Raw genomic sequence first — 72,089 nt, 5'->3', positions numbered from 1 at the left:
CAGGAAATGTTGAAATAGTTAACTCTGGAACGAAAACCAAAGGAGCCCATGAGGTTGTTCAGGAGGGCCATCCCATGCAGGCAGAACCGGGAGGCAGCCAGGCAGGTCACAATCATGTCACCTGAGGGCAGTGTGTGGCATCGCATCCACTCCCTGCCCAGCACAGCAACCATAAAGCCATTCTGGAACATTGCAGCCAACGACTCCAGGAAAAAGATGACCATGAAGATCAATGTGGATGAGGAGGGCATCTTCTCCAAGGAACTTCTGCTCAGACTCAGTTCCTACTCTGAAGTTCTGAGACACATCCACAGGGAAAAACAGCCTCTATGGTCAAGCCACCCTGTTGAGGCCAGAGATGCAGAAAGCTCTCTCCCTGTGTTCATGCAAAAGCCTAGCTACTAGCATATACCCCTAGACCCCCAGGATATGAAAACAGGATTCATATGATCTCCCTTGCCATGTAAATCACTTCCAGCTCAATGACACACTGTCTTTATTTGCATAAATGTATTTGCCTGTTCTTTATCAGAGACAGATGCAGTGAAATTTTAACAAAACAGAGGTTCCAGGAGTGACTGAAAATATCTATACTTACACTTTTTTTCTACTTGTACTATTTCTTTCCTACTTTAACTTTTAAAACGACCTTATCCTTAATACCAGCACAGTTCTAAAAGAACAGCCTAATTCTGAGGGAATCAGGCTGACGGCTAAACAGCACAGTTCCACTGGAACAGCCTAATGTTGAAGGAGTTAGGCTGAAGACTGAAAGCACAGTTCCACTAGAACAGCCTAATTCCAAGGAGTTAGGCCAAAGGGTAAACAGCACAGTTCCAATAGAACAGCCTGATTCCAAAGGGACTGGGCCAAAAGTTGAAGGGCACAGTTCCAATGAAACAGTCTGATTCAAGAAGAATCAGGTCTAAGGCTGAGCAACCAGTTCCAATGAAACAGTCTGATTGAGAAGAGTCAAGCTGAAGAGCCAACTAAGTATCTGCAGATAAAAGAAGGCCTTAACCAGAGAGAGATGCAGCCTTTAAATAGATCCTGAATAGACGCTGGAGATCCTCAAAGGCAAAGAGGGTGAAAGATCCAAGAGAAAGATGTACCCTCAAACCCCAGGGTTGGAGAGAAAAGCAGAAAGTTCAACAGACTCTTTCGTGGGTACTACATTTGTTTGCTCACTAGGCTTGGAGTCACTGGGAGTCTTCTCTGAATCCCTGGATGAGCCATAAAATTGTTGACTTTAACAAATAGACAGCTAATTATTTATCCAACAAAAATACATTTGTTCAGAATCAGCAAAGAATTGCAAATGAGGTCTACAAACCTGATGACCACAGGCAAGTCTGGAGTAACAAGGGGAGGAGAAACTTTTACAGAGAGGAAGCAGAAGTTGGGAGAACTATTGCAGTCCATTGGAGGAGACTGCAAGTTTGAAGTGTAGTGGCTTTTCATTGGCTGGGTTGTGACTGTCTCTAATTGGCTGAGCTGTTGCTAGGCAGGAAGAGAAAGTTTTTTTCTTTCCTGTTGGGCTTTCCTATGGACACAGGGCATGAGAGCTCCCCATTCTGGCCTCCAGACTGATTTAAGGTTTCTGTTGATTATCTTTCACAAGTTTGAGGGTAAGTTTTCTCCTAGATCTCGAGCTCCACTCTCCTTGAGTTTCAAGCTCTTCAGGCTTTATTCAGAACCTGTCCTTTCTGTTAAAGGCTTCATCCTTTTTTGCAATTACTCATTTTGTCTTTGGCATGATTCCTTTTGGAACAGGACTGTTCCTACTGCACTGTGCTGTTCAGTCTTTGGCCTGACTTCTTTCGAATCAGGCTGTTCCTATTGGAATGGTGCTAGACTGTAGTCTGGTTCCTTTAGAACCAGACTGTTCCTACTGGAACTGTGCTGGTCTTTGGTTTGATTCCTGTTGAAACCAGGCTTTCCTATTGGAGTTGTGCTGGTATTTGGCCTGCAGCCTATTTCAAAATTTTCCTTTTGCTCTAGAGAATGACCTCTGAGAAATGGGATCCCAATCATCTAAATGGTTAACGGTTCTGACCCCCATTTGGAGACTCTGGCTGGTTTTATGTTTAAAAATCATGGGTCATCCTCATGCACTTTCCTGACTAAATGAACCAACTTAATGAAAAGTAATTTAGAACACCAATGACTGCAATGGGGAACTTTTGAACTCCTGAAACTTAATTTTCTCAAAACCAAATTGGACAACCATAACTCTGAAATTGCCAAACTGAATGGAACAGCTATCTCTATTGGTATTTGGGGGCTTCCAAACATTTCTAGGAGTCTAAAATTGCCTCTCTGCAAAATAAAATTTTAATATTAACTGAAACAAATAAACAATTAAAGAAAGACAAAAATGGCTTCAAAGCCACTCTTTCCCCTCCCCCACCCCCTTTGTCTCCAGACATGCATCAGCCACCTTGTGCTTAGGTGCTGAATATAGCACCATCTTCCTCCTTCCCTTCTATTCTGCCTACACCTCCTCTATACCCTCAGCTTCCCCATTCTAATTCTTTCACCAAACTTCCCTTTTTCACTAAGCCTCTCCCTGTTTCTTCCTCCACTGAATCCTTCAGAAGCTCTTAAGTCTTCTGAGAATGCAAACAAATCTCAAATCTCTTATGTTCCCTGGTTGAACTACCAGCCATTGTTAGAGGGTTTTGTAAGTAACTGAGGGTCCCTGTAGGTTTCCTGAAGAATTTAATATAGTTATACAAACATACCGATCTGGTTTTTCAGACCTATATCAGTTTGTCCACATGCTTGGTAGTGAGGGTCAAGCCAAACATCAGATGAACCTTGCCCAATGGGAAAGACTGAAAGGGATTTGGAAAAACAAACCCCTAATTTTTGGCAAGAGGCTAAATCACTTGAGGGGAAAATCCACCAAGCAATTACAGTAGCTTTTCCTAAGCCTGTTGATTGGAACAAAATTCAGGCTTATGCACAAAAACCTGATGAACTTGTTCATGACTATTATAATTGCCTTCTGAATGTTTTCAAACAAAATTCTGGTCTTCCTTCAGATGTTAAATCCATTTGGGTGGGTTTTAACTCTGTGTTTATTAACCGGCTGAACTGAGACCTTTCCCTTTTAGTTAAAAGGACCAGGGTGGAATGGGAAACTATGTCCACTCCAGATTTAGTTAATTTGGCAAATCAGCTCACTCACACCCTAGGTGAGTTACCTATAAAAAAGACCACCAAAATTCTTAATCTTCAACACTATACACAAAAGCAAAAACCTCCTAGTTTCTGCTGTTATTTCAAAGAAACAGAACATTGGAAAACAGATTGTTATTTATGTGCTTCAGGTGCCTTCAGCCTTATAACCAGCCTTTCTGATGTCCTACTAATTCCCAATGATATGCCTCTGAGGAACTACAGGGACTCTTCCCACTCCTTCCTCTTTTTTTTTTTTTTTTTTTTTTTTTGGTGAGGAAGGTTGCCCTGACCTAACATCTGTTGCCTATCCTCCTGTTTTTTTGCTTGAGGAAGATTAGCCCTGAGGTAACATCTGTGCCAATATTGATCTACTTTTTTATATGTAGGACACTGCCACCTGTGGCTGATTAGTGGCGTAGGTCCATGTCTGGGATCCAAACCTGTGAACCTGGGCTACCAAAGTGGAGTGTGCTGAACTTTTGCTGTGGGTTAACAGCACACGTGGTAAAAGCTATTGCTAAGGAATGTATTGGAAGCCAAAGTTGCAAAATTGGTGGGCATGGATCAAGCATTTAAGAACCATTAAGGTGATTGCCAGGTCCAGAAGATTCTCATGATAGGATAATTTGGTCACAGAATGGGATAGATGGACACCAACCTCAAGGAAATTTCTGTTCAATAAGGTACTCTATAAAACACCACATAATCCCCAACCCCACAGCACATCCCTCTTAGATATTAGTTTGGCTCCAAGAGCTAAGGCGTAGCTAAAGCTGCTATGTGTTTTTTTCTTGTGTCTTGTTCTATGTCTTGAGAGTTTGGCTTTGTGACCAGTGAGGTCTTCTCTGGTCTCTGCCACCTGGAGGATGTATGTATCAGCATGCATCTTGGCAGCCAGTTGAATAGACTGGGATTCTGAGACACATTCTCTTTGTATGGCTGTTTCAGCTCTCATGGGAGTTTTTCATTAGGAGTCCCAGTCCATAAGGGGCCTTTTTCATCTCATCCTTCATTGCTTGTTAGTGCTGGAAAAATCGCATTCCAGTAGTATCTGCCTACCGGCTCAGATTAGCAGGTTTGTGGCTAGAGGCATCTCCCATTTCCAGGGAAGACCAGAGACAGCCTTTTCACTATACCATCCTTACTGTCTTCCCGATGAAGACCTCTGTTTTCTTAGATTGTTTTTGGGAATGAACATTGTGGATCTTGTAATGGATGCTTCTTTTGCACTCCCTTTTGGGGAAACCTCTTACATCCATAGTTAAGCCATAAAAGGCTTATTGGTTTGAGTCACTATTAAACCCTACTCATCAATGGCCAGACGAAGGATATTTTACAAGTTTTTTTTTTTTTTTGTGAGGAAGATCAGCCCTGAGCTAACATCCATGCTAATCCTCCTCTTTTTGCTGAGGAAGACCGGCTCTGAGCTAACATCTATTGCCAATCCTCCTCCTTTTTTTTTTTTTTCCCCAAAGCCCCAGTAGATAGTTGTATGTCATAGTTGCACATCTTTCTAGTTGCTGTATGTGGGACACAGCCTCAGCATGGCCAGAGAAGCAATGTGTCGGTGCGTGCTTGGGATACGAACCCGGGCCGCCAGTAGCAGAGCATGCACATTTAACCGCTAAGCCATGGAGCCAGCCCAGAAGAAGGATATTTTAAACTTGAAAATCTTCTAAATTGGAAAATATTTTTAGAGACTGCTCAACATAATCAGCTGTTTTATTGGTACTTATAGAAAGAGAAAATTAGAAATACAAAGAAATAACAACTAACCTTACAAACTTAATCAAATTTGTGGTCTCAGCTTCCTCCCACAGGTCTAACAGATGCTAATGAAAATATTAGGTTGGTTAACAAGAGCATGGGAAGAAGCTGAGGGGAGAATCAAGGAACTCTTCCAAACAAAGTCAAAATTTTTAAAAGGGTTATTAGGAAATAAAGCAAATAAACCAAATATTGAAAGGGGGGTAACAAGAGAAATCAGAAAGGGAAGAGTAATGAGACTCATCCTAGCAGGATGAAAATCTTTGGCTGATTATTCAAAAATGGGATGAATGATACAGACATTAACAGGGTTAAAACAAAGGTTTTAATACAGTACTACCTAAGGTTGAGTGGGTCAAAGAGACCCTCTACTGCACCCCTCCAACATTAAAGGTCCCCAAATGAGTCCACTCTATTTACCCCAATTTTTAGAAATTTAAAAATTTGGAAGGCAGCGATCACAGAGAGAAACCTGACCAACAATTGCTTGGGGTAACAGACTAGTTAATTAAGTTAAAGATTGACAAAAGGGCCAGGATCCCTTGGCTCAACTTCTCTCTGGTGTTGATGCAAATAATTCACAATCAATCTATAAATCAAAATTGGGATGAGTTGATTATGCACCAACCCTAAGGACTGTATGGCTTGGGAGAGCACCTTCACAAAGGAAGGAAGCACCCCAAAGAAGTGGGGTGTACAGAGTGGTTATATACTGTATTGGAACAAAGAACATACATCACATATGATAGGTATGTCCCTTTTACAATAGTCATGAGATGGCTTTGCTAGTACAGCAAATCAGTGAACACAGGAGGTCAGTGGTCAGCAGGTCAGTGGTCACAAAGTGACCACAGCAGGTCAGTAATTAATCCTTAGCTTTTAGGAAGAGATACTTATCCTCAAGGAAATGCCCATATGAAGGGAAGCTACATCCCTATCTTTAAGGGCATCATTCTTGTCTTTGGGACATTGTAAATGTATAAAGCAGCTATAAATGCATGCTCAACAGGCCACGTCAGGCCCTTTTGGGAAAACAAGGTCAGGCTGAATTAGTTTTAAACCAAATGACTTTCTCATATACTCCAATATATTCTATTGCTTATCATTTATTCATCGTTTTCTCCCTTTTATCTATAATATTTGATAGAAAGCATTGATGATCAAAATATTATCCTTTGGCACCAAGGTGGTTACTGCTTGCCTTGGGTCTATCATGTCCCTGAAGTGCTAGGCTTTTATTTTATCAATTTGCCCAGTTGTCCATGTTGAGGGGAAATAGTCAGATGTAATGGACAAGCATAGAGGTGTATATATTAACAGAGGAAGTATTACTGGACACAAAGACAGGTTCCTTTTCCCACCACACAAGAGGGGCCAATAAAACTGGAACACCACGCTTATGGCAAGGAAAAGGTTTTTATTATTATTATCAAAAGGCAGCCAGACAAGGAGATGGGAGCTAGAGCTCAAATCTGCCTCCTTGACAGAAAAATGGTAGGGGTTTTTATTTGAGGTTTTAAGTAGGGAAGGGAGAGTATGTGGCCTTGCAGGTTGGTACCTTCCCATTAGCTTATGTTTGACGTTGTGAGGCTGCTTGCAGGGAGGAGGATATCAAGATAAGGGAATCCACAGCTGGGTGTCCTTGGTTGTCTCCCTTCACTATGGTTACTGGATTCTGGTGCCAGGAAGTCAAGGAGCTGGGTTCTGGGAAGCTTCAGCTTCTTGATACCCTCTGGATATCAATTTCCCTGTAATAAAACTTCAAAGGACCCGTAACCAGCCAAAAAGTTAGCATGAGGCCGCTTGGGCCCTAACAACTCATAACTTCTACTTGCGTTGTGTGAGTGGGGGAGGTCAGTGCTCTAATCTCAACACTGGCTTCATGCATATGTGAAGCTAAACGTTAAAGAAACTGATATTTACATATGAGTGTAACTAAAGAAGCAAGGAAAGGGAAAGGGGCTCAGGAGTGCCAGGTGTCAATGACCGCAGACCCTAGGCAGATTCTCCTAGACAAAACTTTTGGATCTGCAGAACGTGACATTCCTTTGGAATCTAAGAAAACATTAGTTATTTGCTTATCATAGAGAGAGAAGGAATGGTTAAGACAGAGGAGTTCAATCTTCTGCTAACAAGTCGTTCTTGATACCGATGACTGACTGGCTGTTTACTGGCTTGCCTTCATGCAGTTCTAAGTGTTCCTCCAAAGTGCACTTCAAGAATGAGGCAGAAGGGGGAACCTGGTGAGTCAGGGTCATTTATAGTTCCAACACGGCTTCCTTCTACAGGATGGCTTCCCTTATGCTAACATTTGATTATTTCTATCTCAGCTAATTTGTCTGCGCTAACAGAAGCATTTTACAGGTTTTTCAATTAACTTTAGGTTGTTACACAAACTTTATAATTATACGTGTTCTTTTACATGACTCCTTATGTTTACATTGTTTCCAATTATAGAAGAGATACAGTAACAATGAGAATTCAATATTTGAAAATATTATTTTTAAAAATGATTTCTTAGGCAGTCTACATCAGAAAAGGAAATTCATCCAGGGTTATAAGATCAATCAACTATCTCAAGCTGCTGAGCAATCATTTTTCTAGCCTACATGTCAGTCTTACAACACTGAGTAAAGAAAACAGTAATTGGTTTTAGTATATGACTAACACAAGGATTCCAAAGAGTAATAGAAATAGGAATTGCAATCTGGATCAAAAAATGGAACTGATACCTAAAGAGAGCCAACCACACAAATCAAGACTGGGTGTAGGAATGCTTAAGGCATTCACCTATTTTTTCATGTGCTTTAGCAGAGATGACACATTGGAAGATTCATCAGGTATACAAAGAGAGCATTCAGTTTGAGTGATTGCACATGTACCATCTTGGATTGCTGTTGGAATATCTAAGCCCATTCAATTTTGAAGGATAGCCTTTCTCATTAAAGAAATTTTAGTATTTAATAAGGCTATTCCTGCTTGACTATCATTAAGGGCTTGTTGAGTAAATTTAGTCAGAGCTTCTATATGTGATATGACATCTTCTAGCCCTAAAGAAGGAACAAATATAGCTGCTAGGTGGTCATACCAGTAGAAAATTGAATGAACCCATCTGGCCTTAAGAAGAGGCAGATTGGCAACAAATATTAGCTCAGGGTGAATCCTTCCCTGTATCTAAGGAAAGCCCAGGGTGCAGCATCCTAGCCATCTGGTTGGTAGTTAAGGACAGATGTTTGTTCCACATAACCACTGAGTTCCATTAGGAGCCACTCATTAAATACCTGGTTTCCAAAACCAATCACTTTCTTTAAGTATGATAGTATTCTGACAGGATATAGAGCTCATATTTCAAATGTTTGGAATTATTTCTTTGTTGTCAACATAAAGGTACCAATATGTTTAAAGATCCATGGCTAGGAGTAAGCCAAACATATCCACCCCAAATTTATGGGACCCTCCATCATTCTTACTGTGATATCGAGTTTCTTCATTTGCAAATTGTTGGGATAATTGGATGGTCTGAATAACAGAAAGAGAGTAGCTATGCCTTGCATCATTAATAGCATGGACTATTGGCCAGGTTTCAGGATCATAATTAGTAATATCAGGCAAACTGCAAACACTGGACCTAGATCCTTCCATCATAATAAATTGCTTTAAAGCCTTCCAATCTGTGCCTTGAAAGAAAGAAACCCAGCAAGGTAACCCAGATGTACTAGAAAGGGGATGTTGGCCACATATCCAACAACTGGACTGATTTTTGTGCATAACAAAGGAATGTGCCCATTGCAGAAAAACATTGCTATCAGAGGTGAATTCAGATGTGGATTGGAAAAACAAACATAATATCAAGAAATCTTAAATGGAATTTTTGTTATTAATTTAAAAAGTTTTGTAATTAGATTCTAATCTATCTTATAGACTTGGGTTGAGTAAAGTATTGGGCAGGCAAAAGGTAAGGCAACCTAGAAGTTGATTGTTGTAGAAATTACATAAAATTCAAACATTACAAGGGTTTAAATGAGGAGACATAAGACTAGGAATACAGGGCTGGTCTGGAGTCTTGGGACAGATGTCTACAACACACACTGTCTTTTTCTGATCGTGGTTTGGAGGTATTTGTCTTGGTCAGTTGAAGCTGGGTGTCAGAGACGGGAGTTGAAATCCACTTAGGTGGAGAACACTTTTTAAATAAGTGTGAATCCATGAGCCTATGCCTTTTAATTTTGCAGAACACGAGTTGGTTAAAAGTACCTGATGTGGTCCTTTCCAACAGGGCTGCAAAGAGTCTTTTATCTGTTTTATTCCAATAAAAAAAATCCGCAGATTGTAATCCATGATCCTTAAGGTCTTTGTCTCCTAGGAGCTCACTATGAAAAGAATCAGTGACCAACCTCGTGTTTCTTTTAAGTGTCTCAATGAGACCTTGACAATAATATAAGGTATCTCATTTAAGAAAAGTTGGTTCATACATTCCTTCCTCTAATTACACAGTCTAGTTATCATCTTGAAAGGAGACAGCTGAGGTTTACAAAGGGTGTAGATCTAAGATAGAGGAGCACTAGCAGAATAGCTTTTGGCCATGAGAGATTAAATGTTTTTGAAAGCTTTTCCAAAAGTTTTGATTGTGCCATTAGCTCTTTCCGCCAATCCTGATGATTGGGGATGGTAAGTGAAGTGGAAATACTGCATTAATGGCCAAATGTTACAAATAGATTTAATTATTTTTCTGGTAAAATGAGTCTCCTGGTCACTGTTTAATTCAGTAGGCATTCCCCAAACAGGAATTATTCTTTCCAATAGTAATTTACCTACTGCTAGAGCTGTTGCTGTTCTGCAAGGAAAGGCTTCAACCCAATGTGAGAACATACTGATCATTACTAAGATATAGTTATATCCTTGAGATAATAGCGTTTGAACAAAGTCCAATTGTAATAGCTCAAAGGGTCCCTTAGGAAAGGGAAAGTGGCCTTGTGACCCATGAAGTGGTTTCCCTCGATGATACTTTGGGCATATAACACAATGAGTATAGGCTTTATGAGCCACCATGGGAGAAAGTTTCTAAAAGTATTGTTTTCTCCGTAAAATCATATTTTCATTTGCCCAATGGGTTAATTGATGGATATGCTGGAGCAGTGGCAATTGTGCTCCAGTAGACACTATGGATTTCTTATTGAGTCCAAACTACATCTATGAGGTGGTATCAAAAATTCCCCTTTTGTTGCCACATCTATTTTTCTACTTCAATGGCGATTTCTTGAGCCTGTAGAAGGAAATTATTTACAGGGCTGGCAAAGTTAATAGGAAGCAGCAAGAATTCTCAAGGCTGGACAGGACAATGTTTCAAAGGTACTTACTTAGCAGTTGCATCAGCAAGTCAGTTTCCTTTAGCTTCCAAAGTATCAGATTTGGAATGCCCTGGTATTTTAATAATTACTGGTTGTCTCAGTAGCTGTATAGTATTTAATAATTCTGCAACATTTTCCTCATTCTTTATAGGTTAAAAACCCTCATTGTTTCCACAGCATTCCAAAGTCATGTGCTATTCTAAAAGCAGAATAGCTGTCAGTGTAGACATTTGCTACCTGGTCTCTGGCCAATTGACAAGCTCAAGTTAAAACAAGTAATTCAGCTTGCTGTGCTGACTTTATCTCTGGTAAATAAGAACTATCAGTTATGTCCACTGAGGATGTTACTGCATATCCAGCACGATAATGTCCTTGTTAATCCTTTAAGTAAGACCCATTTGTAAACCAAATTAGATCAGCGTTATCAATGGGAGTCTCTGGCAAGTCATCCCTAGAAGTAAGAAAGTAATCAGTTAATAAAATGCAGTCATGGGCATCTTCCTCCTGTGGTACTGAAAGTAAAGTTGCAGGTTTAAGATTATTACATCATGTTAAGTAACATCAGATGCGGAGAGCAACAGGACTTCATAGGAGGCCAGTCAGCTTACAGAGTAGTGCTGTGTGTGATGAGAATTTAGGAAAGATTCAACTGAGTGAGGAACATAGATAGTTAAAGGAGACCCCATCAATACTTCTTCAGTGATTTTGAATAAGAGGGCTGCTGCTGAAATAGCTCTCATACAGGGTAGAAGCTGTTTTGCTACCGAGTCTAACTGCTGACTATAATATTCTATAGGTCGATGTTGATCTCCATGTTTTTGAGTTAACACATGTAAGGTATTTCCTTTGTTTTTGTGTATGAAAAGTAAAAATGGCATGCTGTAATTAGGGTGCTCTAAGGCTGCTGCTTCAACCAAAATAGACTTTAAGGTAGTTACTGCCTTCTCTTCTTCTGGCATACAGTCAATTAAATCAGGCTTGTTAAACGTTAGTAATTTATATAAAGGTTGGGCAATACCTGAAAAGTTGAGTTCCTAGTTCCTGTAATATACAGTTAGACCTAGGAATCCGCTTAATTGTTTCTTTGCCTAGGGGGAGAAAAAGCCAAGATTCCCTTAAACCTTTCAGAATCAATCCATAGTCCATCCTTAGATGATAAGTGTCCCATATATTTTACAATACGCAGGCAAAATTGAAGTTTACCCTTGGACACTTTATGCCTCTTAGATGCTAACTGTTGTAACAGATAAATTCTGTCCTTCTGAGAGTCCAACTTAGTCTTTGAACACAAGAGCAGATCATCCACATATTGAATTAAAATGGAGTCATTAGGGAAATCTATATTAGCTAAATCAGCCTTGAGTATCTGGGAAAAGTAAGTAGGGCCTTCAATATAGCCCTCTGGCATAACTGTCCAGGTATACTGGTGATCTTCCCACGTGAAGGCTAAAAGATACTGACTATTCTTTTTTGTGGGAATGGTAAAGAAGGCACTGCATAAATCAATGACTGAAAAATAGCAGCTGTTAGTTGGAATGGCTGAGAGCAAAGCATGTGGATTTGGAACCACAGGATGTTGGGGAATCATGATGTTATTTATAGCTCTCAGATCTTTAGTAAATCTCTTTCCCATTTGGCTTTTTTACTGGCAAGCTAGGTGTATTACAAGGACTGGTACAAGGAATTATAAGTTCCTTTTCAAGAAATTCCTGAATGATAGGCTTTTTCCCATTTAATTCCTCTGGTTTAAGTGGATATTGCTGAATATTAGATAGAGGCTTAGAGTTGTCAACAGTCAACTTAATGGGAGTGACTGAATTAATTTTCCCAATATCTGAAGAGGGTGATGACCATAATTCTCCAGGCACTTGTAATAATAATTCATCGGTTTCCTCCTCTTCTATTTGAGTCATCGATTTTACAATCATCAACCTTTCAGTAAATTTTGGCCAACATCCCAATTTTCTAAATCTAGAAGCACTTCACTTTTTTGTGACAAGGCAATATGGGCATTGTATACTTCTAGATCTCATCCAATCAAATGAATTGGAGCACACTTTACTAGGAGAAACACATCTTTTCTTGCAATGGTTCCTAATTGAAAAATTATTGATTCTGATTTTAAAACCTGCATTGGAAAATTTGAAACCCCTACCATTTGAATTGTTTGTTTACTCCAAGGGAGAGGGCAACGAATAAGGGTAGGGTTAAGGACAGATAATGTAGTCCCTGTATCTATCAGGGCCTTGGAAATTTCCCCTGCTATAGTTATCTCTATTTCCCTTAAAGCATTTGTGAGGAGGAGGGGAAATGTAACCCTCGGAGCATTCCTATTCCTATTTACTCTTGCCACTCTCTAAATCTCATCGGAGTTTACAGCAATCTCGTTTGAAACGACCACTTTTTGCAATAGTAACAAGTTCAGTCATTCCATTTCTGGTTAGATTTTAAAAGAATGGCTTTCATTGGGCCACTAAGCTGTTGCAGTTGTATACTCATAACCTTAGTGGCTTTTTCTTTCTTTTGTAAGGTTTTAGATAGTTTATCCACAATAGTGACAAGAGCACTAGTGTGCATTAAAGTCCAATCCAATTCATCCTTTTAGTTAACTTTGCTAATTCCCTAATCCTACTAAGAAAATTGAATTTAAAATTGGATCATTTTGATGATCTTGAAAACTTTCGGGAGCCATCCCAGAACGTTGTTTGAAGGTTTTCTCAAGCCTTTCAAAATAATCAAAAATAGATTCTTCAGGTCTATGCTTACATTCATGGACTTTAGCCCAATCTGCTCTCCTGAAAAATATCACAGGAATGGCTCTATATAATTCCCAAACAATATTTATACAATTCTTAAGGTCATCAGGCTCATGTTTATGAAAATCCTGGGGATTTCTCCAGTTTGCCTCTGTCTTGACATGAGTACAGCCATGTTTGGCGGCTCCATTGACCTAGAGCCACCAGCACAAAAAGAAATATAAAAGCTGCTTTCTGTGTGGTGGGAACTGGCCTTTCTCTCACGGAGGGAGTTGCAAGTTGTAACATTTCAAGGCTCTTGGAGCGTTGTAGCACGGGATGGACTGGCCATCTGTGCCAGGCTGGGATGATAGCCAAAGAGAACAATGCGCGTACACAACTACTGGGCCGGGATGTTAGCCAGGGGGCTCAGTGCACGTAAGCCACTGATAACCATTTTGTACATGGGAACACTAAATGCTTGCTCTGCAAACTCTGTAATTGCTTACTCTGAAAATTACTGATGGTATAAAAACTGCTGGAAACTGAGACCCGGTGAGAGTTCCACCTGTGGAAGGGACACCTTGCCCAGGACGTGTGATCCTTGCCCAGCCGTGTCGATTGACAGGGCTCTCCCGGCAGTGGGGCGTGGATGTTGTGAGTAACTGATTTGATGTGAAGTAATTGATTTGATATGAAGTAATTGATTTGGTGTGTTCTTTTTTCGGTCAACCTGGTGTTTCTCTTTCCGGTTGATTTGTGTCATTTTCTCTTCAGCCGATGTGGGTGTTTTCCCTTTCCAGTCGGGCTGATGTTTTTTCCCTTCTAATACTTGACCTATCTAGATCTGTTTGCAGATTATCACCTTTACTATCCTCTATATAATAAAATATACCTTCGGTCTATTTGTTTGGAGTGGAAAGTGTCTTTTACGTCTCCGATTGAATCCCCGAACCTCTCATAACAGCCTCTTTTATACATTCCTTTGCTTTGCCCTCAGACACCAGCAAATCTACAAGCTGATATAAATCTGAATATCCTGGTGCAAATATTTAAGAATTAAATCAAATTCCTGTGCAAACTCTAAAGGATCTTGCAAAGGGTCTGGGAAGTCCTTCGTTAAATTCTTAAGTTCAGTTCTAATCCAAGGAGTATATACAAGAGCAGGCTCACCTCTCCCAGTAATAAGTTTCTCCTTAAAGGGAGCCGCTATAACTTTAGAGCTTTCAGTATCTGCTCTCCAAGAGTTACTCCTTGTCTCCTCTAGGGGTAGAGGAGAAAGAAGAGGATGAGGAGGAGGGGGAAGAGGAGTTAGAGTGGACAAATCTGGGTATGGAAGTTCAGAAAGGAAAGGATATGAGTGCTTAGGGAGAAGAAGAAGATGAGCTCTGAGGTGCTGAAAGTGGTGGCAGAGGAGGGGGAAGAGATAAAGGGAGTCAGATAGCATCTGACTTCTTATCTCTCTTTAATTCAGACACAATCTTTACCAATTTATGGTTATTCTCCTGTAAAGAAATCATTTTAGCATTATTACCTTTTGAAGCCTCTAAATGCCAATCATAATAGGCTTCCTACTCTGTTTTAGATTTATAACAGATTTTTTCAACTTGTGCACGCAAATATGTTACTTTTAGCAGGCCAAACATTCCCCACTTTGGCCATTTAAGATTTAAGTCATCCTAGTTAATCTTTCCCATTTTGTTAAATACTTGTAAACATTACTCCCATACGCGTTGTACATGAAACCAGTTGGAGTTCCAGTGGGGGGTTGTCTGGAAGCTGGTCGGCTTTAGAAGCACGATTTCTCATTTTCCTTGTTTTGTTTTCATTATAAAGTCTAAACAATTTCTAAGGACACTGTAGCGGGTCAGAAGTGTGCTTCATGTGAGTGTTACTCCCTAAATAAAGGTCATAAATGCTCTCTTATATGCCTTAGTTTCTCCCACCTGCAGTCTAAAACTGCGATGAGGTCTCAGAGCAGTGGAAGACCACTCATTATGTATGCATCCCCAGACAGCCTTTAATTAATTAATGTGAATGTTAGTGGAGTTCTCTATGGGACTCCTACACATCATGAGGATTGATCCTCTGATACTGCCATGTAGTTTTCAGTCAACTGAGAACATCTTTCTGCTGGAAGGAGTTGGTGTTCCTTTCTTTAGATTTGAACAAGTTCAGATTTTCATTTCTCTATCAAGCAGTTTATCCAGACTTTATAAACCCATTTCTTTCCAATTTAAAGTCAAATTAAAAGAACAACCAACATAGTTCACTCCAAAGCTTCCCCTAAACTCCCCTGGCCTAGGAAATTACCCCCCGATTTTTCTCTACCTAGGAAATATACCAGTACCCCTCAAAAGTTCCAGTCTTAAGACATTAAACAGCTCATGTAAACTCTTGGACTGTCAACGTAAAATAAGGAAGTCCAAGTTTCAGTAGAACTCACCAGGGTCACCTGAATAATGCAGTGATCTGGGAGGGTTCAATGAGTCTCTACGGTGCCAAACACCAGTCCAATTTGGATTCCAGGTAGTCTCTGGGGGCGTTTCTCTGAAATTCTGCAGTGACTACACCAAGACTGGGGACTGAGATCTTTTGCACAGAAATAGGTAAATTGAACAAGAGATGGAGAGGAGAAATTTCCAAGATTCCTTGATACAAGAACTCCATGAACTATAACACCGAAACCCATTGGTGGGACCCAGACTCAGCCTACTATTAAATTGAGAAAATATAAAAATGTAAGGGTTAATAGGATTATAATGGTTAGAATACTTGAGCTAATAGTATATCAAAAGATTATGTCAATTTTGCCTCGGTGTCTTTGGGAATGGATGTTATGTCTGGCTGGGAATGCTTCCCTTACTCAGTATTATCAGACTGAGATTTGTTGATGGGTCCTAATGGAAGCTATGGTTAGAGGTGTAAGATTTGACGGAATTAAGGTGAAAGTCTGTACAAAAATTGGTGAATTTGAACAGGCGTTATTTGAAGTAATTGCATTTCTTTTGCCTGAATGTATTATGGGTGTTTTATGGAGATTAACATTGTGTCTCACTGGGGAATGTTTCCCCTGCCTGATGTTATAAGACAGAGGACATACAAACGTGCACTCCAGGCAATGTTAATTAAATATCTAAAGGGAGTCAATAGCCTTAATAGGAAATATAGTGAAAGATTCTCCCTCAAGAGGAATTGGTCTAGGGCTGAATTGTGCACTGGAAAAGAGAGTCTTTTTTAAACACTTTGTGCAGACTTTTTAGGGGTGTGGTACATTGTCCTGAAGTTTTACAACATAAAAATCTTTTTTTTTTTAAGATTTTATTTATTTATTTTTCCCCCCAAAGCCCCAGTAGATAGTTGTGTGTCATAGTTGCACATCCTTCTAGTTGCTGTATGTGGGACGCGGCCTCAGCATGGCCGGAGAAGCAGCGCGTCGGTGCAAGCCCGGGATCCGAACCCGGGTCTCCAGCAGTGGAGCGCGCTCACTTAACCACTAAGCCACGGGGTCGGCCCAACATAAAAATCTTTTGATTTACTTCTTAGTTAAAAATCTCCCTGAAATAAAGAAATAAATTAAAGAAAATGTGGTTGGATGAGTGGGTCAGCCTTTTGATATCATTCAGACTACAACTCAACTATTTAAGAAATTAAAAACAACTATCTTTGTCTTGCAAAAAAGGAGAAGAAATATTTGGAAATTTGACCCAAAAAAAATCTTAAATGTCCTCTCCACAAATATTAGTAAAAATATGTAGCAGGTGAACTTAACTCTTTCCAACTGCTAAAACAAAATTTGGATCCAACTATTTGTTTATTTATTTATTATTTTTTTTGTGAGGAAGGTCAGCCCTGAGCTAACATCCATGCTAATCCTCCTCTTTTTGCTAAGGAAGACCGGCTCTGAGCTAACATCTATTGCCAATCCTCCTCCTTTTGTGTTCCCCAAAGCCCCAGTAGATAGTTGCATGTCATAGTTGCACATCCTTCTAGTTGCTGTGTATGGGACACGGCCTCAGCACGGCCAGAGAAGCGGTGCATCAGTGCACACCCGGGATCCGAACCGGGGCCGCCAGCAGTGGAGCGTGGGCGCTCAACTGCCAAGCCACGGGGCCAGCCCCAACTATTCGTTTATAAACTAGTGAGTTTTATTTTGTATCTTAATCATAACAAAAATTTAATAGAAGCTATGTGGTCTCTGTGTCTGTCTATGTGTTCATGTATATCTATATGTATACATTATAAATGTGAGATATCTTTCGCCTCTGGATGATATGGCCAAAATTAAGAGCTCTATTTAATTGGCTTAAAGTCACCACTTACATAAGTTATTTCTAAATGTAACAGAATCTAATTCAAATGTTTTCCAAGTTAACATGATATAGAATAATGTATGGTAAATAAATGCTTAAGTTTGTTGATTTGATTGTAGTAGGCATGTCCTCAGCGTTATCAGCATTGGAGAGGATGCAGCATGGGTTTACTACTCAAATAAGATCATATTATTTCTTTTACAAGTTTCTTGGGAAAAATAATAACTTAGAATGATAACTAATTTTGTCTAATGTCTCATAAATGTTTCATGGATAATCTAAACATAATTGTTGGGAGCAAATGATTTAGATAGAAGTAAGTGAGATAAGAGTTTATAGATAAGCAAGAATTATACTTTATGGCATGTGTGTTTAAAATAGCTTCCAAAATCTCTTTGGCAACTTAAAAGTTTGAAGTTTTTCTGGGTTAGATTAAATGATGGAAAATTCATTGAATATCTAGATCATTTTCAAATAGGATAAAATACTGAAACATAAATTGCTAACCAATTCTGTTTACTTACTTTTGGCTTCTTATTACAGGAAACTAAAAGATGTTTGGGTCTATTGGTAAAGATGTCTTGGGCTTTATTGAAAGATTGTACTCTGAAGTAGCATATGTTTCTAGAAATTATGAAAAGTATTTATAAATTTGCCAAGCCACCAAATACTAATGTAAAAGATAGTTCATAATTACTTACATCTTAGTTTTCACTAAAAATTAAGGTTTCTATGGGTTAAGAATTCTAATTAATATATAGAATTAAAGCTACTAAAATAAACGAAAATTTTCTGTATACAAAAAATGTAAGATGCATGTATTCAGTAAAGAAGGTATAAGCAATGGAGATATTTTTGTTTGTTTTGTTAAAAAAATAAATTTGTCCTAAAATAAATGTGGTTATGGGAAAGAAGAAAGTAAATTTTGTCCTAAGCAGATGTTAATAAGGAGGGAAGGCATGGGACAAATTCAGAATGTAAAAAGAAAGTTATAGAAGGTTTGTGGAAGAGGAACTCTGAGCAAAGAGTTTTGTGCATGGTCAAGTTGGCTAAGATTGGAACAAATTTAATTAAGTAAATGAGGCTTAATATCAAAAGTAAGCTGGTGAAAAATTAGAATTTGTTTTTTTCTTTCTCTCTTAAAAGGATCATTTTCTTGGACTTTTCATCTGCTCTTGATAAAAAGATTATGAAAGATTTTTCTTTACCTTTGAGTAAGTTTACATAAAATGAGAGGATTCTTATGTTTTGTCAAAATAATTTCCTGTGTTCAAAAAGTTGAAGTCTCTCTATTAAGAGAGCTATGTTTTTTTCACCTATTTAACTCTCTATGTTTGCCTTTAACATGTTCTGTTGTCACTTTTGTTAAATGGGTAACTAAACATTATTTCACATTGATCTATGATCCTATTTGACCAAGTGTTTTAAAACATTTTGATATTTTTGACAAACTTCCCCAAAATTCAAATCCTATATGAAGTCTTTCTTTTGACCTGAAAGTAAATTTGCAAATTACTAGCGGGTGCCTGAGACTTAAAGAATTTGTTCTATCTTTCTAAAAACAGGGAGATAGTAAACTAATTAGAGTTACTTGCTATGTTAAATTGCATGGGAAGCATAGTAAAATAAGTGATGCTAAACCTCTCTTATGGATGTCCTTGAATGCGTATGTTATTAACATAAATGTTCTAAAAATTGTAGGGAATTTTTTCTGATACATCCTGGTATAATGGTATCAGTCTAATTACTATCTTAAAATGTGTGTTACAGAAATAACCAGATTTCCTTGTCAATTGCATTGTAATAAAATCTTTAACCATATCATTTTATATCTTTTGTCATTTTCAGACAGTTACTGTTTTACTCTGATGCCTTTGCAAATATGTTTCATCTTCAGAGTGATTCATGGAAAGGACTCTGACACTTACTCTAGAATACAGGTTTTTGGTAAACTTTTGCATTATAAAACTGAACTGGGTAAGATATTGTAGAACTCTAACAGAGAAACTGATAGCTTCATAAAACTGCTAATAAAAGATCAAGATCAAGAATTGATTACACGGGACTGAATGGACCGATGAGGATGATTATAATATTACGAATTTTTATTTGAAATGTTGCTGATTTTTTTAATGTTTTCTTTTTCCAGATTTAAAGAAACCTTTTTCTCTTTTCTCTTAAGCTAACTGTGACTTATAGAAATTTGGTAAATTATGCTGTTGTAAGCAGAATTGAAACACTTGTCTTTCTCCTCCCTACCTGATCCCTCCAGAATTTGGAAACTCTTGATGAGTGAGTGTTCTTATTTTCAAGGCAATATAGTTATTTATATAAGTTCAATAAGAAACTGTCCTCCTTATAACAGGACACAATGGAAATATTTGTTAAGTTACCAAGATTTTGACTGGAATGTCATATTTTTTTTTCTTTTTTTTTTGTGAGTAAGATTAGCCCTGAGCTAACATCTGTTGGCAATCCTCCTCTTTTTGCTGAGAACAATTGGCCTTGGGTTAACATCTGTGCCCATCTGCCTCTACTTTATATGGGACGCCATCACAGCATAGTTTGACAAGCAGTGTGTCAGTCTGCACCTGGGATCTGAACATGGGAACCCTGGGCCACCAAAGCAGAGTACGTGAACTTAACTGCTATGCCACTGGGCCAGCCCACTGGAATGTCATATTTGAGAGAGACATGCATAGACTCGGATATGACCAGAAGGCTCTAAGGAAGAAAGATTGATTTTATGGAACAAATAAAGCCCCTTAGAAATATTGGCCTGCTACCTTGCTTACAAGGATCCCAGCCATCTCACCAAGTGAGTAAAAAAGGTCACTTCCTGGCAGTTGCAAGAACCTCAAGATATTTTGAGGACCATAACAAGAGAAGAATTCATCCAAATCTCTACGTATTGAGGGCATAGTCTGATGACAAGTCCTTGGCTTGGCTTTCTTGGCCTTGAGAAGCTTTTACAAGTTCAATCTTAGATTCCTTGTGAAAAGTTCTAGCAAAGCAGATTTAAAAGAGCCTATATGGCCAATCACTATTCTTGCTGTACTTATGTAAATGATTGGGCCAAGTTAGTTGAAACTAGACTTATTTTGAAAACTAATATTCATTTGACTATCTTTAGTAAAAATGAGGGTGATTTTAGAGAGAAAAATTTCAATAGAAACTGTAAAACACACTTGTGGGTATTAGATTCTAGTTCTGCTAACTGTCTTTGAGGTTTTCATTGTCTATCCATAAACTGAACAAGATACTAAATTCTTCTAGTTTCCTCAAATATCTGGCTACAAATCTCCAAACTAACGTTTTCAATTTTTTTCCATCCTCTTGATTTGGAATCATTGAGAACTGAAACCACACTTTTTCCTGAAGCCCTGCAAACTGTAGCTGAGCAACTTAATATAAGCTTAAGGTTGATCACAATGATAGCCCATGTTTAGACAATCTTCATGCCTTTTCTGTGTAAGCCACTCAGGAAGATACCGGAACACTCAATGACATTATCAGAGACATTTCAAACAGCAAAAGATGCTTCTACCCTGACATCTACAAATCTTCTTGACTGGCTGTCTCTTGTGCTCCGAAACTCGTGTATAATTTGCTCCAACCATTAACCATGTTTTTCTTTTAGTTTCCATATAAATGCCTCTTATTAAATATCTGATTGCTTCCTTACATGATATAGGCCTAACTTTGGGAAACCATCTGCATCACTGCCTTCTGAAATGAATTTAACTGGACTGACCTATTGTCAGGACTAAGAGACTGGTTCAGTGAGATGAAACAATCTACCAACTTAGCTTCTGAAATGTAAAACTTCTTTAAGTTTCAATGGCAGGAATGTAGGGGAGCAGAATTTGCTACTGAAAAATGTGTCTCTTTGGCTTGATTATTTTTAAGAACAAAAGACTTGGGAAGAAACTTTGACCTTCTTCTAACTGCCACAAAGAATTTAAGATAGAAAGCCTTTTTCAGGAAGGAGCTAATACCATAGATAACTATAGTATAATATGAACTAGGTGTAATAGACAGGGAGGAACCTAGCAAGGATCATTTGAGCAAAGTCCTCTAAATATCTCGCTGTCTTTACAAGGCATGGCAATCATTTGTTTAACAAACATTTACTTTTCCCTCCACGTGAATTGCCTTCCTCCTCTTTGAAGTCCCAAATCACTACCCCAACATCCTCCTTTGTCATTAGCTGAAGGTGGTTTTACAGTGGTGGCTTGGGCCACTTTGGTGAGTTACTCAGTTTTCCTGGGCTTTTTCCATGTATACAACATGTTATTAAATTTTTTAGATTTTCTCCTGTTATTGTATCTCATGTCTATTTAATTCTTGGACTACCAGAAGAACTTAGTGGGTAGAGGAATATTTCTTCCTCTCATACAAATGTCTCCTAGCCATGTCTGGTGCTTTTACCAATCCCTTCTAGTCCCTTGGTCTCCATAATTTTTATGGTGAACTACATCAGTAAAAAAAATTATAAACATGCATCCCACCATATGCATATTTATTTACTATAATTATATGCATGTACTACTTTACCAATACATTCTGTGCATCATAAAACATACACCAAAAAATAGGGATTAAAAGGATGACAAAAAAATAAACACAAATTGAAATTGCCACATCTTGTCTCACATCTAACAGATCATTTTACACACACTCTGGTATGCAAACACCCCAATGTGGAGACTATCCCCCTAGGCATCAGCATTCAGGGTCCACATCTTGGCTGAGAGGACAGGAAAAGTAGAACTATCAACATGAAGAACTGTAATGAATTTCCATTGTTTTCCTTCTCTATCTTCTGTTGGCCAAAACCAAGAAGCATTTCAACATCAGACAATTCCCTTTACCTCAACATGGAACAAAACTCACAAAATCACGGACAGGACCTATACTGACAAAAAACTCATATCAGCGCTCAGCCTTACAGGGAGAAGATCAAATCAAAAAGCTCCTTGGGGAGGAGTCAATCTTAAGCAGGTGACAAAAGAATGGAATGGCAAAGATTTGAAGGTAAAGGAAAGGAGGAAGCTGCAGGTGGGCCCAACAACCACAGGCTAGAGGGAGGAACATGAGGGGATATGGATGAAGCTTTACTTGGCTGAAGTAGAGAGACTGAGCTGAGAGCAGAGCAGGGATGAGGAGGGCAGCTGATGTCCCAAAGTAGATAGTGTGGGACAATCTATGATACTATTAAAAAAAAAAAACTTCAGGGGGCCAGCCCCGTGGCTGAGTAGTTAAAGTTTGGTGCACTTTGCTTTGGGGGCCCAGGTTCATGGGTTTGGATCCCAGGCATAGACATACACCACTGGTCAGCCATGCTAGGGTGGTGAGCCACATACAAAATAGGGGAAGATTGGCACAGATGTTAGCTCAGGCTAATCTTCCTCAAGTAAAAAAAGAGGAAGATTGGCAACAGATGTTAGCTCAGCGTGAATCTTCCTCAGCAAAAAAACAAAAAACTTCAGATTGACTGCAGAGAAAACTGAAAACCGTTACATGTCTCTATAAAGGGAGTAGAGACCACATTGATGCTTGGAGAGTGTTATTAGGGTTGCTCATACAGAGGGTGAAAGAAGCCTGTGAGGAAAAGAGGCCACCATCCTGGCCAAGGTGATTTTGGACCTAGACTATGGACTAGGAGCAGTGGAGGGGATGGTAGGAACAGAGAGAAATAATAAAAGAATGGGTCATACAAGGAGTGGGAAAGTAAGAAGGAAATGAAAGGAGAGAGGACAGCATCCAAACCTTGCACAATCTTGCAACTCATGACTTGTCTGTTGATACTAGTTACAGATACTGATAACTCAAAATGAACTGCCTTTTGTCCAGGGATTTCCAAAGCATCATCATTTCAGGACACTTCTTAGCTTGGGGCTGTTTAGCACCAGGATGCTGGAATGCAGACAGACACCTACATAGGTCACCACTTCCCAGGGACAGTGTCAGTGACTGTCAAGAGTTGTTGTATTCATAACAACAATAATCAGGAGCAAGAAATGCAATGTGTACCCGACAAAGAGGAAGGCAAATGACTTTAGGGCCATGGTGGGGTCCTGGGTGGTGGGGTCACGTGGGCCGGGTCTGTTGTCCCTCATCTGCTGCAAGTGCCTGTGCAGCGAGAACATGAGCAAGAGGGTGGACACTGGGAACAGGAGGGAGGGAATCAATACCACAAGCACTATATTAGGCAGCAAAATGTACCAATAGAAGGTCTGTGTTCTATCAGCCAGAGTGCAGTTTCCATGGGAACTCTGGGAGGCAATTGTATGCATAAGAATTATATTCCCAATGGCTGCTGGGATGACTGTCAGATGAGATATGATTAGGGATCCCAGCAGCAGCCTGGGCACCGACACAGAAATCCTCCACTTTGGCCAGTAGAAGATGGGATGACAGAAGGATGAAATCTTCACATGGTAGCAGTCAGCAAGCCAGGCAGTAAGCCAGTAAGTGAAAATGTTGACAAAGTCCCAGGGAATGTTGAAATAGTAAATTTTTGAACAAAAATTATAGGAGGCTAGAAGGTTATTCGGGAGAGTTCATCCTATGAAGTCAGAACCAGTAGGCAGATAAACAGGCCACAATCACGTCACCTGCTGGCAGTGTGTGGCATCATACACACTCCTTACCCAGCACAGCAACTATACGCCATTCTGCAACATTGCAGCCACTGACCCCAAGCAAAACAGATGACCATGAAGATCAATGTGTGTGAGGAGGACATCTTCTCCAGGGAAGCTCTGCTCAGACTTGACTCCTACTGTAAAGTGCTGAGATACATCCACAGAGAAAAACAGCCTCTGCGGCCAACCCACCTTGTTGAGACAAGAGATACAGAAATCTCTCTCCCTGGATTCATTCAAAAGCCTAGCTACCAGCATACACTCCTAGTCCCCCAAGATTTGAAAACAGGATTCCTGTGATCTCCCTTTCCATTCAAATCACTACCAACTCAATGACACCTGGTCTCTATTTTATAAGTTGTATTTGCCTGTTCTTCATCAGAACCAGATGCAGTGAAATTTTAACAAAATAGAGGCTCCAGGAGTGATTGAAATACCCATATTTTGCACTTTATTTCCTACTATACTAATTCTTTCCTACTTTTCCTTAAAAGATGCCTTTATCCCTTTCCCCCTCTAACCACAATCTTTCACCAACCCTTCATGACCCATGTTAATATTTTATTCAATAGTCTGTATACATTATATTAATACCCACCTCCTGAATGGGTGGAGTAGGAAGTCATACATATGCACAAGTCCCGGAAGAACTAAGAAAAGCCTCCCTTTTCTCCTCCGCTTACCTCTCACCTTGCCTAAAATTTCACTGGCAGGCTCCATATTGAGGTTCCAGGAGTCTCTAGTTAAAATGTGAGTTTCTCTGACATGTTAACATCAAAGCTGTTATTCATTAACACCTTAGCTTCAATGTGCTTGGCAAACCAAAATTAACCCTTTCCTAAGAAGACTCTGAGGAAATGAAAAAGAGTAAAGAAATCATAACGAGAAGAAGGGAAAGACAGACAAGGGAAACTGGGAGGTCAGACACAGAACAGATCTCACAGTAGGAGCCAGGGAAGCAAGAGATGGTGGGATGATGAGAGGAGCTCAGAACAAGCCCAGAGGGAGGAACGCTGCATACAGGAGGAGCCACGTCCTATAACAATGCTTAAGCCAGTAACAACCAACCTGTTAGAACACCTGGCCATTTATAAAATGAGTTCACACATCTTACATTTTGCCTCCACCACCAACCATACAAAGTGACACTGGTTCATGTCAGCCAGCCCAGGCTCAGGGAGCCATCAGGAAAGACCCAACTAAGGTTGGTTTAAAAGACAAGAATGCCTACAAACATGAGGAAAAAAAGAAAAGCAAAAGGATAATGATGAGAGCGAGAAGGAGGGTAAAGGAAAGCAGAGGTGCAGGTGGAAAAACAGAGGAGGGAGTCCACTCTTCAGATGGCGAAGATTCTGGAGTCTCGATCCTGCCCCATGACCTCTCACAGATCATGGCCTGGACCCCGCTTTACATGGTCTCACTCAAGATTCCACAGCTGAGAGGTCTCTGTGTGAAACATTAAAGAGAAATAAATCTAGAATAAACATTTATAGTGGAGACCTCAGGAAAAAGAGGTTCAGCTACCCTTCAAATATGGCATTTGCTTGAACAGCTGCTTCATTTTTCTCAAAAGATTATCAAAGAGCAGATAATCCATCTGATAAACTGTTTTGCAACACAGCTGCAGTGACTTGATTTAGTTCTCTGTGTGTTTTCCTCTGGCTTCTTCTTGAAGACAGCAGCGATAAGTGGTTTCTTCATGTTTCACAACATTTTGGCTCTTCTCAAAGTCCTTTGGCAAAAGGCCCGCTTCATGATGTTATCAGGAAGCCAGTTGAGGCCATGGCACATACTCCCTGTTTCCATCACGTGTAACCGAGTATCCCTGTATCCCCCAGGCAACCTTCATGTGACTTGCACCGTCATAACAGAATATACTTTACCAGAAACAGTTTTTCCCATGACTTTCCTTCTCTACAGTTGTCATCTCTACAAAGTCAATATATTCTCATGTTTCAGTAATCTTCTGTAAGAAGGTTGAAAGAGTACCCCTCCTCAGGCACCTGTTCATCTATCTCTCAGTGCTCCAATAGATATGTCTTACAGAGGTCCTATGTCCCATTCATAGTCTGCCTCCAAAAGAGGTCACAAACAGGACAGTGTTGTTAGTTGTTTTACAGTCCTTTCAATATGCAATAGCAATCAAAATACTACATTTCTCACAAGAGTTGAGTGATGTTTCTTTTTCTAAATATGTCCTATGCATGCAAATGAAGCTGGTGAATCCTTTCTTGTAGCACAATTGGCAGTATAATTTTTAGAATGATGCCTGACTCCTCTGTGAAATGATGTTAGTGTCAAACAAATAACAGCAGAAAGTCAGACTCCAAGTGGACAATTCTGAAGAGACCTACTTGCATTTCCTTCATTTTGACTCTCCACAGTAGCAAAGGAGTTTTTTGGTTTCTGTTCATTACTTTGTTTTTTATTTTATTTTTTCTTATTACATTAAAATTGCATTGAGTCACCTTAGAGATGTGAAAACACACAGTCCATTTGGCAGCATTTGTAAATCTTGGCGTCCATTCTTCACTGAACCTTGGAGGGATCCGCAGTGTGGGAATTCTTCCACATTCTTCCATAGCTTCATCAGGTGACTGATGGTCTGTACCAGGGAAAGGTTAAGGAGGAAGGAAATAATGTATTTAATGGCTAGACTGCACACAAATATTAAGTTAAATCGTGTAGAAATTAAGTGATGACTTCATACAGAATAAACTCTAAATATTTTTCTGACTCTACAAACCTCCACTTACTCATATATTCAGGGAAATAATTTTGGAGAAAACATTGGATCTAATAGCAATAGACTATAAAATAGAATTAGGCTTTCAGAAAGTAAATTTTGAAGTTTAAACATCCTTAATATTCAAAATGTGTAAACACAGCTAACTATGGTTTAATATTCTGGTAAATTTACACACTCTCCTTTCAGGTGAAAAATAGCATTTTAAAGCTATTATTTACAAATGTGAGGTTACCCTGCCAGGAAGTCCAGATTTCAATTTTATTTCAACTCAAAAAATCTTTCAAATAGTTCTTTTCTCTGTCTTGCACCATTCAAACAGTTGGAAGCAATAAAATTAACCTCTTAAGGAATAAATCAATGTTCCTTCCATAATGCCATAAATGTCACTTGAATGTCTAACATCTACTGGAGAGATAAATCATGTTCAGCTTCTAAATCAGTGGATGACAAACCAAGCCTTCCAGGAGGTTCTCATAGTCAGTAAAGAGCAAAAGGAGAACTGAGAAAATAGAACCACAGGCCCTCATCCCCTCTTCAAACAGAGCAGCTCTGTTTATCTACTTTATAGACGGAGCTTCTGCATAAGATTTCAGTTAAAGACAGGCCTCCACCACAAAAAAAACAAAATTGAAACTGCTGTCCTAGATCAAAAGTCATCAAGAGAGAAAAGCATTGAATCAATGCATCTTCCTTCACTCCTTCCCCAAAAGTCTTCTCAATTGAGGAATCAAGGAATTTTTAGAAATTATTTTAAGGCTTCAATCCAGAATAACAGAGAGAATAATAAAACAAAAAACATTTGGGAGCTGGGAAATAGACAAAAGAATGGTGAAAACACAGAAGATCTGAGAAAATTGAATCCTGTGCAAGCAGAAAGAAAAGCCAAGAACTAACTTGACTTTTATTCAAGATGTGCAGTACCAGGCACTTCTGGAGAAAAACAGGTAAAAATTGGTTATAAGTCAGTTTAAGATTCAAATTCCCAGATCACTTCTCTCTTTTTGCATAATTGGGCAAACACTCCTCTCCCATCCTAGGAAAAGACTAGACGTATATTCTCTGGAGAGAATAAAACAGGGTCTCTGAGGTGGGTATATCAACTACATTTGAGGCAAGGGTATACCGAAAAACATGAACATAAGGTGAACAAATGCGTTTCCCTCATTTGGCTTCCAGAACACTGGCACCCAGGCCTTCACCCTCCAGGCAGGAGATGATTGTAATTGTTTCTAAGAATATGAACTTTCCAAGAGGAAGATCTAAGTACACTGATATCAGAGATTCCTCAAATAATTGGCCCAGCCAATCACTCTACAGTGAAGCTTGTGATCGACAAGTCTCATTAGTGAGTTCAGAGTTTCCAATTAGCCTTTCCTTCCCTTACCCAACATGAGCAGAAAACAAGGAGTTTGGGAAGTCTGAGAAAAGATAGAAGATAAAACCAAAACACAAATAAAATAGCTACTTTGAGGACAAAACAATGCAAGGAGAAGAAACCTTTCCCAAAAAAGCACCAATATTCTCAGAGTTAAGAGAATTTTAAAAATCCGTAAAAAATAACAGAATGTTTTTTTAAAGAATACTCAACAATTTTAAAGGAAGAGTTCTTGGGAATTATAAACATGACATCTGAAATTAAAAGCTCAACAAAGATTTGGAAGGTAAGACTTATGAAATATATCAAAAAGTAGAGTGAAAAAAATGATGTAGGTGAAAAACAAGAGAATGCCAATCCAGGATATCCAATGTCCAAGCAATAGGATTCTAAAAGAAGCAAATAATAAATGGAGGGCAGAAAATCATTAACAAAATCATTGAAGAAAAATTCCCAGAACTAAAGGACATGGGTTTTCATATTATTAGGGCCTTCTAAGCATCTGGTCCATCTCCGTAAAATTTCAGAGTACTGAGCATAAAGAGAAGATCCTACAAGCTTCTAGAGAGGGAAGTGGGAGGGGAGGATACCAAATTCAAAATATTAAAAATTAAAGTGGTCTCAGACTTTTAAAAGGTAATTTTGGAAGCTAGAAGGCAATGAAGCCATGACCTCCAATCTAGAATTCTCTATCTAGATACTCAAGTGCAAAGGCAAAACTAAGACTTTTCAGACAAGCCAAGTTTATTTTTCCAGACAAAAAAGTTTATTTTTTATGTGCTCTTTCTCTGGAAACTACTTCTCTAGAGCTAGAGAGTATATGATGATAAAGGAAGACATGGTGTACAGACAATACAGATCCAAGATAAAACAGAGGCAAAGGATCACCAGGACAATTGTAAAGAAAGATCTCAGGATGGACAGAAGGAAACCAAGCAAGAGGACAAGTCCACATAGGAGCAGGACAAGAGGTTCTAGGAGAGACATTCTCAGACAAATAAAATCTTAGAATAACTGATGACTCCAAAATTGCTGAGAAAGATTTAGACCATTGATGAAGAGTTTGAGAGCAAAAGCAAACAAAACAAGAAAATTATTAAGGCAACAGAAAACAAAAATTTGTACAGGAAAAAAATATAATTGGTTAATACATGGGTCCATGAATAGCATTTACATTGTCAATATAAGCAAACTTGTTTCTCTACTCACAACACTTCTGACAACAAATGTGCATGGAATTTCTCACACTGACCAATTCTCGAACTCTCCAGATAACAACTGGGAGTCCTGCAATTCAATTCTGACTCTCACTACTCAAAGTTAGTGCAGACCCACAGGTTGAGGGCTCAGTCTCACAGGACTGTTCCCACTTCAGATGACAGTGGCAAGTCCCAGGTTGCCACCTGTACTTCTGACCAGCCAGCTATATATTGGGGGATCCCACACTCCCTCCTTAGGCTCAATAATTGGCTAAAAGAGTTCATAGAACTCAGGGAAACAATTTACTTATGTTTACCGGAATATTATGAAGGATTCAGATGAGTAGCCAGATGAAGAGGTTCATAGGGTGAGATCTGGAAGTGTTCCAATCACAGGAGCTTCTGTCTCTGTGGAATTGGGGCACCCCACCCTTCCACCATGTGGATATGTCACCAACCCAAAAGCTCTCTGAACACTCTTGTTTAGTGTTTATATGGAGGCTCCATTATGTAGATATGATTGATTAAATCATTGGCTACTGGTGATTAACTCAGTATCCAGCCCCTCTCTCTTCAGAGGTTTGTGGTTGGGCTGAAAGTTGCAGCCATCTAGTCATGCCTTGGTCTTGCTTGTAGACCAGCCTCCATATTGAAGATAGAACCCCCAACCACCAGTCATTTCATTCTCCTACAAAAAGACACTCCTATCATTCCAAAGGTCTTAGAAACTCTCGTGTCAGGAACTGGGGTCAAAACCATATATCAGAACAAAAGATTCTCCTAGCACACCTATCATTCAGGAAATTACAAGGGTTTTAGGCGTTCTCTCCTTTAAAGCTTTAATCATCCTCTTCAGAGTGGAAAGCTCCTCACCCTGTTAGCTCATCCGTACTCCTCTTTTTCTCTATCCTCTTGTCATAGCTCAGCCTCCAGCTATCACTGTAATATAATGCTTTGGGGCCTCAGCTTCCCATGATTGTTGGACTACTTACCATAAATGCAGGTGTTTATTTGAAAGTTCTATGTAACCTCTATTCTGTCCTGTTATTTTTACTCCTATTTTGACTAGCTCAGACATATGAATCTGTAGGGGAACAGAATTTGATACCCCAAAATGTGTCTCTTTGGCTTGATCATAATTAAGAACAAAAGACTCAGGAAGAAACTTTGACTTTCCCTCTAACTGCCTAACAATTTAAGAGATAAGGGATATTTCAGGGAGGAGCTAGTACCACAGACAACTGTAATATAAGGTGAACTAGCCGTGGTAGACAGGAAGGAACCTAGCAAAAGCCACATGATCTAAGTCCTCTCCATGTCTCATTGCCTTTGCAAAGCTTAGCAAACATCTGTTTACCAAACATTTGCTTTTCTGTCTCCATATGAATCACCTTCCTCCTCTTTGGAATCCCAAACTGGTAGCCCCAACATGCTCCTTTGTCTTTAGCTGATGAGGGTATGTAAGGTGGTGGCTTTAGCCATTTTGGTGAGTTACTCAGTTTTCCTGGGTTTCTCGCATGCATACATGTTATTAAATTTGTTTGATTTTCCCCTATTATTTTGTCTCATGTTAATTTAACTCTTAGACCAGCTAGAAAAATCTAGAAAAGTAGAGGAAATTTCTTCCCTCCATTCCTTCCCCCCCAGAAATTGCTTTTAACGATGTCTGCAGCTTTTCCCAATCTCTTCTAGTGTCTTGGTCTCCATACTTTCTTATAGTGAACTCCATCATTAAAAAAAAAGAAAAATTATAAACATACATCCCAACATATGCATACTATTTTACTTAATTAACAGCATGTACTACCTCACTAGTGCATTATGTGCATCATATAACATACACCAAAAAATAGCAGTTAAAAAGACAAGATAAAAATAAATTGAAATTGAAGTTGCCACACTTTCTTCATACATCAAATGGATCATTTTGCACACACTCTGGGATGCAAACATTCCAATTTGGAGACTACCATTCTAGGCAGTGGCATTCAGGGTCCAATCCTGGCTGAGTGGACAGGAAGAGTGGAGTTATCAAGTTTAAGAACAATAGCAAATTTCCTTTGTTCTCCTGCTCTCTCTTCTGTTGGCCAAAACCTAGAAGCAGTTCACCATCAGACAACTGCTTTTAATTCAACATGTAGCAAATCCACGCAAACATGGACAGGACCTGTAGTGGCACAAAAGTCATACCTAGCCTCAACCTTCCAGGGGATCAAACTGCAAAAGTTCCATTGGTGGAATTGGTCTTAAGGAGGGTAGAAAAGAAGGGAATGGCACAGATTGACAGAGAAAGGAAAAAAGGAAGTTCCAGGTAGGCCTATCAACCACAGGCTGGAGGGAGGAACATGCGGAGAGGTGGAAAGAAGCTTTACTAGGCTAAAGCAGAGAGACTGAGCTGAGAGCAGAGCAGGGATTAGGAGGTCAGTTGATGTCACAAAGTGGATGGTGTGGAACAATCTATGCTACCGTTAAAAAAACACTTCAGGTTGACCACAGAGAAAACTGAACCATTACCATCTCTGTAACGGGAGTACAGACCACAACGATGATTAGAGAATATAATTAAGGTTGCTTGTGTAGAGGGTGATAGAGGCCTGTGAGGAAATGTGGCCAGCACCCTAGTCAAGGTAGTTTGGGACCCACACTAGGGACTAGGAGTAATGGAAGGAATGGTAGGAATAGAAAGGGATGGAAAAAGAATTATTGGTGCATGGAAGGAGTGGGAGAGAAAAAAGGAAATGAAAAGAAGAACGACAGCCCCCAAACTGTGTGCAATCTTGACACTCCTGGTCTTCTCCATTGATAGTGGTTATTGATACTGATAACTTGAGATGAACCAACTTTTGTCCAGGGCTTTCCAAAGCATTATCTTCAGGGTCTTTCTCAACTTGGGGCTGCTTAGCACCAAGATGCTGGAGTGCAGACAGATACCTGCATAGGTCACCACTTCCCAGGCCCAGTGCCACTGATTCTGCAGGGTTGTGATATGCATAGAAACAATAATCAGGGACAGAAAATATGATGTGTAGAAGATGAGGAAGAAACCAAGTGACCTCAGGGCCATGATGTGAGCCTGGGTGCTGGAACAGCCTTGGTTGGGTCTGTGGCTCCTCATCTGCTGAAAGTGCTGGTGCAGCGAGAACATGAGCAAAAGTGTGGACACCAGGAACAAGAGGAAGGGAATGGACAACAAGAGCACTTCATTAGGCAGAAAAAAATGGCAATAGATGGTCTGTATTCTTTCAACCAGGGTGCTGTTTCCATGGGAGCTCTGGGAGGCACTCATCTGCACGAGAATGCTATTCCCGGTGGCTACTGCAATGATTGTGACACCAGATGTGATCAGGGAGCCCAGAAGCAGCCTGGGCACTGACCGAGAAATCCTCCACTTCAGCCAGTAGAAGATAGGATGTGAGAAGGAAGAGATCTTCACAAAGTAGAAGACAGCAAGCAAGGCAGTGAGCCAGAAAGTGATAGCATTGATGAAGCCCCAGGAAATGTTGAAATAGTAAGCTTTGAAACAAAAATCAAAGAAGCCAAGGAAGTTGTTCAGGAGGGCCATCCCATGCAGGCAGAACCGGGAGGCAGCCAGGCAGGCCACAATCATGTCACCTGACGGCAGTGTGTGGCATCGCACCCACTCCCTGCCCAGCACAACAACCATAAAGCCATTCTGCAACATTGCAGCCAACGACTCCAGGAAAAATATGACAATGAAGATCAATGTGAGTGAGGAGGGCATCTTCTCCAAGGAACTTCTCAGATTCAGTTCCCACTCTGAGGTTCTGAGACACACCCGCAGGGAAAAACAGCCTCTGTGGCCAAGCCACCCTGTTGAGGCCAGAGATGCAGAAAGCTCTCTCCCTGAATTCAAGCAAAAGCCTAGCTACCAACATATACCTCCAGTCCCCTAGGATATGAAAACAAGATTCCTGTGATCTCCCTTGCCATGCAAATCACTCCCAGCTCAATGATGCACTGTCTTTATTTGCATAAATGTATTTGCCTGTTCTTTATCAGAGCCAGATGCAGTGAAATTTTAACAAAATAGAGGCTCCAGGGGTGAGTGAAAATACCTATACTTTACACTTTATTTCTAACTGTACTATTTCTTTCCTACTCTAACTTTAATAATGACCCTATCCTTAATACCAGCATAGTTCTTCAAAGAACAGACTAATTCTGATGGAATCAAGCTGAAGGCTAAACAGCACAGCTTCAATGGAACAACCTAACGCTGAAAGAATTAGGCAAAAGGCTGAAAGCACAGTTCCACTAGAACAGCCTAATTCCAAAGGAGTTAGACCAAAGGTTAAACAGCACAGCTCCAGTAGAACAGCCTGATTCCAAAGGAATTGGGCCAAAGGCTGAATGGAATCCTCTGGAATCAGACCTAAATCTGAGCAACCAGTTCCCATGAAACAACATGATTTAGAAGAGTCAGGTGGAAGAGCCAACTGAGTAATTGCAACTAAAACATGGCCTTGACCAGAAAAAGATGAAGTCTTAAAATTGATCCTGAATAGTGCCCAGAGAGCCTCAAAGACAAAGAGGGTGAAAGATACAGGAGAAAGACTTACGCTTAAACCCCAGGGTTGGAGACAAAAGCAGAAAGTTCAATGGACTCTTCTGTGGGTACCATATTTGTTTGTGCACTAGCCTTGGAGTCACTGGGAGTCTTTTCTGAATCCCTGTGTAAGCCATGAAAATGTTGATCTTAAATAGACAGCCACTTATTTCTCCGACAAAAATGCATTTATTCAGGATCAGCAAAGAATTGCAAATTTGGGGTCTACAACCATGGTGACCACAAGCAAGTCTGGAGTAACAAGGGGAGGAGAAACTTTTACAGAGAGGAAGCAGAAGTTGCTAGAACTATTGTAAACAGATTCCAGTGGAAGAGACTGGGATTTTGAAGTGTAGTCGCTTTTCATTGGCTGGGCTGTGAGTGTCCCTAATTGGCTGAGCTGTTGCTAGGCAGGAAGAGAAAGTTTTTCTCTTTCCTGTTGGGCTTTCCTATGGACACAGGGCATGAAAGCTCCCCATTCTGGCCTCAAGACTCTGATTTAAGGAGGTTTCTGTTGATTATCTTTCACAAGTTTGAGGGGAAGGTTTCTCCTGGATCTCAAGCTCCACTCTCCTTGAGTTTCAAGCTCTTCAGGCTTTATTCAGAACCTGTCCTTTCTGTTAGAGGCTTTTTCCCTTTTTGCAATTACTCATTTTGTCTTTGGCCTGATTCCTTTTGGAACAGGACTGTTCCTACTGCACTACGCTGTTCAGCCTTTGGCCTGACTTCTTTCAAATCAGGCTGTTCCTATTGGAATGGTGCTAGACTGTAGTCTGGTTCCTTTAGAACCAGACTGTTCCTACTGGAACTGTGCTGGTCTTTGGTTTGATTCCTGTTGAATCCAGGCTTTCCTATTGGAGTTGTGCTGGTATTTGTCCTACAGACTATTTCAAATTTTCCTTTTGCTCTAGAGAATGACCTCTGAGAAATGAGATCCCAGTCATCTAAATGGTTAAGAGTGCTGAACCCCATTTGGAGACTCTGGCTAGTTTTATGTTTAAAAATCATGGTCCACCTTCATGCACCTTGCTGACTAAGTGAACCAACTTAACCAAAAGTAATTTAGAACACCAATGGCCACAATAGGGAACATTTGAACTCCTGAAACTTAATTTTCTTAAAACCAAATTGGATAGCCACAGCTCTGAAATTGCCAAAACTGAATGGAACAGCTATTTCTATCGGTATTTTGGGGCTTCCAAATGTTTTCTAGGAGTGTAAAATTGCCTCTCTGCAAAATAAAATTTTAAGATTAACTGAGGCAAGTAAACAATTAAAGAAACAAAAAATGATTTCCAAAGTATCTCTTTCCCCTCCCCCACCCCCTTTGTCTCCAGACCTGCATCAGCCACCTAAGCACCACCTTGTGCTTACATCCTGAATCCAGCGCCCACTTGCTCCTTCCCTTCTATTCTGCCTACACCTACTCTATACCCTCAGATTCCTCATTCTAATTATTTCAATAACTTCCCTTTTTCCGTAAGCCTCTCCCTGCTTCTTCCTCCACTGAATCATTCAGAAGCTCTTAAGTCTTCTGAGGATCCAAACAAACCTAAAATCTCTTACATTCCCTGATTGAATTACCAGACATAGTTAGAGAGTTTTCTAAAGTAACTGAGGGTTCTCATAGGTTTACTGAAGAATTTGATATAGTTATACAAACATACCAATCTGGTTTTTCAGACCTATATCAGTTAGTCCACCTGCTTGTTGGTGAGGGTCAAGCCAAACATCGGATGAAACTTGCCCAATGGGAAAAGAGTGAAAGGGATTTAGAAAAACAAATCCCTAATTTTTGCCTAGAGGCTAAATCACTTGAGGGGAAACTCCACCAAGCAATTACCGTAGCTTTTCCTAAGCCTGTTGATTGGAACAAAATTCAACCTTATGCACAAAAGCCTGATGAACTTGCTCATGACTATTATAATTGCCTTCAGATTGTTTTCAAACAAAATATTGGTCTTCTTTCAGATGTTACATCCAGTTGGGTGGGTTTTAACTCTGTGTTTATTAACCGGCTGAACTGAGACCTTTCCCTTTTAGTTGAAAGGACGAGGGTGGAATGGGAAACTATGTCTACTCCAGATTTAGTTAATTTGGCAAATCAGCTTGCTCACACCCTAGGTGAGTTACCTGTAAAAAAGACCACCAAAATTCTTAATCTTCAACACTATACACAAAAGCAAATACCTCCTAGTTTCTGCTATTATTGCAAAGAATCAGAACATTGGAAAACAGATTGTTACAAACTTATGTGTTTCAGGTGCCTTCATCCTTATAACCAGGCTTTCTGATGTCCCCTAATTCCCAATGATGTGACTCTGAGGAACTACAGGGGCTCTTCCCATTCCTTCCTCTTTTTTTTTTTTTTTTCTTTTTTGGTGAGGAAGAGTCCCCTGAGCTAACATCCATTGCCAATCCTCCTCTGTTTTTGCTTGAGGAAGATTAGCCCTGAGCTAACATCTCTACCAATTTCCTCTATTTTTTTATATGTGGGACACTGCCACCCATGGCTTCTGGCTGGAGTACATCCACTCCTGGGATCTTAACCCACAAACCCAGGCCGCTGAACTGGAGTGTGCTGAAATTTTAACCACTTGTCCACGGGGCCGGCCCCCCATTCCCTGATCTTAATTGGCTCAGAGAATCAGCTCTCCAGATTGCAGACAAATCTTTCTCTGTCCTTATTGCCACTGGAGACACACTCTTGGTGCTCAACCCCATTACTGTAAAGCAGCCCCTGCCTCAGAGCGCTACAACAGTTCTAATAGTGGTGTTTTCTAATAAACCTCAAAGGTTTCTCTCTCTAAACCTATTCCCTTTTGTTTAGGCCCTTTGAGAGATACCCACCCTTTTTTCCTTAGTTCTTCCGCCCAATTCATTTATTAGGTTGAGACTTCTTAGATAAGTATCATGCTGTTATCTCTTTCTCCAAAAGGAGGAAATAATTCTAAAATTTGACAGTAACAATCAAAATAGACAATCCAGTAGATTGTAGGACCCTTCAACATCTTTATTTTGCTCCATCACTGCAGGAAATAGAGCTGATTCTGGAGAAGCTGATCGTTTGTCTGTGGTGAATCAGCTACTATCCTCCTCATGGGTGAAATCTCCAACTCATATTGACAAAATTCACAGTGCACCTCCCATCAAGGTTCAAATAGATCCCTCAAAATCTCTCCCCAAAATTAATCAATACCCTATAAATAAGGAAGCCCTTTAAGGTATAAAGCCCATAATGAAAGATTACAAGGCTCAGGACCTCATTACCCACTGCACCAGTCCCTGTAAAACTCCTATTTTACCTATGAGAAAACTCAAAAGCCCAGGGTGGTGGTTTGTCCAAGACCTTTAAGGAATAAACAACATTTTTATCTCTCAACACATTGTAGTTCTTAACCCTCATACACTGCTAACATCCATTCCCAACTGAAAGCAAATTCTTTGCTGTAATTGATTTATGCAGTGCATTCTTTAGCATTCCAATTGATGAAACTAGCCAATACATTATCGCTGCCACTTGGGAAGGAAAACAATTCACCCAGCCAGTAATGCTTTATGGTTTTACTGAGGGTCCTTCTTATTACAAATCCTGAAGGCTGATCTGGGTGATATAAGTTTCCTAGGAGCTCTCCTTTGTTAAAATATGTACAGGATTTGCTTCTTTGTTCTCTCTCCTAAGCTTCTTCACAGGAAGACAGCATCCACTTGCTAAAGCTTTAGCCTTAAAGGGACACAAGTTCACTGAGGAAAAATTGCCATTTACCCAAACCTAGATTCAATATTTAGGGCTTCTTATATCAGAACAAGGGCTACACCTATATCTAGATAGGCTTCATGGTGTCCTAAGTTTCCCAAAACTCAAAACTAAGCATCAATTGCGAGGTTTTCTCAGGTTAGCTGGTTATTGTTGAAATTGGATTCCAAATTTCACTCTTATGGCCAAACTTTTGTATGTTTTACTAAAGAACAACAACCCCGACCCAATTTTATGAAAAGAACAAGACAACATAGCCTTTAAAGCCTTAAAGGAGAGTGTGGTGAACCCATCTGCTTTGAGCATCCCAATTATCAGCTTCCCTTTTGCCTTTTTGTATATGAAAAGGAAGGGAATGCCCTTGGGGTACTCACCCCCAAAAATGGGGACCACCATTGACCCATGTGGCATTACAGCCAGCAACTGTACCCTGTGGTATGAGGATACCCCCTTGCCTTAGACCCATTACTGCCACTCCCCTTTTGGTTAAACCCAACAAGAAAATAGTTGATGGTCCCCTTTAACCATTTCTGTACCTCATGGTACATTGGCAAATATTGTGATGGATATGTGATATCAACACCCTTTGATGGAATTGAAATGGCACCCTTGCCTTTGACTACTACGGCTCAACAAGTCAAATTACACACACTCACATGGGCCTGCACCATAGCCAACGGCAAAACTGCCAACATTTATACTAGTAATAGATACACTTTTGAAGTGGCTCACGATTTTGGAATGTTGTGGAAGCAACATGGCTTTCTTACAGCAGAGGTAAAATTAAAAATGCTTCTTATGTTCATGAAGTACTGGATGTTATCATTTTACCTGCTGCTTTAGCTATTACTAAGATCCCAGGGCATTCTAAACCAGATTCTCTGGAAGCTAAAGGAAGTGACCTTGCTGACACTTCCACAAGGAATGCTGCTGTGGGAGATCAAGATTTGGCCACCCTGAAATCTATCTCTTTACCTTGATTGTTTTCTCTGAGGGACAATTGACCTCCCCCACTAACTGCCTAAAGAATTTGACATGATGGCTCCTTCCTGGAACAGATCTTCCATCTGATGGCTGTAATATAATGTAAAATAGATGTTACAATAGGAAAGGCACCAACAAGCCCATCTTATCGGAAATTCTGTCTCTCTGGCCACATTCTCTGGATGGCCCTGCGAGGAGTTGCCAGACAGACATTTACATTTATAAGGGAAATCTCCATTTGTAAAGGTATCTCCCTCTTTGTCTTGGGAAGAGGGGGGATGACCTCATTTCTAGAAACTTATCAATGTGGAAGGTGAGGTCTTAAATCTGCATAATAACCTTACTCTTGTTTACTGTGCTTTAGTGGTAATCTCCTGTAACTGACTCCCCCACCCCCAAAATCCTCCTTTGTCATTGGCTGAAAATGATATTTAAGATGAGAATTTGTGCTATTGTGTTGAGAAACGCAGTGTCCCTGCTTTCTACCATGTATACATGTTATTAAACTTGGTATTATTTTCTCCTGCTAACCTGTCTTGTTGATTATTTGGCCAGCCAGAAGAACCTTAAGGGAAAGGGAAGAGGGAGATCCTCCCTCTTCCCCCGACACTGCTCTTAAGGGAACCAACAACAGCCAAACCTCTGTCATGGTCCAAAGGGATATTTCCCCAAATGATAACTTAGAAAAACTAGCTGGAAAAGCCCAAAAATTGGCCTCAGAAAAGGAGAAACAAGGTTTGAAAGTCAATAATTGTTGCTTTCATAAAAACGGAAAGCTCTGGGGGCCAGCCCAGTGGTGTAATGGTTAAGTCTGTGTGCTCTGCTTTTGTGGCCCGGAGTTCACAGGTTCAGATCCCGGGTGTGAACCGATGCACCACTTGTCAGGTCATGCTGTGGTGGTGTCTCATATACAGTAGAGGAAGATGGGCATGGATGTTAGCTCAGGGCTAATCTTCCTCACAGAAAAAAAAAAGGAGAGAGAGAAAGCTCTGGTTTGGACAAAATAACAACCCAGGCCTTCCTAAAGACTCTAAAATTCCCACTCCTAACCACTGTACATGCATTAAACCATTGGTTCACTGACAAGATGATAGCATTTGTGAATAAATATTGATGGGGAAATATTAATAAGGCTGCAAAAAGCACCAACCTCACTTGTCCCACATATCAAAAATACAATCCAGGGAAGCCTGTTCTCACTGCCACCAGACACTTTAAATTGCGTAATGGGGCATTTGAAGCTTGGCAAATGGGTTTCCTAAAGTTGCTCCCATCTCACATATTTAAATGTTTCAGTCATGGTCTGTATGTTTTCTCACTGGACTGAAACCTTCCATTGTAGACAGGGGTCTGCCTCTTTTGTGGCTAAAGTCCTTTTGGAAAAGATGTTCCCCACCTGGGGAACACCTCTCAAACTTCATAGTGATCAAGGAACCCATTTTACCCCTGAAGAGCTCCAACAAGTCTATACCATTTGGCCAGTTTTACAACACTTTCACTGTGCTTACCAATCTCATTTCCTTGGTTTACTTGAATGCACTAATAGTGATGTTAAGACTCGGTAAAATTTGTAAATGCCCTCCAAATACCTTGGCCCAAAGCATTTTGGTTGGTCTTTCTAGATCTCAGAGCCACCCCTTTTGGAACACATAAACTCTCACCCTTTGAGATGGTCACAGGATGCCCAATGCACCTGCTCCTTGCTTCTTTTGATCTGCAGCTGATAAAAGGAGATATGCTTCTGTGGGAGATCAAGATTTGGCCATCCTAAAATATATCTCTTTACTTTGATTGTTTTCTCTGAGGGACAATTGACCTCCCCCACTAACTGCCTAAAGAATTTGACATGGTGGCTCCTTCTTGGAACAGATCTATCATGATGGCTGTAAAGATAAGGTAGGATAAATGTTACAATAGAAAAGGCACCAACAAGCCCATCTTATCGGAAGTTCTGTCTCTCTGGCCACATTCTCTGGATGGCCCTGCGAGGAGTTGCCAGACAATCATTTACATTTATAAGGGAAATCTCCATTTGTAAAGGTATCTCCCTCTCTGTTTTGGGAGGAGGGGGGGATGGCCTCATTTCTAGAGGCTTATCAATGTGGAAGGTGAGGCCTTAAATCTGCATAATAACCTTACTCTTGTTTACTGTGCTTTAGTGGTAATCTCCTGTAACTGACTCCCCCCTCCCCCAACACACTCCTTTGTCGTTGGCTGAACATGGTATTTAAGATGAGAATTTCTGCTATTGTGTTGAGAAACGCAGCGTCCCTGCTTTCTCCCATGTATACATGTTATTAAACTTGGTATTATTTTCTCCTGCTAACCTGTCTTGTTAATTATTTGGCCATAAGAACCTTAAGGGAAAGGGCAGAGGGAGATTCTCCCTCTTCCCCCAACACTTCAATATTGTTAACGCCTAAGTGTTTCTACTGAAAACAACCATGTTCTAGTAGAATAATCTTTTCACAGTATACTCCAGGAAGACAAAGACTTTAAGTTCATACCTTGCAACCTGAAGACTGTGTATATTGAAAAAGATATCTTCAGAAAGACTCTCTTCAACTTCACCAGAAAGGCCTCTATCAAATGCTGCTAACTAACACTTGTGCTGCCAAACACCAGGAAATAGACTCTTGGATTCATGTGACACATCTAAAGAAAGCACCAAATGCTGACTGGACATGCATACCACCTGGTAACCTGAAGGTAAAGATTTCCCAGAATAGAAGCAGATGACATCTGATGACACAGCTTTTCCAAGATGTCCAGACCAGGTCTTTTAGAAAGATAGAGACTTAAATGGGAAATGCCTGAGAGATCTCCCTCCTACCCTTCCTTGTTACACAAATGTGACTTCAACAGTTTTCCAATGTGTTCACTTTCCCACTGCCAGGGGACACGACACCCAGGAAAGGTCCTTTCTGGCATTGAGGGACAAAAGGCCACAAAATCTGGAAAAAACTGTCTCTTGATCAGTGATGCTTTCAGAGAAATATCTTGATCAAAAGAGTAAAATGTGAAAATTAATAAATGGAAATCATATTTAAAATGGAGTTGGGAGGCCAGAGGAGAGAACTCTCACACACGTACCACTCAAGAAACACGATTAACCCCAACAAGAACAGACATACCTTATATTTCCAACAGAGAGGGACACTACTTGTTACCCCAGCAGAAGAAAGGAAGAAATTCCTCCTTATCCAACAAGGGCTCAGCCAATGAGAGGCTGCCGTAACTTAGCCAAAGAAGACCCACTATACTTTGAACTCCCAGTCTCCTCCAATGGGCCCTATGATTACAGCAGCCCCTCCCAACTTCATAAAAGAAGATTTATTTCCTTTGTCTTCTCTGGAATTGTGTGCAATTTGCCATAGAGTGCATGTCCCAAATTGCAATTCTTTGCCATTCCTGAATAAACTCATTCTGTTGATAATGACTGGATGTTTGTTTTAGCTCAACACTATGTACTCTTTTTCTGGAGCTACTGGAGAATATACTCCTCCAGGACTAGAGATGAAGTCATCACCATACCATGATGAAGGAAAACATGGCGTACAGACAATACAAGATCCACAATGAAGGAGAGGCAAGGGTTACAAGGACCACTGTAAAGGCAGATCTCTGGATGAAAGGAGGGGCACCAAGTATGGAGACAAGTCCAGATTGGAGGAGGACAAGAGGATTCAGGAGAGACTTTCTCAGGCAAATAAAATCTTAGATTATCAGAAGTGTCCAAAATTATTGAGAAAGTTATAGACCATTAATGAAGAGTTTGAGAGCAAAAGCAAACAAAACAAGGCAATTATTAGGCAACAGTAAACAAAAGTTTGTACAAGAAAGAAAATATAATTGTTTAATACATGGTTCCAACATGAATAGCACTTACATTGTCAATATAAGAAAACTTGTTTCTCTACTCACACTTCTGACACTAAATGGGTGTGGGATTTTCTCACATCACCCAATCCTCCAACTCTTGAGACAATTGTATGTAGAATTCAATTCTGACCCTCACTACTCTAAGTTAGTGCAGATACACAGGTTGACGGCTCAGTACCACAAGACTGCCTCCCACTTCAGATGACAGTGGCAAATCCCAGGTTGTCACTTGTTCTTCTGACCAACCAGCTATATATTGTGGGTTCCCACACTCCCTCCTCAGGCTCAAAAAATTGCTATAACAGCTCACAGAACTCAGGGAAACAATTTACTTATGTTTACTGCTTTATTATGAAGGATTCAGATGAACAGCCAGATAAAGAGGTTCATAGGGCAAGATCCAGAAGGAGATTCTATCCCTGTGGAGTTTGGGTTCCACTTCTGCCATATGGATGTGTCACCAACCCAGAAGCTCTCTGAACCCACTTGTTTAGGGTTTTTATGGAGGCTTCACTGTGTAGGTGTGATTGATTACATCATTGACCACTGGTCTTTAACTCAGTCTCCAACCCCTTCTCCACTCTTCAGATGTTGGTAGTTGGGCTGAAAGTTGCAGCTTTCAAATCACACCTTCTCTTTCTAGTGTAGTAGCCCTCATGCTGAAGCTAAGGCCCTCAGCCACCATTCATCTCATTTGCATACAAAAAGACATGCCTATCACCAGAGATTATAAGTGTTTTAGAAACTCTTGTGTCAGGAACTGGGGTCAAACACCATATATTAGCACAAAAAATTCTCCTTGCACCCCAATCACTCAGGAAATTACAAGCACTTTAGGAGTTCTCATTCAGTGCTTTACTGATCTTCTTCCAAGTGAAAAACTCCTCACCCTGTAAGGTCCTCTCTGCTCTTCTCTTCCTCTCTCCTCTTACCATAGCTCAGCCTCTATCCAGCATTGTAACATAGATTTTTAGGCCTCAGCTTCCCAGAATGTTGGACAACTTACCATAGATGCAGTTATTTAGTAAAATCTATGTAATCTCTATGCTGTTCTTTTATTTATTACTCCTATTTTGACTAGCTCCAACATATAAATCTCTCTTAACCATGTCTGATGCTTTTCCCAATCTCTTCTAGTCTCTTGGTCTCCATACATTTTTATGGCAAAATCTATTAGCAAAAAAAATTATGAACATGCACGTAACCATATGCATATTTATTTGTTTTAATTATATGCATGTACCACTTTGCTAATACATTACATACATCATAAACATATACCAAAAAATAGGAGTTAAAAGAATGAAATAAAAATAAATGGAAATTGAAGTTGCCAACTTTTCCTACTACATCCAATGGATCACTTTGCACTCACTCTGGGATACAAACACCCCAATTTTGAGACCACCTTCTGAGACATCAGCATCCAGGGACCACTGATTGAGTGGACAGGAAAAGTAGAATTATCAAATTTAAGAACTGCAGCCAATTACCTGTTTTTATTCTCTACCTTCTGTTGTCCAAAGCCTGGAAGCATTTCTATATCAGACAATTCCTGTAAACTCATGAAATCATGGACGGGACCTACAGAGGCACAAAACTCATATCTGCCTTCAGCCTTCTATGGGATCAAACTGAAAAAGGTCCATGGGTGGAATCAGTCTTAAGCAGACTTAAGCAGGGTAGAAAAGAAGGAAATGGCAAAGAATGGCATAGAAAGGAAGAAAGGAAGTTCCAAGTGGGCCAAACAACCACAGGCTGGAGAGAGGAATGTGAGGGGAGATGGAAAGAAGCTTTACTAAGCTGAAGTAGAGAGACTTAGCAGAGAGCAGAGCAGTGAGAGGAGGACAGTTGACGGCACACAGTGTGTGGTGTGGGACAATCTATGCTACTATTACAAGAAAGCACTTGAGTTGACCACAGAGAAAACTGACAAATATTACACATCTCTGGAAAAGGAGTACAGAGCACAGTGATGCTTGGGGAATATTATTAGTGTTTCTCATATAGAGGGTTAGTGAATCCTGTGAGGAAATGAGGCCACCAACCCAGCCCAATGTGGTTTGGATCCAGATTAAGGACTAGGAGCGGTGTAGGAAATGGTAGGAACAGAGGGAGATGGAAAAAGAATTAATGGGGCATGGAATGAGTGGGAGAGAAAGAAGGAGATGAAAAGAGAGGACAGCACCCAAACCTTACACATTCTTGGCACTCAAGGGCTTGTCTGTTGATACTGATTTTTGATATTGATACTTGTGGTGACCCATCTTTTGCCCAGGGCTTTCCAAAGGATTGTCTTCTGGTCCTTTCTCAGCTTGGGGCTGCTTAGCATCAGGATTCTGGAGTGCAGACAGATGCCTGCATAGGCCACCACTTCCCAGGCCCAGTGCCACTGATCCCACAGGGTTGTGATTTTATTAACAGCAATAAACAGGGACAGAAAATGTAATGGGTAGAAGACAAGGAAGAAGGTAAATGACTTCAGGGCCATGGTGTGAGGCTGGGTGCTGAGATTACATGGGCCAGGTCTGTGGACCCTCATCTACCCCAAGTGCCGGGGCAGTGAGAACTTAAGAAAGAGAGTAGGCACTAGGAAAAGGAGGAAGGGAATCAACATTACAAGCACTATATTAGGCAGAAAAAATTGCCAGTGTAGGTCTATATTCTATCAGCCAGAATGCAGTTTCCATGGGAACTCTGGGAGGCAATCATCTGCACAAGAATGCTATGCCCAGCAGCTGATTAGATGACTGTCACACCAGATATGATCAGGGAGCCCAGCAGAAGCCTGGACACTGACCTAGAAATCCTCCACTTCAGCCAGTAGAATATGGGATGAAAGAAGGATGGAATATTCACACAGTAGAAGACAGCAAGCCAGGCAGTAAGCCAGAAAGTGATAGTGTTGATAAAGTCCCTGGGGATGTTAAAATAGGAAACTTTAGAATAAAAACTAAAGGAGCCCATGAGGTGTCTCTGAAGCAGGCAGAATGGCGAGGTGGCCAGGCAGGCCACAGTCATGTCACCTGCGGCAGTGTGCGGCATTGCACCCACTCCTTGCCCAGCACAGCAACTATAAAGCCATTCTGCAACATTGCACCCAACGACTCCAGGAAAAAGATGACTGTGAAGATCAACGTGGGCGAGGAGGGCATCTTCTCTAGAGAGGCTCTGCACAGACTCAGCTCCTACTCTGAGTGCTAGGACACATCCACAGGGAAAAACAGCCTCTGTGGCCAAGCCACCATGTTGAGACCAGAGATACAAAAACTTCTCTCTGGATTCATGCAGAAGCCTAGCTACCCAGAAAATGCTTCCAGTTCCCCAGAATTTGAAAACAGGATTCTATTCCTGCCACGCAAATCACTTCCAGCTCAATGACACCCTGTCTCTATTTGCATAATTTGTATTTGCTTGTTTTTTATCACAGTTAGATGCATTGAAACTTTAACAAAATAGAGGCTCCAGGAGTGGTTGAAATACCCATATTTTTCCCTTTATTTCTTACTGTACTATTTCTTTCCTACTCTTCTTTAAAAGATGCCCTTATCCTTGTTTCCTACCTCTAACCACAAACTTCCTTGACCCTTCATGACCCAGGTAAATACTTTATTCAGTATCCTGTACACATTATATTAGGACCCTTTCTTGGACGGGTAGAGTAAGAAGTCATTCATAAGCACAAGTCCTGGAAGAACTAAGAAAAGGCTCCCTTTTCTTCTCCAATGACCTCTCACCGTGCCTAAAATTTCACTGGCAGGCTCCATCTTCAAGTTCCAGGAGTCTCTAGTTAAAAATGTGAATTTCTCAATATGTTAACTTCAAAGCTGTTGGCCATTGACACCATATCTCAATGTGCTGGGCAAACCAAAATTAATCCTTTCCTAAGAAGGCTCTGAGGAAATGAGAAAGAGCAGAAATGTCATAAGGAGAAGAAGAGAAATTGGGAGATCAGATACAGAGCAGACCTCACAGCAGGAACCAGGCAAGCAAGAGTCCGTGACATGACAAGATGAGCTCAGAACAAAGCTCAGGACAAGCCCACAAGGAGGGACTGCTGTATGCAGGAGGAGCCACAACCTATAACAATGTTTAAGAGGGTAACGACCAACCTGTTAGAACACATTGCCATTTATAAAATAAATTCATACATCTTACATTTTGCTTACACCACAAACCACACAAAGTGACACTGGTTCAGATCAGCCAACCCAGGGAACCATGAGGAAAGATACAACTAAGGTGGGTTTACTAGGCAGGAATGCCTGTGAACATGAAAAAAAAGAAAAACAACAGGATAAAAAGAGAAGAGAGAGAAGGAGGGTAGAAGAAAACAGAGTTGGAGAAGCAGAGGAGAGAGTCCGCTCTTCAAACTACAAAGATCCTGGAATCAGGCTCCTCTCCTATGACCTCTCATGGATCATGGCCTTGCCTCCCACTTTACATGATCTCACTCAAGATTCCACAGGTGAGAGGTCTATGTGTGAAACAGTAAAGAGAAATAAAAACTAGGTTTAACATTTATAGTGGAGACCTCAGGAAAAAGAGGTTCAGCTACCCTTCAAATATGGCATTTGCTTAAGAGCTGCTTCATTTTTCTCAAAAGATTATCAGAGAGCAAATAATCCAATCTAGTCAATAGTTTCCCAACAGAACTACAGTGACTTGGTTTAGTTCTTTACATGTTTTCCTCTGGCTTCTTCTTGAAGACAGCAGCAATGAGTGGCTTCTGCGTGTTTCACAAAATTTTGGTTCTTCTCAGAATCCTTTGGCCAAAGGCCAGCTTCATATGTCAGCAAGAAGCTAGTTGAGGCCACAGCACACACGCCCTGGTGTGGTCACATGTAACTGAGCATCCCTGTCTGCTCAAAGGCAACCTTCATACGACTTGCACCATCATCACAGCATACAGTTTGCCAGAAACAGTCTTTCCTGGGACTTTTCCTTTTCTACAGTTGACAGCTCTACAAAGACAATGTTTTCTCCTCTTTCAGTACTCTTCTAGAAGAATGTTGAAAGAGTACCCATCCTCAGGCGCCTGTTCATCCATCTCTCAATGCTCCACTAGATATGTCTTGCAGAGATCCTGTGTCCCATTCATAGTCTGCCTCCAAAAGAGGCCACAGCAGGACAATGCTGTTGGCTGTTTTTCAGAATCCTTCCAATCAGAAAACTAGGTGTTTTTCACAAGAGTTGGATCATGTTTCTCTTTTCTAAAGGTGTCCCGTGCTTGCAAATGAAGCTGATGAATCCTTTTCTATAGCACAATTGGCAATATACTTTTTACATGATGCCTGAGTCCTCTGTGAAATGATACTAGTGTCAAACAAATAAGAGCAGAAGGTCAGAATGCAAGTGAATGATTCTGAAGAGATCTACTTATGCTTCCTTCATTTTGGTTCTCTACAGTAGTAAAGGAATTTTTCAGCTTTTGTTCATTAGTTTGTTTTTCTTGTTTTATTTTTTCTTATTACATTCAAAAAGACATTGAGTTTTCTTAGAGATACAAAAATACAAAATTTATTTGGCAGAATTTGTACATTTTGGTGTCCATTCTTCACTGAACCTTTGAGGAATCAGCAGTGTGGGAATACTTACACATTTTTCCATGTGGTAACTGATGGTCTGTGCCAGGGAAAGGTGTAGGGGGAAGGAAATAATAATGTTTTTAATGGCTAGACTGCACATAAATATTAAATGAAAACAAGCAGAAATGAAATAATGATTTCACATAGAATAAGCTCTAAATATTTTTCTGATTCACAAACCTCCTCTTGCTCCTATATTCAGGGAAATAATTTTGGATAAAACATTGGATCTAATAGCAATCCAATATAAAATAGAATTAAGCTTTCTGAAAGTAAATTTGGAAGTTTTAAACATCCTTAGTTTTCAAAGTATGTAAACACAGTTAACTATTGTTTAAAATTCAGGTAAATTTGCACACTCTTCTTTCAAATGAAAAATAGTATTTTAAAGTTATTTTTACAGTTATGATGTTAGCCTGCCAGGAGGTCCAGATTTCAATTTCATTTCAATGCAACAAATCTTTTGATACTTCTTTCTCTATCTGGCACCATTCAAGCAGTTGGAAGCAATAAAATTAATCTCTTAAGCAATAAATCAATGCTGCTTCCATAATGCCATAAATGTCACTCAAATGTCTAACGTCTACTGGAGAGACAAATCATGTTCAGCTTCTAAATCAGTGGATGACAAAGCACGCCTTCCAGGATGCTCTCATAGTAGGAAAGGAGCAAAAGGAGAACTGAGAAAGTAGAATCACTCATGCCCTCTTCAAACTGAGCAGCTCTGTTTATACCTACTTTACAGACTGAGCTTCTGCATAAGATTTAAACACAGAACTCCACCACAAAAAACAAAATCGAAACTGTTGTCCTAGATCAAAAGTCATCAAGAGAGAAAAAGATTCATTCAATGCATCTTCCTTCACTGTCTCCCCAAAAGTCTTATAAATAGACTGTAAAGTGATTCTCAGAAATTATTTTAAGGCTTCAATCCAGAATAACAGAGAGAATGAGAAAACAAAAAACATTTTGGAAGCTGGAAAGTAGATGCAAGAGTGTTCAAAACATAGCAGGTCTGAGAAAACTACATCTTATGCAAACAGAAAGATAAGTGCAGAACTAACTTGACTTTTACTCAGGATTTTCAGTACCAAGAACTTCTGGAAAAAAACAGGTAAAAGTTGGCTATAAGTCAGCTTAAGATTCAAATTTCCATGTCACTTTTCCCCTTTGCATAACTGGGCAAACACTCCTGCCCACCCTTGGAAAACACTGGAGGTGTGTTCTCTGGAAAGGATAAACAAGATCTCTGAGCTGGGTGTATCTCAACCACATTTGAGGCAAGGGCATGCTGAAAACAGGAAAAATAGGTGAACAAATATTTTCCCTCACTTGATTTCCAGAACACTGGCACCAAAGCCTTCACCTTCCAGGCGGGATGTGGGTGTAGTCTTTTCCAAGAGTCTAAACTTTCCAAGAGTAAGATTTGAAAACACTGATATCAGAGATGCCTAAAATAATTGGCCCAGCTGATCACTCTACAGTGAAGCTTCTGGTCAAGAAACACCTTCATGAGTTCAGAGTTTCCAATCAGCCTTTCCATCCCTTACTCAACATGAGCAGACAGCAGAGAGTTTGGGACATCTGAGAAAAGACGGAAGATAAGACCAAAGCAAAGAAATAAAATAGTTACTTGGAGGAAAAAACAATGCAAGGAGAGGAAAAATTCCCCCCCCCCCAAAATCAATATTCTCAGAGGATTATGAGAATATAACAAAACCATATAAAATAACAGAGTAGTTTAAAAATACACCAAATTTTTAAAAGGGGAGATCCTGGGAATTATAAACATTGTATCTGAAATTAAAAACTCAGAAGAAGAGGTGGAAGATAAAATATATGAAATATCTCAGAAAATAGAGCAAAAAAAAAAAATGTGGGTGAGAAACAAGAGAATGCCAATCCAGCATATCCAATAGCCAAGCAATAGGGATTCTAAAAAGAAATAAATAATAAATGGAGGGCAGAAAACCATCAACAAAATAATTGAAGAAAAATTTCCAGAATTGAAGGACATGGGTTGTCATATTAAAAGCACACTCCAAGTATCTGATCCATCTTCATAAAATTTCAGAGTACTAAGCATAAAGAGAAGATCCTACAAGCTTCTAGAGTTGGAAAGGATACAAAACTCAAAATATTAAAAATTAAAGGGATTTCAGACTTTTTAAAGGTAATTTTGGAAGCTAGAAGGCAATGGGACCACTATCTCTAACCTAGAATTTTCTACCTTGATACTGAAATGCAAAGACAAAATTAAAACTTTTCAGAAAAGCCAAGCCCATAAAGAGTTTACTGTCTATGTACTCTTTCTCTGGGTTCTACTCCTCTATAGCTATCATGAGAGTATACCATGGTAAAGGAAGACATGGGGTACAGACAATACAGATCCACGATGAGAGAGAGTCAAAGGATCACCAGGACCATTGAAAAGGCAGATCTCAGGATGCATGGAGGGGCATCGAGCATGGGGACAAGTCCAGATTCGAGCAGGACAAGAGACTCCAGGAGAGATAGTATCATGCATATAAAATCTTAGAATACCTCATGAATTCAAAGCTGGTGATAAAAATTTAGACCATTGATGAAGAGTTTGAGAGCAAATGCAAACAAAACAAGACAATTATTAATACAACAGAAGACATAAATTTGTACAAGAAAGAAAATGTATCTGTTTAATATGTGGTTCCATCATGAATAGCATTTACATTGTCAATATAAGAAAACTTGTTTCTCTACTCACAACATTTCTGACAACAAATGTGTGTGGGGTGTTCTCACACTAACCAATTCTCCAACTCTCCAGATAAAAACTGGATGTCCTACAATTCAATTCTGACCCTCACTAATCGAAGTTTGTGCAGACCCACAGGTTAAAGGCTCAGTCCCACAGGACTGCCCACAACTTCAGATGAAAGTCGTCACCTGTACTTCTGACCAACCAGCTACATATTAAGTATTCATGCACTCCCACCTCAGGTTCAACAATTAGCTAAAACAGCTCAGAGATCGCAGGGAAACAATTTACTTACATTTACTGGTTTATTATGAAGGATTCCAATGAACAGCCAGATAAGGCAAGATCTGGAAGACTTCTGAGCACAGGAGATTCTGTCTCTGTGGAATTGGGGTTCTCCACCCTCCCATCACGTGGAGGTGTCACCAACAAGAAGCTCTCTGAACACCATTCTTTAGGGTTTTATGTAGGCTCCATTATGTAGGCATGATTGATTAAATCATTGACCTCTGGTGATTAACTCAATCTCAAGCCACTGTCATCTTTTCAGAGGTTGGTGGTTGGGCTGAAAGTTGCAGCCTCCTAGTCATGCCTTGGTCTTTGTGGTGGAACCTCCCCCATACTGAAGCTAGAACCCCCAGCCACCAGCCATCTCATTAGCATACAAAAAATGACTCCCATCACCAGAGATTCCAAGGGTCTTGGAAGCTCTTGTGTCAGGAACTGGGGTCAAAGACCACATATTAGAACAAAAGATTCTCCTAGCATATCTATCACTCAGGAAATTACAAGGGTTTTAAGAATTCTCTTCTTCTAAAGTCTTAACCATATTCTTCCACGTGAAAACTCCCAACCTTGTTAGCTCATCTGTGCTCCTCTGTACCTCTCTCCTCCTACTATAGCTCAGCCTCCAGCTAGCATTGCAACATAGTGTTTTGGAGCATCAGCTTCCTAGATTTTTGGACGACTTCCCATAAATGCAGTTATTTATTTGAAAATTCTATGTAACCTCTAGTCTGTCTTGTTATTTTTATCCTATTTTGACCAGCTCAAACACATGAATCTGTATGGGAACACAATCTGCTACCCGAAAATATGTCCCTTTGGCTTGATTATATTTAGGAACAGAAGACTCAGGAAGAAAATTTGACCATCCCCCTAACAGCCTAAAAGAATTTAAGATAGAAGGCCTGTTTCAGGAAGGAGCTAATATTGTAGATAACTATAGTATAATATGAACTAGCTGTGGTAGATGAGGAGGAACCTAGCAAGGCCCATTTGATCAAAGTCCTCTGCATGTCTCATTATCTTTGCAAAGCCTGGCAAACATTTGTTTACCAAATTTGCTTTTCTATGTCCATGTGAATTGCCATCCTCCCCTTTGAAGTCCAAAACCACTACCCCCAATATTCTCCTTTGTCTTTAGCTGAAGATGGCATTTAAGGGGGTAGCTGCAGCCATTTTGGTGAGTTACTCAGTTTTTCCTGGATTTCTTCCATGTATATATGTTATTAAACTTGTTTGATTTTCTGCTTTTATTCTATCTCATGTCAATTTGATTCTTAGGCCAGCAAAAAGAAACTAAAGGGGTAGAGAAATATTTCTTACTTCTCTACAATTGGCAATGAGGATGGGATAAAACTTAATTGGCTTGACACTGCTTGTTCTGCCACTGAAGCTGAGAGTTTCTGCACCTCTGACAAGAGTCAACAGAAGGTGAGAGTTCTTACCACATCAGTATCCTGGTTGTCTCCCTGCAGGGTCCAATGGAAGCAACAGCGGTGAGTTTTTTTATTTTCTACATTTAGATAAGCTGGGAAAAATATTTGTGAAGCTAGTTTCTTGGGCTCAGTGACTCTGGGAAATTTGCCAGAGTTCTCATTGGTTTATTGATCTTTCTCCTCCTGGAGATGGTCACTGTTTTTCCTTGTCTCTGGTTTTCATGTCATTTGTCATAAAAAGAAAAAAAACAAAGGGCAAGATGCAGGCATAGGCTGATTTAGCTGATTACTAAAAAATGGGATGAATAAATTGGACACTAATGGGGTTAAACATAAGTTTTAATAAAACATTACCTAAGAATGGATGGGCAAATGAGACTCTCTACCAGCAACCCCAACATTAAAGGATCCCAAAAGAGTCCACTCTATTTACCCCAGTTTGGAGAAATTTAAAAAGCCAGAAGAAGAGATCACAATGAGAAACCTGATCAACAATCACTTGGGGCAAAAGTTAGACCAGTTAATTAAGGTAAAGATTAACAAAAAGGCCAGGGTGTCTTGGTCTGACCTCTCACTGTGGACTCAAAGCATTTTTCACAGAAATAGGTAAAATGAGTGGAAGATGGGGAGAAGAAATTTCTGAGACTCCACAATACATGAACCCCACAAACTATGGTACCAAAACCCATTTGTGGGACCCTGACTTAGGCTACAATTAAATTGAGAAAATAAAAAAGTGCAAGGCCTAATAGGATTATAAAGGTTAGAATGCTTGAGCTAATGTTATATGAACAGGTTATGTCAAGTTTGCTTAAGTGCTTTTTGGGAATGGATGTTATGTCTGGCTGAGAATACTTCCCCTACTCAGTATTATAAAACTGAGATTTCTTGATGGGTTCCTAATGGACGCTATGGTTAGAGGTATAAGATTTGATGGATTTAAGGTGAAAGTTTGTAGGAAAATTGTTGAATTTGAACAAGTTTTATGTGAAGTGATTACATCTCTTTCACCTGAATGTTTTATGGGTTGTATTACAGAGATGAACATTGTGTCTCACTGAGGAATGTTCCTCCTGCATGATATTGTAAGACAGAAGGTGTATAAATATGCCCTTCTTGCAATGTTAATTAAACATGCTCAAGGGAGTCAATAGGGCTAATAGGAATGATAATGGGAGAAACCCCAAAAGTGTATTGGTCTAGGGTTCAATTGTGCACTGGAAAAGATAACATTTGTTAAATGTTTTGTGCAGACTTTTTAAAGGTGTGGCACATTGTCTTGAAATTTTAGAACATAAATGTCTTTGGATTTCCTTCTTAGTTAAAAATCTCCCTGATATAAAGAGGCAAATTAAAGAAAATGTGGTTGGATGAATGGACCAGCCTTTTGATGTCATTCAGGCTACAACCCCAATATTTAAGTAATTAAAAACAACTATCTTTTTCCTGCAAAATATGAGAGGAAATATTTGAAAATTTGACCAAAAAAAAAAAAAAAAAACCTTATTGTCCTCTCCACAAATATTGGTAAAAAGATTTAGCAGGTGAACTTAACTTTTTCCAACTGCTAAAACAAAATTTAGATCCAACTATTCTTTTATGAACTAGTGAGTTTTATATTGTACCTGATTCATAGCAAAAAATTAATGAAAGCTATAGGGTCTCTCTGTCTGTGTGTTCATGTATGTTTATGTGTATATGCTGTAATGTGAGATATTTTTCTGCCTCAGGATGGTATGCCCAAAATTAAGATCTCTATTTAATTGGCTTAATCACTGATATAAATCATTTCTAAGTGTAATAGAAACTAATTCAAATGTTTTTCAAGTTAACTTAGTATAGAATAATCTTTGGTAAATAAAAGCTTATTTAAGTTTGTTGGCTTGATTGAAATAGGTATGTCTTCAGTGTTATCAGCATTGGAGATGATGCAGACACACAGCCTGGGTTTACTAATCAAATAAGCTCATGCTATCTCTGTTACAAATTTGTCAGTAAAAATAATAACTTAGAATGATAGCTAATTTTATCTAATGTCTCATAAATTTTTCATGGGTAATCTAAACGTAACTGGTGGGACCAATTGATTTAGATAATGTAAGTGAGATAAGAGTTTATAGATAAGCAATAATTATACTTTATGGCATATGTATTTAAAATAGCTTCCAAAATCCCTTGGTAACTTGAAACTTTGAAGTTTTGCTAGGTTAGATTAAATGATGGAAAATTCATTGATATCTAGATCATTTTCAAATAGGATAAAATACTGAAATATTAATTGCTAAAGAAATCTAAGTTTACCTACTTTTGGCTTCTTATTACAGAGAAACTAAAAGATATTTGGGTCTATTAGTAAACATATATTGTGCTTTATTGAAATGTACTATGAAGTAGCATATGTTTCTAGAAATTATGAAAATTATTTATAAATTTGGCAAGCCTCCAAATGCTAATGTAAAAGATAACTCATAATTGCTTACATCTTAGTTTTCACTAAAAATTAAGGTTTCTATGGGTTAAGAATTCTAACTAACATATGTGATTAAAGCTACTAAACTAAAGAAGACATTTCTGTATACAAAAAAGTAAGATATATGTTTTCATTAAAGAAAGTATAAGGAATGAAGATATTTTGTTTGCTTTGTTAAGAAAATAAATTTGTCCTAAAGTAAATGTGGTTATGGGAAAGAGGAAAATAAATTTTGAGCCAAAGATATGCTAAGAAGCAGGAAAGGCATGTGACAAATTCTGAATATAAAAAGAAATTATAGAAGGTTTGTGAAAAACGAATTCTCAGAAAAAATAGTTTCTGTGCATGGTCAAGTTGGCTAAGATTGGAATGAATTTAATTAACTAAATGAGTTTCAATGTCAAAATAAGCTGGTATAAAATTAGAATTTGATTTTCTCTCTTTCTTAAAAAGATAGTTTTCTTGGATTTTTTTGTCTGTTCTTGATAAAGTGATTATGAAAGGTTTTCTTTACCTTTGTGTAAGTCTACATAAATGGCAAGGATTCTTCTGTTTTGTCAAAATAATTTCCTATGTTCAAAAAGCCGAAGTCTCTAAAATAAAAAAGCTACTTTTTTCCACCTGTTTAACACTCTAGGTTTCCCTTTAACATCTTCTGTCATCACTTTGGTTAAATGGATAACTAAAAATTGTTTCACAATTACCTGTAATATTGTTTGATGAAGTGTTTTAAAACTTTTCGATATTTTTGACAAACTTCCAGAAAATTCAAATCCTAAATAATGTCTTTATTTTGACCTGAAATTAACTTTGAGAATTTCCAGCAGGACCCTGGGACTTATCAAAGAATTCTTTCTCTCTTCCTGTGAAAAGGGAAATATTAAACAAATTAGTTATTTGGTGTGTTAAATTGAGTGGGAAGCATTGTCAATAGTGATGCTAAATCTCCCTTATGAATATCCTTGAATGTATATATTATTTATATAAGTGTTCTAGAAATTGTGTGAATTTTTTTTGATATGTCCTGCTATAGTGTTATCAGTCTAATTGCCATCTTAAAATGTGTGTTACACAAAAGAACATATTTACTTGTCAATTGCATTGTAATCAAATCTTTAACCATGCCATTTTAACTCTTTTGTGTTTTATAGACAGTTATTGTCCTACTCTGATGCTTATGCAAATATGTGTCATTTTCAGAGAGATACATGGAAAAGATTCTGACACATACTCTAGAATGCAAGTTTTGGATAAACTCTCAGATCATAAAACTGAACTGGGTAAGAAATTACAGAACTCTAATGGAGAAACCAATGGCTTCATAAAACTGCTAATAAAAGATCAAGATCAAGAATTGATTACATAGGACTGAATGGACTGATGAGGATGATTATATTTTTTATGATGTTTTGTTTGAAATATTCCTCATTTTTACACTGTTTTGTTTTCCCAGATTTAAAGATACCTTTTTCTCTTTTCTCTTAAGCTAACTATGACTTATAGCAATTTAGTATATTGACCTTTGTAAGCAGAATTGAAACATTTATCTTTTTCTCCCTCTCTGATCCCTCCAGAATTTGGAAACTCTCAATGAGAGCGTATTCTTATTTTCATGGCAATAGTGTGATTTGCGTAAGTTCAATAAAAATCTGTTCTCCTTATAACAAGACAAAATTGGAAACATTGGTTAAATTACCAAGGCTTTGACCGGAATCTCATATTTGAGAGAGACATGCACAGACTAACATATGACCAGACAGCTTTCAGGAACAAAGGTTGACTATATGGAACAAATAAAGCCCCTTAGAAATATCAGGCTGCTACCTTGCTTACAGAGTTCCCAGCAACCATACCAGGTGAGTAAAGAAGGTCACTTCCTGGTAGGTGCAAAAACCTCAAGATATTTGGGGGACAATGAGAAGAGAGGAATTCACCCAAATCTATAGACATTGAGGGCAGAGTCTGTTTAAAAGTCTTTGGATTGGCTGCCCTGGTCTTGATAGGTCTTACAAGTTCAATCTTAGATTCCTTATGAAAAGTTCCAGCAAAGCAGATTTAAAAGACCTATATGATCAATCACTATTCTTTCTGTACTTATATAAATATTGAGCCCAGTGATTGAAATTAGACATATTTTGCAAATTAATGTCTTAATTTGGCTATCGTTGGTAAAAATGAGGGTGATTTTAGAGAGAAAAAATATGTTTCAGTAGAAACTATAATACACATTAGTAGGTATTAGATTCTAGTTCTCTTAATGGTCTTGACTTTTTGCTTTCTACCTGTAAACTGGCAGAAATTCTAGTTCCCTTGTTGTCTACAAGCCTCCAGACTAGTGTTTTCAATTTTTTTCCAAACTTTTGATTTGGAATCATTGAGAACTGAAACCACACTTTTACCTGAAGCCCTGAAACCTGAAGCTGGAAAACTTGACATCAAATTAATATTGATATAGCTCATGTTTAGACCATCTGCATGCTTGTTGCTGTGTAAGCCATTCAGAAAGATACACGAACACTTCATGAAATCATCAGAGATATTTCAAACTGCAAAAGATGCTTCAACACGGACATCGACAAAATTTCTTGACTGACTGTACCCTGGGCTGAGAAACTGGTTTAAAGTTTGCTCCAACCATTAACCTTATTTTTACTTTTGTTTCCATAGAAATGTCTCTTATTAAATACCTGATCGCTTGCTTACACAATATAGGCCTAACTTTGGGAAGCCACCTGCATCATCACCTCCCAAAGTGAATTTAACTGGACTGACCTATTGTCAGGACTAAAAGACTAGTTCAGTGACATAGAACAATCTACCAACTCAGCATCTGGAATGTGAAGCTTTTTAAAGTTTCAATTGCGGAAACGAAGGGGAGCAGAATTTGCTACCCCAAATGTGTCTGTTTGGCTTGATTATTCTTAAGAACAAAAGACTCAGGGAGAAACTTTGACCTTTCTCTAACTGCCACAAGCAATTTAAGATAGAAGGCCTGTTTCAGGAAGGAGCTAATAGCATAGATAACTATGGTATAATATGAGCTGGGTGTGGTACACAAGGAGGAACCGAGCAAGGCTCATTTGATCAAAGTCCTCTCCACATCTCATTGTCTTTTCAAGGCTTGGCAAACACTGGTTTACCAAACATTTGTTTTCCCATCTCCATGTGAATTGACTTCCTCCCCTTTGAAGTCCCAAACCACTACTCAACATCCTCCTTCGTCATTAGCTAAAGATCATTTTAAGGTGATGGCTTGGACCACTTTGGTGAGTTACTCAATTTTCATGGATTTCTTCCATGTATACATGTTATTGAATTTTCTCATGTGAATTTAATTCTTGGATCATCTAGAAGAACCTAGATAGATAGAGGAATATTTCTTCCTGTCCTACAAATCTCTCTTAACTATGTCTGGTCTTTTAACAATCCCTACTAGTCCCTGGTCTCTACACTTCTTTTTTTTTTTTTTTGCTGAGCAAGGTTAGCCCTCAGCTAACAACTGTTGTGAATCTTCCTCCACTTTATATGTGGGCCACCACCACAGCATGGCTGATGAGTGGGGTAGGTCCATGCCCAGGATCCATACCCACAAACCTGGGCTGCTGTTGCCAAGTGTACCAAACTTAACCACTACACCACAGGGCCGGTCCCACTCCATACATTTTTATGAAGAACTCCATCAGTAAAAAATAAATTATAAACGTGCATCTCACCATATGCATATTTCTTTACTTAATTGTATGCATGTACTAACATACTAATGCATTATGTGCATCATAAAACGTACACCAAAAAAAGGAATGAAAAGGATGAAATAAAAATAAATATAAATTGAAATTGCCACATCTTTCTTCTCACATCCAATGGATCATTTTACACACACTCTGGTATGCAAACACCCAAATTGGGAGACTATCACCTTAGGCATCGGCATCTAGAGTCCACCTCCAAGCTGAGTGATCAGGAAGAGTAGGATTATCAAAATTAAGACCTGTAGTGAACGTCCTTTGTTTTCCTTCTCTATCTTCTCTTGGCCAAAGCCTAGAAGCATTTCAACATCAGACAATTCCCTTTAATTCACCATGGAGCAACACACAAAATCATGGACAGGACGTATACTGACACAAAACTCATATCTGCATTCAGCCTTACAGGGAGGGAATCAAACCAAAAAGCTCCTGGGGTGGCATAAGTCTAAAGCAGAGGACCAAAGAATGAAATGGCAAAGATTGGCAGAGAAAAGTAAGAAGGAAGTTGCACGTGGGCCAAACACAACGAGCTGGAGAGAAGAACATGAGGGGAGGTGGAAGAAGATTTACTAGGCTGAACTAGAGAGACAGAGCTGAGAGCAGAGCAAGGATGAACAGAGCAGGTGATGTCTACAGAGCAGAGGGTGTGGGACAATCTATGCTATTAAAAAAAAAAAAACTTTGGATTGACCACAGAGAAAACTCTGCCTCTGACAACCATTACATGTCCCTGTTAAGGGAATAGAGAACACAATGATGCTTGGAGATTATTAAGGTTCCTCGTATACAAGGTGAGAGAAGCCTGCACAGAAACAAGGCCATCATCCAGGTCAAGGTGGATTTGGGCATGATCTAGGGACTATGAGCAGTGGAGAGGATGGTAGGAACAGAGAGGGATGGAAAAATAATTAATGGGGAATGGGGCATGGAAGGAGTGAGAAAGGAAGAAGGAAATGAAAAGAGAAAAGGACAGGGCCCAAACCTTGTGCATTCTTGCCACATGTGTGTTTGTTTGTCGATATTGGTTATTGATATTGACAACTCGAGATGAATTGCCTTTTCTCCGAGGCTTTCCAGACCATCATCTTCAGGGACTTTCTCAGCTTGGGACTGCTTAGCACCAGGATGCTGGAGTGCAGACAGATGCCTGCATAGGTCACCACTTTCCAGGCCCAGTGCCACAGATTCTGAAGTGTTGTGATTTTATTAACAGCAATAATCAGGGACAGGAAATACGATGTGTAGAAGATGAGGAAGAAGGCAAGTGACCTCAGGGCCATCGTGTGAGCCTGGGTGCTGGGATCACATGGGCCAGGTCTGTGGTCCCTCATCTGCTGCAAGTGCCTGTGCAGTGAGAACATGAGCAAGAGGGTGGACACCAGGAACAGGAGGAAGGGAATCAACCACACAAGCACTACATTAGGCAGAAGAAAGTACCTATAGAAGGTTTGTGTTCTATCTGCCAGAGTACAGTTTCCATGGGAACTCTGAGAGGCAATCATCTGCTGAAGAATTAAATTCCCAGTGGCTACTGGGATGACTGTCACACCAGATATAATCAGGGAGCCCAGCAGCAGCTTGGGCACTGACCTAGAAATCCTCCACTTCAGCCAGAAGAAGATGGGATGAGAGAGGGATGAGATCTTCACGCAGTAGAAGACAGCAAGCCAGGCAGTAAGCCAGTAAGTGAGAGTGTTGATCAAGTCCCATGGAGTGTTGAAATAGTAAACTATGGAACAAAAATTAAAGGAAGCCAGGAGGGCCATCCCATGCAGGCAGAACCTGGAGGCAGCCAGGCAGGCCACAATCATATCACCAGAGGGCAGTGTGAGGCATTGCATCCACTCCCTGCCCAGCACAGCAACAATAAAGCCATTCTGTAGCATTGCAGCCAATGACTCCAGGCAAAAGATGACTATGAAGAACAACGTGAGTGAAGAGGGCATCTTCTCCTGGGAGGTTCTGCTCAGACTCAGCTCCTACTCTGAAGTGCTAAGGCAAATCCACAGGGAAAAACAGTCTCTGCGACTAAGCCACATTGCTGAGACCAGAGATGCAGATAGCTCTTTCCCTGGATTCATGCAAAAACCTAGCTACCAGCACAAACTCTAGTCCTACAACTTGAAAGTAGGATCCCTGTGATCATCTTTGCCATGCAAATCACTCTCAGTTCTATGACACCCTGTTTCTATTTGCATAACCAGTATTTGCCTGTTTGTAATCACAGGCAGATGCAGTGAAATTTTAACAAAATAGAGGCTCTGGGAGTGATTGAAATACTCATATTTTGCACTTTATTTCTTACTGTACTATGTATTTTCTACTTTTCCTTAAAAGATGCCCTTATCCTTTTCTCCCACCTCTAAACACAAACCTTCCCTGACCCTTCATGACCCAGGTAAATATTTTACTCAATAGCTTGTATACATAATATTAAAACTCCCTTCCTGAATGGGTGGAATAAGAAGTCATCCAAATGCACAAGCCTTGGAGAACTAAGAAAAGGATCCCTTTTCTTCTCCATTGACCTCTCACCACACATAAAATTTCACAGCAGGCTCCATTTTCAAGTTCCAGGAGTATCCAGTTAAAATGTGAATTTCTCTGACATGTTCACATCAAAGCTGTTATTCATTAACACCTTAGCTTCAATGAGTTTGGCAAACCAAAATTAACCCTTTCCTAAGAAGTCTCTGAGGAAATGAGAAAGAGTAAAGAAGTCATAATGAGAAGAAGGGAAAGACAGAGAAGGGAAACTGGGAGATCAGATACAGAACAGACCTCTGTAGGAGCTAGGGCAGCAAGAGTCAGTGGGATGACAAGAGGAGCTCAGAACAAAGCTCAGGACAAGCCCACAGGAAGGGACTGCTGTATGCAGGATGAGCCACTTCCTATAACAATCTTTAAGAGAGTAGCAACCAACCTATTAGAACAGATCACCATTTATATAGTGACTTCACATATGTTATATTTTGCCTCCACCACCAACCACACAAAGTGATACTGGTTCAGATCAGCCACCCCAGGCTCAGACAGCCATGAAGAAAAACCCAACTATGGCGGGCTTAATAAGCAGGAATGCCTATGAAAATGAAAAAAAAAAAAAAGAGAGAGAGAAAGAGGTAAGAGAGAGAAGGACGGTAGGTGAAAGCAGAGATGCAGGTGGAGAAGCAGAGGAGGGAGTCTGCTCTTCAGATGGCAAAGATCCTGGAGTCTCAATCCTGCCCCATGACCTCTTGCAGATCATCACCTTGCTTCCCATTTTACATGGTCTCACTCAAGATTCCACAGCTGAGAGTTCTATGTATGAACCATTAAAGAGATATAAAAACACAGATAAACATGTATAGTGGAGACCTCAGGAAAAAGAGGTTCAACAACCTCTCGAATATGGAATTTGTTTGAAGAGCTGCTTCATTTTTCTCAAGAGATTATCAAAGAGCAGATAATCCAACCTGAACAATGGTTTTGCAACACAGCTTCAGTGACTTGGTTTAGCTCTTTGCATGTTTTCCTCTGGCTTCTTATTGGAGACAGCAGCAAAGAGTGTCTTCTCAGTGTTTCACAACATTTTGGCTCTTCTCTAAGTCCTTTGGCCAAAGGCCAGCTTCATGACGTCGTCAAGAAGCTAGTTGAGGCCATGGCAAACATTCCCTTTTGCCATCACATGTAACCGAGTATCCCTGTGTGTTCATGGGCAACCTTCATGTGACCCGCACAATCAACACAGCACACACTCTCCCAGAAACTGTCTTTCCTGGGACTTTTCATTTCCAAAGGTGACAGATTTACAAAGTCAATCTTTTCTCCCTTTTAGTACTATTCTTCAAGAAGGTTGAAAGATTACCCCTCCTCAGGGCCCTCTTCATCCATCTCTCAGTGCTCCACTAGATATGTCTTACAGAGGTCCCATGTCCCATTCATAGTCTGTCTCCAAAAGAGGTCACAAGCAAGACAATGCTGTAGTTGTTTTCTGGAGTCCTTCTAATATGCAGCAGCAATCAAATTGGTAGATGTTTCTCACAAGGATTTGGGTCACATTTCTCTTTTCAAAAAGTGTCACCTGTCTGCAAATGAAGCTGATGAATACTTTTTTGTAGCACAATTGACAATATTTTTTTCAGATGCTGCCTGAGTCTTCTGTGAAATGATGCTAGTGTCAAACAAGTAACAGCAGAAAGTTCGACACCAAGTGGATGATTCTGAGGAGACCTACTTGTGCTTCCTTCATTTTAGTTCTCTACACTAGCAAATGAGTTTTTTTGTTTTCTCTTCATTAGGTTGTTCTTATTTTATTTTTTCTTATTACATTGAAAAATGCATTGAGTCATTTAGAGATGTAAGAATACATAGTTCATTTGGCAGCATTTGTAAATCCTGGTGTCATTTCCCACTGGACCTCTGAGTGACCTGCAGTGTGGGAATACTTCCACATTCTTCCATGGTTTCATCAAGTAACTGATGGTCAGTGCCAGGGAAAGGTGGTGGAGAAAGGAAATAATATTTTTAATGGCTAGACTCACATAAATATTAAGTTAAATCAGGCACAAATTAAATAATACACAGAATAAGGTCTAAATATTTTTCTGACTTTACAGACATCTGAATACCTCCTCTACTCATATATTCGGTAAATAATTTGGAATAAAACATTGGATCAAAAGCAATCCAGTATAAAATAGAATTTTAGTTGTCTGAAAGCAAATTTGGTATTTTCCAGCATCCTCAGTTATAAAAATGTGTAAGCACCATTAATTTACACACTTGCCTCTCAAATAAAAAATAACATTTTAAACTTACTTTTAAGTTTATAAAGTTAGCCTGCAAGGAGGTCCAGAGTCACATTTCATTCCAATTCAAAAATCTTTAAAATAGTTCTTTTCTAAGTCTTGCATCTTTTGAGCAGTTGGAAACAATAAAATTAATCGCTTAGGGAATAAATCAATGCTCCTTCCATAATGCCGTGAACTTCATTCAAATGTCTAAGATCTACTGGAGGGTTAAATCAGGTCCAGCTTCTAAATCAGTGGATTACAAACACGCCTTCCAAGGGTTTCTCATAGTAGTGAAGAGGCAAATGGAGAACTGAGAAAGTAAACCACAGGCCCTCATCCTCTCTTCAAACATATCAACTCCGTTTAATCCACTTTATAGGCTGAGCTTCTGCATACAATTTCCATTTAAAGATAGGACTCCACCACAAAAAACAAATTTGACTGCTGTCCTAGATCAAAAGTCATCAAGAGGGAAATAATTGAATCAAATGCATCTTCTTTCACTCCCTCCATAAAAGTCTTCTAAATTCACTGCCAAGGGATTTTTAGAAATTATTTTCAAGGCTTCAACCCACAATAACAAAGAGAATGAGAGGACAAAAAATTTTGAGAAGCTAGAAAGTGGATAAAAAAGAAGTCAAAACATAGCAGATCTGAGAAAACTGAATCCTATACAAGCAGAATGGAAAGTCAAGAACTCTCCTGACTTTTACTCAAAATTTGCAGTACCAGGTATTTCTGGAGAAAAATAGGTAAAATTGATTATAAGTTTTTAAGATTCAGATTTTCAGATCATTTCTCCCCTTCCGCATAACTGGGCAACCACTCTTCTCCCACTAGGAAAAGACTGGAAGTGTATTCTCTGGAGAGAATAAAACAAGATCTCTGAGCTGAGTGTATATCAACCACATTCGAGGCAAGGGTATACAGAAAACATGAAAATAAGATGAGCAAATATTTGTCCTTCACTTGGCTTCCAGATCACAGCACCCAGGCATTACTCCCCAGGCAAAAGATGCATATAACGTTTTCCAAGAATCTGAACATTCCAAGAGGAAGATCTAAAGATGCTGAGGTCAGAGACGCCTCAAATAATTGGCCCAGCCAAACACCCTATAGTGAAGCTTGTGGTCAATAAATCCCATTCATGAGTTCAGAGTTTCCAATCAGCATTCCCCTCCCTTACTCAACATGAGAAGACAAAAAGGAGTTTGGGACATCTGAGAAAAGATGGAAGATACAACCAAAACAAAGAAGCAAAATAGCTACTTGGAGGGAAAAAAAACAATGCAAGAGAGGAAAGCTTTCCCCAAAAAAGCATCAATATTCTCAGAGAGTTAAGAGAATATAACAAAGCCATTAAAATAATAAGATGTTGTTAAAAAACATACTCAAAAATTTTCAAAGGAGAGCTCTTGTGAATTAAAAGCATGGTATTTAAAATTAAAAGCTCAATAGAAGAGTTGAAGGATGAAATTTAGGAAATATCTCAGAAAATGGAACCAAAAAGAAAATGTAGGTGAAAACAACAGAATGCCAATCCAGGATATCCAATATCCAGTTAATAGGGATTTTAAAAAGAGATGAATAATAAATGGAGGACAGAAAACCATCATCAAAATAATTGAAGAGAGAGAAGTCAAAATGGTGGCATAAGCAGACTCCGAACTCACCTCCTTCCATGGACACAGCCAACTTACAACTACTCGTGGAAAAATTACCCCTGAGAGAGAACTGAAAACTGGCTAAGAGGAACTCCTGCAACAAACGACAATCCTAATTGAGGTGGAAGAGGCAGAAATACCCTTCTGGAGAGAAAAAACGCCACCTTCACAAGCCGCCAGCTTCACGGCCACCCAAGAGCAGCACAAAGGTACACAGCCCTCCCTGGAGGACCAGGGCCCTGAGCCGGGTAGCGTTCCCACTGTAGGCATTTTGTGGACCCAGCACAATCAAGACGAGTGGCATAATATCTGACATCGCCTGCTACTAAAACATTGAGGAGTATCCCCAGAAGAGCTGGTTCACAAAGAAATTAAAACCAGCTCTTAAAGGGCCCATGCACAAATTCACCCATTTCAGAAAGCAATCTAAAATCACCGGAAAGAAAGGTGCACAGTGCTTTGGTAAAAAGAGACTCACCTGATAGGCTCTGTGTGCATCTCAGTGAGAGGTGAGACCTCTCCAGGGACTGGGACATTGGCAAGGGCCATTGTTGTGGCCTGGTGTGGGCGTGCTGACACAGACATGGGTAGACACCATTGGAGTTCTCTCTGGGGCATGCTAGCCCAGGGTCTGCCCCACCCACTAGAGCACTGATTTAATCCAGCTCAGCCAGCGCAGGCAGCCCACCCTGGGGACTATCCCCACACAACAACAAGCCCTCAGCCAACTTGTGGGACTGCATAGATTGGTGACTGGATTCTCTGCAGCCTGGTGACTGGGCCCACTTCAGTGGGGCAGGGTGTGCCCAAGGAGTGGGATGAGAGTGTGGGGTGGTGGTGGACTATGTGGGGCTCCTGTCGTGGAGAGACTGGGTCCATTTCAGGAGGTTGGGGCGTGGACACAAGGCAGGAATGGGTTGACTGTGTGTGTGTGTACCTGTGGGCAGCAGGGCTTGTCAGCTGCAGAAGACTTGTGCTTCTCAAAGACCCAGATAGGGGGTTTTCCCCACCTTCCAAAGCCTGAAACAATTGGGTGATCCCATGCTTGAGGCCAGCCCCACCCAGCTACAATCCTTAGAGAGTTGACAAGAGATCTAAAGGCTGGAGGCTTATAGCAATTATAAGCCACTGACCCTAACAACCTGACATGCTGGGGGCCTACTCACTTAAAAGAAATACTGAAACACAAATGTGGTGTTAGATCTTGCAGCCAACTGTGCTGGGGTTCCCCACACCCGATAAAGAGACTGAAGGCCCACAACAACTACAAGCAGCTGAGCATTACAACAGCTGGCCAGGTGCATAGTTCAGCCTCCCTGGGCACCTATGGGAAGAGCATCCATGCCACAAAAGAAGGACACACGTAGCCCACATAGAGGTCATTCCTGGAACATTCAGAACTGAGGGAAACACACTGCAGACCTCCTAAGGCATCACTTATATAAGGTCACCTCTCCAAGGGCAGGAGACGTAGCTGACCTACCTAATACATAGACACAAGCACAGGGAAAGAGGTAAAATGAGGAAGCAAAGGAATACATTCCAAGTAAGGGAACAGGACAAAACCCAAGAAAAGGAACTAAGTGAAATAGAAATGAGCAACCTACCTGATAGAGTGTTCAAACAAAGAGTGTTAAGGATGCTCATGGATCTTGGGAGAAGAATGGATGAACTCAGTGAGAACATCAACAAAGAAATGGAAGATATAGAAAAGAACCAATCAAAAATGGAGAATACAATACTGGAAATGAAAAATTCACTAGAGGGACTCAAAAGCAGAGTAGAGGATACAGAAGAACAGATCTGCAAGCTGGATGAAAGACTAGAAGAAATCACCCAAGCTGAACAGGTAAAAGAAAAAAGATTTAAAAAGAGTGAGGACAGTCTAAGGGACCTCTGGGACAACATCAAGTGCACTAGGATCCATGTTATAGGTGTCCCAGAAGGAGAAGAGAGAGACAAAGAGGCAGAGAATCTATTTGAAGAAATAATAGATGAAAACGTCCCTAACCTAAGGAAGGAAACAGACATCCAGGTACAAGAAGTACAGACAGCACCAAACAAGATAAACTGAAAGATGCCCACACCAAGACACATCATAATTAAAATGTCCAGAATTAAAGACAAAGAGAGAATCCTAAAAGCCGCAAGACAAAGACAAGTTACATACAAAGGAAACCACATAAAGCAATCAGCTGACTTCTCAGCAGAAACCTTACAGGCTAGAAGAGAGTGGCACAATATATTTAAAGTGCTAAAAGGAAAAAACGTACAGCCAAGAATACTCTACCCAGCAAGGTTATCGTTCAAAATGGAAGGAGAGATAAAAAGTTTCCCAGACAAGCAAAAATTAAAGCAGATTGTGACCAAGAAACCAGTACTACAGGAAATGCTAAAGGGACTTATTTAAGGGGAAAAGAGAAGACCACAAAAAGGAAAAATTATCTATTTCCATGATAAAAGGGTAATGGATACAAATGCACAAAAAAGAGGTTAGATATGATATCAAAAACATAAAATGTGGGAGGAGGGGAGTTAAAGAGTAGAGCTTTCAGACAGAGATCAAACTAAAGAGACCATCAATTCTGTATATAGACCCCATGGGAAACACAAAGCAGAAACCTATAAAAAATACACAAAAAACTAAGAGAAAGGAACCCAAACATAATACTAAAGAAAGCCATCAAACGACAAGAGAAGAGAGCAAGAGAAGAAGAAAGGAACAGAGAAGGACTACCAAAACACTGAGGAAAAAAGTTAAAAAATGGCAGTAAGTACATACTTATCAATAGCTACTTTAAACGTAAATGAACTAAATGTTCCAATTAAAAGTCATAGGGTGGCTGACTGGATAAAAAAACAAGACCCATATATACGCTGCATACAAGAGACACATTTCAGACCTAAAGACACTCACAAACTGAAAGTGAAGGGATGGAAAAAGATACTCCACGCAAATGGCAATGAAAAGAAAGCTGGGGTAGCAATACTCATATCAGACAAAATAGACTTTAAAACAAAAAGTGTATAAAGAGACAAAGAAGGGCATTACATAATGATCAAGAGAACAATCCAACAAGAGGATATAACAATCGTAAATATCTAAGCACCCAACATAGGAGCACCTAAATGTATAAAGCAATTATTAACAGACATAAAAAGAGAAATAGATAGTAATACAATAATAGTAGGGGACTTTAACACTCCACTTACACCAACAGATAGATCATCCAAACAGAATTTCCATAAGGAAACAAATGGTGTTTGGAAAATTGGACAGCCACATGCAAAAAAATGAAAGTATACCATTACCTTACACCATACACAAAAATTAACTCAAAACGGATTAAAGACTTGAATGTAAGACCTGAAACTGTGAAACTTCTAGAAGGAAATATAGACAGTACGCTCTTTGACATCGGTCTTAGCAAAATATTTTCAAGAACCACGTCTGACAGGGCAAGAGAAACAATAGAAAAAATAAACAAATGGGACTACATCAAATAAAAAGCTTCTGCACAGGAGGCTGGGCCCATGGATTAGCGGTTAAGTGTGCACACTCCGCTACTGGCGGCCCAGGTTAGAATCTCGGGAGCTCACTGACGTACCACTTGTCTGGCCATGCTGACACGGCGTCTCACATACAGCAACTAGAAGGATGTGCAACTATGACATACAACTATCTACTGGGGCTTTCAGGAGAAAAAGGAGGAGGATTGGCAATAGATGTTAGCTCGGGGCCAGTCTTCCTCAGCAAAAAGAGGAGGATTGGCATGGATGTAAGCTCAGGGCTGATCTTCCTCACAAAAAAAAAAAAAAGCTGCACAGCAAAGGAAACCCTCAACAAAACGAAAAGACAACCTAACAATTGGGAGAAGATATTGGCAAACCATACATTTGATAAGGGGTAATCTCCAAAATATATAAAGAACACATGCATCTCAACAACAAAAAAACTAACAACCCAATTAAAAAATGGGCAAAAGATCTTAACAGACATTTCTCCAAAGAAGATATACAGATGGCCAACAGGCACATGAAATGATGTTCAACATCGTTAACTATCAGGGAAATGCAAATCAAAACTACAATGAGATATCACCTCGCACCTGTCAGAATGGCTATAATTAACAAGACCGGAAACAACAAGTGTTGGAGAGGATGTGGAGTGAAGGGAACTCTCATACACTGCTGGTGGGAGTGCAAATTGGTTCAGCCACTATGGAAAATAGTGTGGAGATTCCTCAAAAAATTAAGGATAGAACTACCATATGCTCCAGATCTTCGACTGCTGAGTATTTATCCAAAGAACTTGAAAACACCAATGCATAAAGATACATGCACCCCTGTGTTCATTGCAGCCTTATTCACAATAGCCAAGACTTGGAAGCAACCTAAGTGCCCATCAAGGGACGAATGGGTAAAGAAGATGTGGTATATATACGCAAAGGAATACTACTCAGCCATAAGAAATGAAATCCAGACATTTGTGACAACATGGATGGACATTGAGGGTATTACACAAAGTGAAATAAGTCAGGGGAGAAGATCAAATACTGTATGATCTCACTCATTAAGTAGTAGAGAATAACAACAACAAACAAACACATAGAGACAGAGATTGGATTGGTGGTTACCAGAGGGGAAGCAGGGAGGGAGGAGGGCAAAAGGGATAATTAGGCACATGTGTGTGGTGATGGATTGTAATTAGTGTTTGGGTGGTTAACATGAGAACATGATGTAATTCATGCAGAAATAGAAGTATAATGATGTACATCTGAAATTTATACAATGTTATAAACCAATGTTACTGCAACAAACAAAAAATTAAAATTAAAAATAATAATAATTGAATAAAATTTCCCAGAACTAAAGGACATGGGTTCTCAATTAAAAGGGCCCTCCAAGCATAAAGGGAAGATCCCACAAGCTTCTAGAGAGGCAATGGTGGAGGGGAGGACATGAAATTCAAACTGTTAAAAAATTAAAGTAGTTTCAGACTTTTTAAAGGTAATTTTGGAAGCTAGAAGACAATGAAGCCATTATCTCTAATCTAGAATTCTCTATCTTGATACTCAAGTGCAAGGGCAAAATTAAGACTTCTCAGACAAGTCAAGGCCAAAAAAAAAGTTTACTTTCTGTGTACTCTTTCTCTGGGAACTACTATTCCAGAGCTAGAGAGTTTGATGATAAATGAAGACACGGGGTACAGACAGTGCAGATCCATGATGAGAGAGAGACAAAGGATCACCAGGATTATTGTAAAAGCAGATCCAAGAGTGAACAGAGGGAAACCAAGCAAGCAGACAAGTCCAGATTGGAGGGGAACAAGAGGATCCAGGAGAGATCTTCTCAGGCAAATAAAATCTTAGAATAACTGATGACTCCAAAATTGCTGAGAAAGCTTTAGACCACTGATGAAGAGTTTGTGAGCAAAAGTAAACAAGACAAGGCAATTATTAATTCAATAGAAAACAAAAATCTGTACAGGAAGGAAAATATAATTGTTTAGTACATTGTTCCATCATGAAAAGCATTTACATTGTCATTATAAGAAAGTTTGTTTCTTGCAAAACAACAGGGTGTGACATTGGCATCTTGGCAAAGTGAGAGGTTCCTTTGGTGTCTCCCTTCTAAATTACAACAAAACAGACATCCATTGACCAACAGAGGATTCCCTACACAGCATAACAGGATGCCTAAGAGATCCAGGCAGTTATACCTCTGAAGATGGGTGGACTGGACCACTGGGAAGCAGTGGAACAAAAGTAGTAGCACCCTCCCCAATGGCCAGCAGCAGTGATCCAGGAAGCAGATCCTCATGCTGTGTCCAACATGGCTGTGAGAGAAGGCGAGGGTGGCCCAACCACACACACCTGAATATTCCTGCAGGGTGTCCACAGCCCCTATGCATGCAAACACCTGGGAGGTACTGACAGTGACCAGTGGTGGCCCCACATATGCAAGAACACATAAGTGGCAGTGGCAGCAGCCAGAGGTGGACCAATGCACAGGATTGCCTGAGGAGTAATGGCAGTGGCCAGTGGAAGCACTTGCACTTGTACGTCAACACCTGAGGGGTCATGGCACCAGCATGGCTATGGCCCCAAACCACAATAGTTGGTTAAGCAGTGGTAGAGGCAGCAGCCTGACCCACACAACTGAGAGCAGACAGGTCAAGAGCACCCAGCCTCTAGTGGCAACACACCCAACACCAACTCAACCAGCAGCAGGGGCTGCATACAAGTCCCCAGGACCCCAGGCCGCCACCTGCCACAGCAACATCTGTGAACCCAGCAGCACTGGCAGTGGTGCACCAACGTCCCCAGACAACTGGGGAACAGCAACATAGGTGATGCGTGGGACAACAGCATCAGAGTCCATGGAAGGTTAGTGGAGGAACACAAGATCCCAACAACAAAAAACAAAGTAACAAAAGCCATACCCAAATAAGAGACAGTGATTACTACCACATATGAGCCAGCGGAGGATCAATTCATCAACATCATGAAGAACTACAGCAACACTGCAGAACAGAAGGAAAAGGAAAACTCTCCTGAAACCAAATCTGAAGTCACAGAAGTTTGTACTCTAACTGACAGGGAATTCAAAAAGAGTTGTCATAAAGAAACTCAATGAATTACAAGAAAACTCATAGAGACAGTTCAACAAGCTCAGGAATAAAATTAAGGAACAGAAGGAATACTTCACCAAAGAGATTGAAGCTCTAAAAAACACTAAACAGAAATTCTGGAGAAGAAGAACACAGTTAATGAGATAAAAAATAACGTAGAAAGCCTTAAAAATACCATATGGAGGAGAGAATTAGTGACCTCAAAGATAGAATGTAAAAATTACTCAGGTGGAGGGGTA

At 39.8% G+C, this 72,089-nt stretch overlaps 2 protein-coding genes and 3 pseudogenes across 2 annotated transcripts; all 5 read right to left on the bottom strand.

Annotated features, from left to right (window-relative positions):
- The window catches only part of LOC131422455 (taste receptor type 2 member 134-like), a 985-nt pseudogene extending 707 nt beyond the window's left edge, over positions 1-278 (bottom strand).
- Positions 279-20,253: 19,975 nt separating this feature from the next.
- LOC131400397 (taste receptor type 2 member 143-like) lies at positions 20,254-24,719 on the bottom strand (annotated as a pseudogene).
- Positions 24,720-32,131: 7,412 nt separating this feature from the next.
- On the bottom strand, positions 32,132-33,064 carry LOC131422450 (taste receptor type 2 member 134-like). Its single transcript, XM_058569704.1, has one exon. The coding sequence runs from the start codon at positions 33,062-33,064 to the stop codon at positions 32,132-32,134; it is 933 nt and encodes a 310-aa protein (XP_058425687.1).
- An 11,660-nt stretch (positions 33,065-44,724) lies between these two features.
- Positions 44,725-46,279, bottom strand: LOC131400386 (taste receptor type 2 member 143-like; annotated as a pseudogene).
- Positions 46,280-59,802: 13,523 nt separating this feature from the next.
- On the bottom strand, positions 59,803-60,747 carry LOC131422444 (taste receptor type 2 member 143-like). Its single transcript, XM_058569693.1, has one exon. The coding sequence runs from the start codon at positions 60,721-60,723 to the stop codon at positions 59,803-59,805; it is 921 nt and encodes a 306-aa protein (XP_058425676.1). The 5' UTR covers positions 60,724-60,747.
- Between the last annotated feature and the right edge of the window lie 11,342 nt (positions 60,748-72,089).

Source organism: Diceros bicornis, chromosome 3 (genome assembly GCF_020826845.1).
Source record: "Diceros bicornis minor isolate mBicDic1 chromosome 3, mDicBic1.mat.cur, whole genome shotgun sequence".
NCBI classification, from domain to species: domain Eukaryota; kingdom Metazoa; phylum Chordata; class Mammalia; order Perissodactyla; family Rhinocerotidae; genus Diceros; species Diceros bicornis.
Note: the sequence above shows the minus strand (reverse complement) of the source record. Positions and strands in the feature narration are given on the sequence as shown.

Bases quoted from the DNA above. Each gene is read 5' to 3' on its own strand.
- LOC131422450 (XM_058569704.1), bottom strand. From the start codon at position 33,064: ATGCCCTCCTCACTCACATTGATCTTCATTGTCATATTTTTCCTGGAG.
- LOC131422444 (XM_058569693.1), bottom strand. From the start codon at position 60,723: ATGCCCTCTTCACTCACGTTGTTCTTCATAGTCATCTTTTGCCTGGAG.